Source organism: Amborella trichopoda, chromosome 12, assembly GCF_054954075.1.
Source record: "Amborella trichopoda isolate Santa Cruz 75 chromosome 12, AtrichopodaSantaCruz75HAP2 v2.0, whole genome shotgun sequence".
NCBI lineage: Eukaryota > Viridiplantae > Streptophyta > Magnoliopsida > Amborellales > Amborellaceae > Amborella > Amborella trichopoda.
In genome coordinates, this window is record NC_142347.1 from 40,265,281 (window position 1) to 40,337,369 (window position 72,089).

The 72,089-nt window shown below is 37.0% G+C and overlaps 2 protein-coding genes across 10 annotated transcripts; both read right to left on the minus strand.

Annotated features, from left to right (window-relative positions):
• Positions 1-2,641: 2,641 nt before the first annotated feature.
• On the minus strand, positions 2,642-21,449 carry LOC18446963 (heptahelical transmembrane protein 4). Of its 8 annotated transcripts, none has more exons than XM_088853782.1 (5): positions 21,048-21,449; positions 20,475-20,723; positions 19,556-19,871; positions 3,562-3,606; positions 2,642-3,422 (listed from the first exon to the last, which is right to left on the minus strand). In XM_088853782.1, exons 2-5 carry the CDS (start codon positions 20,711-20,713, stop codon positions 3,417-3,419), a joined length of 606 nt encoding a protein of 201 aa, XP_088709908.1. In that variant the 5' UTR covers positions 20,714-20,723; positions 21,048-21,449; the 3' UTR covers positions 2,642-3,416. The 8 variants fall into 8 exon arrangements, with proteins under 8 accessions (XP_088709908.1, XP_088709909.1, XP_088709910.1 ...); XM_088853783.1 differs by having other exon boundaries at positions 20,949-21,288; XM_088853784.1 differs by having other exon boundaries at positions 20,925-21,071.
• Positions 21,450-37,480: 16,031 nt separating this feature from the next.
• On the minus strand, positions 37,481-39,111 carry LOC18446965 (allene oxide cyclase, chloroplastic). Of its 2 annotated transcripts, none has more exons than XM_006857068.4 (4): positions 38,784-39,111; positions 38,576-38,697; positions 38,212-38,355; positions 37,481-37,916 (listed from the first exon to the last, which is right to left on the minus strand). In XM_006857068.4, the coding sequence occupies exons 1-4, from the start codon at positions 39,028-39,030 to the stop codon at positions 37,659-37,661; spliced, it is 771 nt and encodes a 256-aa protein (XP_006857130.2). In that variant the 5' UTR covers positions 39,031-39,111; the 3' UTR covers positions 37,481-37,658. The 2 variants fall into 2 exon arrangements, with proteins under 2 accessions (XP_006857130.2, XP_020530830.2); XM_020675171.2 differs by having other exon boundaries at positions 37,481-38,104.
• Between the last annotated feature and the right edge of the window lie 32,978 nt (positions 39,112-72,089).

Below are 72,089 nucleotides of genomic sequence, written 5' to 3' on the forward strand. Positions count from 1 at the left end.
TTCAAGTTACTGTAATAATGCTCTTTAAAAGCATGAAATGTTTAAAAAAGATTTATGCTTTTGTAGTGGGGCTCGTGTCGAAGTACGATTCAACCACATTTTTCAAATTATTTAGATTGTATTTTCAAAGCTAGTGAGAGAAGGTTTTGAATTTTGGAGTGCCGCTTTGCCCAATAACTAAGCTTTGTATTATGAAGTTATGGTAAATGATATTATACTGCCTTAGGAGTATACTATCCATTTGCTCCCTCGGGTAAAATCTTTTTAAAACTCCAAAATTTTAGAGATATAACCACTTTAATATATGAGAAAGCTTTCTATGTTCTCCCTACATAGAAGTTTTATCTTTGCCTTTATCGAACCCTCCATTTTTGAATGGAGGGCTAAGATTGCTCCAATCACAATGTCACATCTTTATACTATTTTAGTTTTAATTTTTTTTCTATAAAACTATTTTGACACCAAATATTGGACGTCCATTCCTCTATTATATTCGTATTAATGAAAAATATAAAAAAAATATTTTCAATAAAATAAAATGACCAAATCTTTGAAAGTTTTAAGGGGTATTTTGATCATTATATTTTATTGAAAAATTATATTAAAATTGTATTCAGAATTTTTCTGAATATGATTTTAAAAAAAAATTCAGAAAAATTGTATTAAAAAAAATTAAAAATAAAATACTTTGAGACGTCGGATCTAAGATCAAAAGGTGGGTGTCTCTCTTGATAAAAAAATAGACGGCTGGATGGTAGGGGAGGATAGAACTTCTATGTTGTAGGGAGAACATAGAAAGCTTTCCCTTAATATATAGGTTCCTTTAAGCATGATATAACCACTTTAATATATAGTTTAATCTCAATAAAAATAATGTCTTAATTGCACCCTTTAAGCACCTGGAAAAAAAAAATTAGTGTTTTAAGATTGAAAAGAAGCCGTCCAATTTTTAAAGGGTGAAATATAAGTATTTAAAAATCCAATTCTTTTAAAAAATAATCATCTAATGATTCTAAAGTGGTTACCAAAATTTCAATTTGAAAAAATCTTCCCGTCATCTGAGTGAGGGAGTATAATAAATTATGCTCCAAGGGAGCATGGTATTTGTGCTCAAAAAGTATAACTGTACTTTATATCCACTAAAGTCATGGTCGCGCTCAAAATTTAGTAAGGCCTGAAAATCTATGTTTTTCCATGTGCTATGAAATCTGAAACTCTAATAGTGTAAATTTTGTTGATCTATGAAAACTTAAAAGTGCATAATTGAGATAAAATATTACAACATCAAATTTATAAAAATACTGTTGAGAAGACTAATTGGTCAGATATCCTGTATAATCTCAATGTTACGTTTCTTTCGAGCAAGAGGGTGGTATTAATGGTTCTATTGATACTCTCTCTTTTGATAGAACTCATGATGTAACCATATAAGGTCTTCCTTGAGTACATCCCAATATGGGTGAAAGAAAGCTAGGGGTATTTATCTGGACATGAACCTTTATTTCTCCTCATAGGTAAAAAGGTGGTGCTATTTTTCCTCATAGGTAAAAAGGTGGTAGCACCACCTAAGCCTCAACTACTGGGTTAGGTTTTCACTGATTTGAAAACCATTCACTATTTTCAAAACCATTCACTATTTTCAAAAATGGGTAGAGGCTTATAATCCACCACTAATCTGCCCAAAAGAAAAAAGAAAAAAAAAATCCAAATCCAAGGTTTGGCTTTCAAAAATCTTCTTTAATGGGTAGAGGCCTATAATCCACCACTGATCTGCCCAAAAGAAGAAAAAAAAAAAAAAAAAAAAAAATCCAAATCCAAGGTTTGGCTTTCAAAAATCTTCCTTAAAGGCACTCTATCTATGTGAAAAGCAAGTGGTTGTTATGAAGTGAAGGAAAAAAGCAAAAAGCTTAAATCTCTACATAAGTACCGCTCATGCGGCTGTTGAATTGGCATCTTAAACAAACGGGTACAGTTTGTATAGAGCTGAGGCTCTAAACAATCAAAATAAATCATAGTGTCGAGAAATGTGGTTTCAACACTTAAAATCTTTGTGATAGCTTTAAAATATATTTTTATTTTTAATTATAAAATTTACAGCTTCAAAAATAGTGTAGAACAAACAGATCTATGAAAGCTTGAAAATCTTGAAAATTGACAGTTTAAAAATACATTACAAGATGCATTATTTCCAAAACTTGAGATCCAATTTTTTCTCATGTTCATGCCTCTTGATGTCTTGATGTGGACATTTGGCCGTCAAAAGAATCTCTTATAGTGCATTTTTTGAGATGGGCTCAAATTTGATTGTTTAGAGCCTCGGCTCTATATAAACTTCCTAAACGGAAAGGTCAATTGATGCTTTTAAGGCCCTTCAGAATGGGGCTTCCACTCCCACGAAACAAATAGTGACGTCAGAACTTTAATAGGACGCTAGATTGTAAGGTCTCTCAGTAGAAATAGACCAAATCCAAGAGAAAAAGGAGCAAATAAGCTCGACGCAAGGGGAGATAAAAGGGAAATAAGTAAAAGGATAGAACAAAATTTTTTAGCATGCCCATTGGCTTTCTAGCAAGCTCACTCTGTCAAAACCTCTTTTGACTTAATTATCAAAATCCTTTTCTTAACAACAGAAAAAAGTGTAGATAGTAAAATGTGATCATTCATATACAAAAATGGTAATTACATAAAAATCCGCATTTAGTTTCAACAATCCCAATGCGGTCACAATGATCTCAATCCACATAGTGGCTGCAAATATACACTTGACAAGTGATCACCCCATAGACATCTCCATTTACAACACCATGACTTCTATGACCTTTTTCCCCCAGCTTCTATTGAACATTTTTCCATTATATTCATTCTACTAACTATAACCATGCCAAACTTTCATCTCTCTTGCATTTTGGCAGAGCAAGGGGAGAAGAGGGGGGAAGAGAGAGAGGTCTACCTCCGACACCCATGCATATCCCTCCATCTAAGATACACAAGCCCGGCATGATAATGCGTGTACGCACCGGCGACCACCAAAACATGAAAGAGCTGATGGCTATGGCCTGCAATATCAAACTTTCCAGGCATCCATCTCTCTGGGATTCTCGTAGCATAAACCAATGCCCCTAAGCCATAGAAAATTCCCATCAAAATCTCATAACCCGTAGTGTGAATTGCCTCTGGCTGGTCTCCATAAACAACCAGCTTATGTAATATCGGTGCAACACCCGAAACTCCCATGCCAAAGAAAAGCCAAGCTCTAATAGTTCGAAACTCCGGGTTTTGAAAGACTGGAAGGAGAGAGAAAATAACAGTTGCCACTCCCAAAAGGGTAATGGAGCTGAGATAGAGGTATTGAAAGAAGGGTTCACACATGAAGGAATAGTAAACAGGGGGGTAGAAAGAGGTGGCTATAAGGGCGGCTATGCCTGCATAATCAAGACGTAGCATGATGTAAGCAAGACGACGAGAGTGGCAAGAGAGAAGGTGGCATGTACTGCTTGCCAGGAGGCAAAACATGGCACCACCTAAGAAGGCGAAAAAGGGCCATCGGGTGATGGGTCTCACCAGAAGAGGTGCAATCATATTCCCCACGTCGTCTTTAATGCTTGTCTGTATTCAGAAACCCAAAAATACAAATAGAAGATAGGGTTAGAAAGACAGTGATGGTTCAGAAAAATGGTTGTTAAATGGTTTTATAATTCTTTTCCTAACAATGGTTAATTGGGAAGAAACACATGCATCTAGCTGTACGCTATGATTAGGAGTTCACCATCTTCCTTCCCAATTACTTGAATTTGGCAGCTTCACTGGAGGTTTACTGGATGTGCATAATGCTAACATCTGCAGCAAACGCTGTTTTCTTTTTATTGTTTTCCCGGCAATCACACCAAAAAATGCAGAGACTACAATGTACCAGATCCTCACAGGCCCAACTAAATTCAGAATACATAATCAGAAAAAACCCACACAGACCACTTCCGAAAGAGGTTAAAACTGGTTTAGCATGATAACGTTTGGAAAGACCCAGCAAAATTGGATGGAAGACCCCTAAGTCCAACCATTATATGGCCAAATTGGAGACCAATTTGGTTAAGCCCAAATTGGAGAAAATTGAATATACATATTTAGTTCCCCATCGTTGTACTTTGGGTTTATTTATGAATTAAGCTTGGAAATGAAATGAAAGTATTTTGGCAAAATAAAAGTTCCTTCTTTTGTGGAGTAATTTCTATGGTTTATAAATGGAAGGTTTAATGGGCCTGTCAATATACTTATATATATTATATTGGGAATGTTGGTGTTCCTCTTGGGATGTTCCATATTACAATAATGACATCAACATTGTGAGTACCATAAACATATTAATATGCTCAAATAAACGAGCTTAATAGCATAGAACTATGGATCCTGCTTCCTGTATTTGTGCCTTTCTCAGGGTTATTCGTTTAGTTCTACAGTCAAGTAATTTTACCTTTGGAATAAGGGGAACAAAAGCTGCGTTAAAGCAACATTAAGCTTGCACCTCTTGTGGAATTTATGGCAAAAACACCAACGAGCTGCGGGATTTCCCTGTGGCTCTGATACCACTTGTAGTGAATTGTCAGAGGGAATTTTTTGTGCCTACCACTTGGTATCAGAGCTACAGAATTCCTGCAAAATAGTCACAATATCGAGAGAGAAAATATGTGCACTATTTTGACTTGAATTTTTTTCTCTCATTAACGCATAATCATCAAATAGACCAAATCATTGCACACATTATTCACATTTATTATTTCATTCATTACAAGCACACCCTATCTTCATTCATTAAACTCTCACCATTTCTAATACACCAATCAGGTGCCCCTCTTTCTCACTCTATACTCACTCCATAACTTCACACTTCTTACTCTCACTTCTCACTCTTACGCACTCCTCTCTACATCTCTCTTACTCCCTCACACCAATTGATCACTTCACTTAATCCTCACTTTGATACCTAACCGTCCTAGCACACCCCCTATTTATAGGCTACAAGCAGCACCATAGCCATCCATTATGTGGATGGGAGCATATGTCCCTTTGCCAATTGTGCCACATAATAATGGGAGCATGTTCCTTCACCTTGAGCCTACATAGCTCTTAAGAAACCTCTAAAGAAAGGAAGGGAAAGCCATTTGTTGGCTCCTACAATTCTCCCCCTCAACACTAGCTAATGTTCATGCCAAGTCTCTCTGTTTCTAAAAAAAAAATTTGATAAATGTTGACTTTTGCATTGCTATAAAGAGAAGAAGTACAAGTTTTGGTTAATCCGAGAGTACCCACTAGACGGGACTCTCGGTTAAAAAGAATAGGTCAACAGATCCTGTACAAAAAATGGGGTTATAGGATAGTCCCCTTACAAAATCTACAGTGAGGACACAAAAATTGACCCTTACAAAGTTTACAGAGAGTTTACAAAAATGGGCTAAGAAAGTTGCTCGTACCCAGTGAGTTGTTCTTGTAAGTTTATCCTCAATGGTCCAGAGCAGCAAGGGACTGGGTTTGGTCTTTGTCATGGGCCCTAGCCCCGTACTTCACCAGGAGGTCGGCAAGCTCGTTTGACGTCCTTGAGGTATGCATTCAGGAGACGGCCATATCCCTGCAGATGTGAACAATCTCATCATAAATCGGTGCCCGATACCAAGGGGGTGTAGACCTCCCGATTGCCCAAGTAATGATGTTTAAAGACACTATTAGGTGTTGCCCCCAAGATCAATCGAAGCTTCGATATTACATTGGTGATCTCTTGAAGGCCAAGATATTACGTTGGTGATCGATCGAAGCTTCAATATCACGTTGGTGATCTCTGGGAATCTTGAAGGCCAAGATATTCGGAGTAGGCGAAGAGGATATTACGTTGGTGATCTCTAAAGATACCACCTGCTCTTGCGTGGCCGGGGTTCCCCAAGGAGCACCCATCGAAGTTTAGCTTTATGGCTCCGTCAGTAGGGGGCTTCCAAATGGTTGATCTTTTCTCCTTCCTTGGTCGGTGGACAAGAATATTCTTCCATTGACTAGGGAAGGAGTTCGTAGGGATACCCTTGAAGACGTGTTGGTTTGACACCCAGAAGGTTACTGAGGACGTAACCTTGTGAAAGAGGGTTGAGACCGGGCTGATTTGTCCTTGGAAACTTCTGGCATTTCTTTCTGTCCAGATTACCCAAATGGTTGTTGCCACTGCTGCCTTCCATAGGATTTTACTGGCCCTTGGCCATTGAGAGGCAAATCGACAACCATTAGGTGTCTAATCGTTAGTGGTGTTACCCAGTAACAGTTGTAGCAAAACGCTCCAGAGGTCGTGGGCAAGGTTACAGTGGATGAAAAGGTGAGGATAAGATTCCTCCTCGCACAAACACATAATGCATCTGTTGGGGATTGGGATCCCTTTCTTTTGTAGGTAGTCGACTGTAAGTGCCTTTTGGGAACCCGTTATCCGATTGAAAGTTTGCACCTTGGGAGGTGCTATAATATTCCAAATCTGGGCAAAAACCGATGGGGGATTAAGTGGGAAAGTGGGATGTTGAATGACTTTCTTGTAGAAGGAGGCCACAGAGAAGGCCTCTGATGGAGTGAGGGACCATACCAGTTGGTCCCGTCCTTGTGTAGGGAGGAAAGAATGGTGCAATAGTGCCGAGAAGGGGAAAAAGTGGTTTGTTTTCTCTTCAGAGAGGTTTCTTCTGAAAGAGGAGTTCCACTCTCTTCGACCTACCTCCACCACCATTTCATCCTCTATTGTGGCATCTATGTTCGCTGCGATAGAGTAAAGGGATGAATAGAGGTCCCTCAGTGGTGCGTGTCCTAGCCAAAGATCTGACCAAAAGTGCACTCTTGTTCCTTCTCTTGGGTGAAACCTGATGTATTTTTTGAACAATGCGAGAGATGAGGTGAAAGATTTCCATGCTCCTGATTCATTGGTCCCAGGTCTCCTTTCTGGCACCAGAGTGTTTTGAGGAATCTTGTATTTACTCCATAGTACTTGAGCCCAGAAAGAGTCCGTTTGAGTGGCCAGACACCACCACCATTTCCCTAAGAGAGCCAAGTTGTGTTTCCTTAAGAGCTTGATTCCCAACCCCCCCCATGTTTTTTGGGTAAACATACTTTATCCCAGGAAATTAAATGCAATTTGGCTTTCTCGGCCTGCCCTGACCAAAGAAAGTTCCTCATGAGTTGATCGAGTCGATTAGCCACTGAAGTAGGTATTTGAAAAAGAGACATAAGGTACACAGGTGCATTGGCCAACGTTGCTTTGATTAGAATGGTTCTTCTCGCTTGAGAGAGGAATCTCCCTTTCCACCCCGCCTCGCGTCCATCAACCTTGTCAATCACATGGGACCAATGTCTCGTCTTAGGTTTGCCCAGCCCGAGGGGTAGACCCAGATAAGTTGTTGGGAGATCCTCAACTTTACACTCCCAATTTGGAATGAGCTCTTTGATTTGTGCATTGGCAATAGCTATACCCATCATTTTTTATTTTACCACATTAACCTTGAATCCTGTGGCCAATTGAAAACATTTTAGAAAGAGTCTCAAGTTATCCACTTCTTGGGGAGATGCATCAAGGAATACAAAAGTGTCGTCTGCGTATTGCAGATGAGACACTATAGGCCCACGGTGGGAAGTTTTGAATCCTGTGCGGAGACCAGTTTGATAAACACGGGACAAGGACCACCTAAAGACTTCAGCTGATATGGCAAAGAGGAAAGGGGAAAGGGGGTCCCCTTGGCGTAATCCCCTCGAGGAGGAGAAGAATCCTCTTGGAGTGCCGTTCATGAGCATCGAAAACTGTGGACGAGAGGTTGACACATTCTTCAACGACCCCTGAAACCCATTCTTGCCATAGTCTCATCCAGAACGGACCAATCGACGTGGTCGTACGCTTTCTCCTAGTCAATCTTGAAGATGAGGCCCGCCTTTTTTGCCAAATGCCTGGAGTGGATACACTCGTGGGCAATTAGCGCACGGTCCAGGATCTGCTTATCTTTAATGAAGGCTGTCTGTGAAGATGAGATAGTAAAGAGGGGACTTGTTGTAGTCTTGATGCCAACACCTTCGCCAGGATTTTATAGGAGGAGTTGAGCAAACTGATAGGACGATAGTCCTTAAGTTCTTCAGCCCCTTCTATCTTAGGGACCAAGGCTATGAAGGTAGCATTAATGGCTTCATGGAGTATTCCCCGGTCGAAAACTTCAATGAAGAAACTCATGAAGTCAGGGCGGAAAGTTTCCCAGAAGATTTTGAAGGGGGCAATGGGAAACCTATCAAGGCCTGGAGCTTTATCTTTTGGCAGGTCATCTAAAGCTTTCACGACTTCCTCTTCTAAGAAGGGACGCTCCAGCCATTGAGCTTGTTCTTCCGACAAGGTATGGAAGTCAAGGTCAGCCATGGCAGGTCTAGGGCCCCACGGAGCAGCATAAAGGTCTGGAAGAAAGAAAGAATAGCCGACTCAATTTCTCCCGGCTGAACCAGATAGCTATTATTGGATTTGATGATCGAGATAGAATTATCTCTCCTTCGGCAATTCGCTATCCTAAGGAAGAAACGAGTATTATGGTCCCCTGCTTTGAGCCAATTGATTATAGATCTCTGGAACCAGTAGAGCTCTTCTTTTTTGAGGGTGGAAAAGTAATCAAGTTTCGTTTGGGTTCTCAGATCTGCTTTAGAGGTTGTCAGAGGATGGGACTCCCCAAGGCAGTCAAGTTCTCGGATGGACTGACTCCAAGTTTTAAGGGAAGCTTTGAGGAGTTGAATTTTAAATTGGAGTTTGAAACCTGCTCTTCCCGCTACCTGGACAAAGAAAGAGTTCCACCATGTGGGAATCAATGATGGAAGGGATTTTTCTTCTAACTAGGCACGACCATGGCGTGGGATCCTGGAAAACGTTTCTCCCAATTCAGGGCAAGAAGGAACCTGTTGAGTTTTGAGAGAGTAGGTTAGGGAAAGGGTTTGGATCAAGTGAAACGGTTTCCATGAAGAGGAATGTCTAGGAGATTGTTCCTGAAGATGAAGTTCGAGAATTTCGTCATTCTATGGGAGATGTGGGAGCTGGAGTTTCTCTCATGAGACCAACGGGTTATATTGAAATCTCCACCCAAGCACCAAACTGGGTGAGGAAGGAAAGCCACAGAATACAATTCAATCCAAAGGTGAGACAACAGGGATGAAGCGCAGGGGCCATAAATGGCCGAGAATTTCCATTATATGTCATCTGAGATGAGAGAGAGGAGGATAGTAACCGAAAAATCCTTAATATGAAGGAGGCGTTCTGTGGGGTCCCAGATCACCCAGATTCCCCCTGAGGCCCCTACCATAGGTAGGACGGCCCACTGGCAAGGCCTCCTACCCCATACCTAGCTAATGAGGTGGACAGAGGCTCGGGCAGTTTGGTGTCAATGAGGGCAAGGATAGTGGGACAGTGTTTCAAGGCCAGGTCCTTGACAACCTCCCTTTTGAAAGGGTGTCCTAGGCCTCTAATGTTCCATGAGAGGATCTTCATGGAGGTAGAGAAGGAGGATAGACAGAAGCTAATCTAGCAGATCGCCTCAAAGGTGGGGATGAGGTAGAGATGGGGTATTCTACAGTGGAGGGCCCACCATAAGAGATAGATGAGAAGAGGTTAAGGATCTCCCTTTTTCCTTTAAAGCTCACCTCCTGTCGACTCTGAGCGTTTGCGAGAAAGAACCAGTGGGCGGGACCTTCAAGGCCATCATGCTGAAAGCTCATAATGTGAAACAATTCCTTCATTCTATCCTAGTCACTGTCGTGCTTGTCCCCGTCGACCCCTCATTGTTGTCACTCGTCGAGGGAGGAGAGACGAGCGTGCCAAGGTCATCCTGCAAGTTTGAGGCCATCTCTAGAGGAAGGGGGGAGGAGAAAAGGAGGGGTAAAGGTCAGAGGGAAGCTAAAGAAACGGCTCAGAGGGGGGGGAGGAAGGGAGCGGAGGGGAGGAGAGGGAGAGGTAAAGCATAAGAGAGTCAAGGAAGGGTTAGGCTGCAACAGGGGAGAAGAAAGAAGGGGAGGTGTCAGGAAGGGCAAAGGAGGCGAGTCTAGATCCCCAGAGGGAAGGAGAGGGGGTGTAGAAACAACGTGAGGGGCGGAGAGAAGGGGGGGATAGGGGTAAGTGGGGTAGGGAACGATTAGGTAAGTGAAGAAGTGGGAGTAAGAAACAAAGTGGTGGGACAAGCAGAGAGAACCGAAGAAAAGGTGGGAGGAGTGAATCCTGCTAACCCTGATCAGAGTGGGGAGAGAGGACAAAAAGGGTGCCAACGAGAGGGAACGAAAGCAGGAGCAGGGGGGTGGTCAGGGCAGGTTCAAGGGGAAAGGAGGAAAGGGGCAGTGGAGCCACAAGAGCGCAGAACAAAGAAGGAAGGTGGCGGGGGGGGGGGGGGGGGGGGGAGGCAGGATAGAAAAGGAGGGAAGGGAAGGGGAGGTGAAGAGGCCACCTCAGATGGAGGAGAGAGAATAGGAGGCACAACAAGTGGGGGGAACGGGGAGGTAGGTGAGAGGGGGCAGGAGCTAGGGAAGCGTGCTGTCGGCGGAGGCTGTAAGGACATGTTGATGGCTGAGGGCTGCATGTCTGAAGACGTGGCACTCGAGAGAAGAAAGGGGGCAGAGGGAGTTAAAGCAGGGCTAGTGGGCGTGGCACCCTAAGAGAGAATGGGGGCAGGGGGAAGTAAATGCGAGGGCCAAAGACGGCTACTTGCCAGGGGACGTGGCATTCAAAGGAGGGAAGAGATCGACGGGACGGGAAACAAAGACAACCGAGGAGGAAGGGCCGGGTCCAAGGGAGGGGCCCGACGACGAAGCAGACAAGCCAGGCGAAGGATCGAGAATAGGTTCTTTACCGGGTCGACGACGGGGGGTAAAGGCCAAGGCGGGATCCTCGTCAATGGTATTGGAACATGTCATGATGTCGACCCTAGCAAGCGCCGACTCCAATCCTGACGATTGGACACCCGTGGCCTGCTGGGCCGGGGTAAAGGGTGCAAGGCTAGCAGTTCCCGAGGCTTACTACGAGGCTGCCAGGAAACCGAAGGTGGAGGTTTGGGATCCTTGCTCCGAAGTTGCACCAAGAGGTTTGAAGGAGGAGCTGCGGCCTGCCGAGGGCATCGCCTAGAACGACGGTTCTTGCGCGCCACAGTGGTCTAGGGATGAGGAACAAAGGGTGAGGAGGAGGCCGCTGATTGAAAAAAGAGGCAGAAGGAGGCGACGCTTCCAACCAAGAGAGAGAAACGTGAAAGAAGAGAGAACTAACCTCAAGCCAAATGCTAGAGGGGATAAGGCTGGTATCCAGCACCTCCAACAGGAGACAAATGGAGCCAAGTGGTAAGGACTCTATCGATTTCCAGTGAATAGATACCAGTTCACCGCAGGCTTCCGCCACTTTCTTGAAAGTCGCAGGGGACCAAGCATGGAGAGGGACATGGTCTAGGCTAAGCCAGACACATTGTTTTCTGAAAGACCCGTGAGAGGGGGACCATGCCCGAAGCGAGCAAGAAGCCCCTTGGAAGGTGGTTGTAGGGGGGTCGTTAAGGGCGCGCAAGGCAAACTCTGGGGATGGGAAGCTGAGGAGGAACTCTCCACCAGAGATGCGTCTGCAAGTGAGAGAAGGTTCACCCCAAAAATGTTTTGCCCATTGTTCTATGCCTCTCACATCATCACATCAGGGATGAAATCTAGCTAGCAAACAGGAGGATAGTTTAAGCTTCAATTCAGCTGAGACATCGACGGGGGTAGGGATGATGCAAGAGAGAAAAGGGGAGGGACAAAAAGAGGGGGGAGTCCTCCCGGGCAGCTTAAGATGGCTTGTCGGGGCCGAGGTTGGAGGAGCAAAGGTAACCACCTGGGAGAAGGTTGCCTTGTGAGGTTGCTTAGACACCTCCCCTAGTTGCTTAGGCGACTCACCTGGCTAAACAAAACCCTCAGGAGAGGAACGGGGGCTGAGGAAGGACGAGGGCTGGACTCTAGGAAGCAAGGGGAAAGGTTTTAGGGTAAAGGGTGTAAATCTGGTCCCAACTAAGAGGAGGAGGAGGGGGGAGGGGGGAGAGGAAGACGACGACGACGACGCCTCGTGTGATTATTACGGGCTCACTCCTGTGGTTAAAGTAATTGTGCTCTTTGTTACTAAAATTGTTTCCAGCAAATTTTGCAACGTTAAGTCCTTTTGTGAATATATCAGCAACTTGCTCTTATGTCCTCAATGGTGCCATTGTGAGTTCTCACTTAAGACCTTTTTCTTGTATGTAACGATGATGTACCTCAATATGCTTAGTCTTTACATAAAAGACAGGTTTCTCTACCAATCGAATGGTTGATAGGTTGTCACAAAAGAGTGACACGGGTTTTTTCATTTGTTGATACAAATTCTCAAATAGAAGTGTCAGCCAAGTGAATTCCTGGGCAGCCATTGCTGCAGGTCTGTATTCCACTTCAGTGGTAGACAAAGAGACAGTGGGTTGTTTCTTGTTGCACCAAGAGATTGCTGTTGATTCAAGGTTGAAAAAAGGTTGGGTGGAAGATCGGCGATCACTAGCAAAATCAGCATAATAGTATCTAGTTAACTTACATTTTCCCTTCTTGTGCAATAATCCATAGTCGGCAATACCTTCAATGGACCACAAGATTTGTGAACAACCTCCAGATGAGGTTTTCTCAGATTCTACATGAATAGGTACTCTGACTATATGTGCAATGTCAAGACAAGTTAATGATAAGTCAATCAGGCTGCTGCCAATCTTCCTATACATGGCTGAACGCTTGAGGTCATCTCCTTCATCTGCATAGTCTCAAAGTCGTCTCCATTGGTATTGGGATAGGCTTGTGGTCGACCATATTGTACTTCTGTGGTAGGTCTCTCGTGTACTTCTACTAATTACAAGAAGAGAACTTCCCGAACTCGGTCAATTTCGAGTCCTAGAAAATGTTTGAGCTCCCCAAGCTCCTGCACCTCAAATCCTAGTGACAGATTCTTCTTAGACGGTTGATTTCCTTAAGTAGAGTCCCAAGTGACAATCAGGTCACCAATGTGAGCATGGATAACAGATAATCAGCCGTTTCTAACTTTTACAAATAAGGCTGAGTCGGCCAGTTTGGCTGAATATCCATTATGCAACAAGAACTCGACAATCTTGCCATACCAGCCACTCAGTGCCTGGTTTAGATTGTAGAGGGTTTTCCTTAGTTTGCAAACATGATTGGATCGATCTTTGCTTTCAAACCCTTTTGGCTACTCCATATAAATATATTGATCGACTTCACATTCTTCACATACATCTGCCATAATTTCCGTAACTTGTCGGCTTCCAATGCAAGCAATACACATAGTTGTAATCTTGATTAAAGGATTAAAAGTCTTCTCATAGTCAATCCTATACTATTGTGAAAATCCTCGAGTAACTAATACGGCCTTATAAGCTTTCTTAAGAAAAGCTAATACAGTCTTATATCTTTCGACCATTCTATCGGCACGGGTCTTCACTTAGAACACCCATCGAAAAGAGATAGGTCTTACCTCCTTCGGCTTAGGAACCAGGTCCCACATCTTGTTCTTTTCTAATATTCTCCCTCTATGTGGGCTCGTGGTGAAGGGGCACATGCTCCCATTATGTGGCACAATTTTGTCCATACAATAGATTTCAATCGTAGTGCATGTAGCCTATAAATAAGGGGTGTACCAAGAGGCTTAAGCATCAAAGTGAGGATCAAGTAAAGTGATCGAGTTGGGTGAGGAAGCAAGAGAGATATAGAGTGAAGCAGTGCATAAGAAAGAGAAGTGATGAGAAATGCGAAGTGTTGGAGTGAGTATGGAGTGAGAAAAAGGAGTGGTGAGCGAGTGGTGGGCGAGAAGTGGTGAGAGTGCAATAAATGAAGAGAGAGTGCTTGTAATGAATGAAGTAATAAACGAGAATGATGTGTGTAACGATTTGATCCATTTGATGTAATGATTATGAATCAATGAATGCAAAGAAAATACAAGTAAAATAGTGCACGTATTTTCTCTCTCTAGTGTAGTCTAGTGTGTGACTATGTTGTAAGAATTTTCGACAAGTATCAAGCCCAGAAAAATTCCCTACAAGTGGCATTAGAGCTCTGACAATACCCTACACGAGTCCCCATCACAATTTCTCAAAAGGCTTGAAAGAAAACAAATAAGTGAGAATCTGGTCCTGAGGCTGTCTCCCCAGTGCACAAAACTAGTAAATAAGGTTGCCTCTTCCTCAAACCTACGTTGTAGTGGAGGAACCAAACTTCAAGGATGCAATCAAATATGATCTCATCTAAAAATGGTATTTGTATTCTTTTGCCTTATAAAGCCTTTAGAAGTAGCTTAGCCATTCAACTCGTCAATTCTAAGTTGCAACTAAATTCAACTCTTCATTTCCAGTTGCAGCGAAATTCACCTCTTCACTTCAAGTTGCAACTAACCTCATTTTGCCTCACAATATCCTCATAAGCCATCTGTGGGCAAATAAATCTCCTTTCTTCTCTGGTGAGGAAAAAGTTCTCTTCCATTCTAACTAAAAACATTTTTGCTCCTCCCCTCCATGGCACAAAAATCTATTCAAGAACCTTCGTCTCCTCTCAATGGATTGGAAAAAAGGAAAAAAAAAAAGAAAAAAGAAAAAAAAGGATCTAAAACTTCATTCCTTCTTTACCCTAGGTTGCCAGAGACTATTATCAACCATAAGACTTAAAAGTTCCTTGCCCACTCTAGAGACCTGCTCATCCAGCAATTCTATGCTTGACCCACCAGTTTGATATTTTGTCAATGAATGAATACTTGGATCACAATTTTTAGGAGGGATGGAGGATCCCCATTCAAGGTGTAGGGATTTAACAAGACAAGGCAGTGCTCAGAGAATCTAAGGTAGGTATAGGTAAAATACATCAGCTCAACCCCAAAGAGGGGCCTCCTCTCAATTGCTGGAAACCCGACGCAATCTTGGCCATAGCACACTGTCTGGTTGTTGGTACAGTTAATTATCAGTGCACCATCCATGGGGAGATCAACGAATTCATGTCACCCCATAAAGCAAGAAAAATAAGTCATAGTTTGGGAAGTTGCCAACAATTCTTCATGTAGGAGAACCTAATTATACTAAAGTCATTGCCTTGTAAATAAGTGTCAAATTAGATCTTCTTAAATAGGGAATAATTACATACAAAAACATATCTGCAATAGAGTATTCAGACTCAACATCCACTGCCCATGTTTCTCCAAGGATGGTGGATATGAATTATTGCCCACTTTTATAGCCACCTTATTTTTTAGGGAAAAACTAAACTCCACTGCCACGGGTATGTATGGACCCTTGATGTTGGACATGAGTACTGGAATACTATACCTGTGAGAAGATTGATATGTGGTCCGTTCAACTGACCCCAACTCTTGGGGCTTACAAATTACCAGGTAATTTAGGTTATTCACAATGATGTTTCTCTTTTTTTTTCTTTTAAATTGTAAACAGTTACCAACATGACATAAGAGAAACCTTGTTGAATAAGAACACTATTGATTGAGAAAATATCTTTGTATGCCCTATTTTGAAGTTCCATTTCCCAATAGATATCTTCTAACCCCTTGAACCAACTTTACCCCTTTTGACCACCCCTTTTTAGCCCAAACAAAAGTAAGAAAGACGCCCGAGTCTATTCCTTTCTAAACCCCTCTCTATCAATAATGTGTTTCTCTCTCTCTCTCTCTCTCTCTCTCTCTCTCGCCCATCTCCCCTTAACATCTCTATCTTCGAGAGAGAGAAACTCGTTATAGAGAGAGGTTTAGAAAGAAATAGACATGAGTGTCTTTCTACCTTTTGTTTGGGCTAAAAAGGGATGGTCAAAAGGGATAAATTTGGTCAGATGTACTATGTGGGATCTCTATGCCGCCAGAAATGTTTTCAAATCCTGGATTTGTTGGGAAAAGAAAATTCAAAATAGGGCGTACGGATATATCTTCCCATAATTTTATTGTTCCTCTTGAGATATTTGATTTTCATTTCTTCTAGGCCTCCCCAAGGCCCCGGAGAATCTATAAGAGAATGTTCATTTGAATCTAAATGTCTTAAACCACCAAAGGAACCCTCAGCAGTGAGCCAGCTTGCTTACATTGAAACCACATAGGCACCTTCATTACCATCATCATCATTATAGCCTTTTCCCAACTAATAGGGGTCAGCTACATAAATCTTGGTTTGCCATTCTGCTCAATTAAGGATCATACACTCAGTGATATCATAAGTCCCCATATTTTTTCTCACTACTTCCAACCTTGCCCCTTTTGAGCCTATCCCTTGCCCCTTTTGAGCCTTCCAAATGAATTAACTCGCAACTCCTAACAGATGTTGTACTGGGTCTGCGCCACATATAGCCAGCCTACCTAAGTCTACTTTCTCTCATCTTATCGTCTATTGGTGCCACACTAAATTTTCCCAAATGTATTCATTTCAAATTGTAACCTTTTTTGTCTTTTCACTCATCCATCTCAACATCCTCATCTTAGCTACACTCATTCTATGAGTATGTTGTTTCTTGATCGCCAAACATTTTGCCCCATAAAGTAAAGCTGGTCTCACAACTGTCCTATAGAACTTGCCCTTCAACTTCATTGGTATGCGGCAATCACATAAAACTCCAATTGCACATCTCCACTTTACCCCCCGACCTCTAATTCTATGTACAACATCTTCCACAATCTCCCTATTTTCCTATATTATCGACCCAAGATATCAAAATGTGCTCTTTTTGGTATTTCTTGACCGTGAGTTCGACAATTTTAACTACTTCCTCATCTCTACCCTTATTATTACTAAACTAGCATTGCATATACTCTGTCTCAGTCCGGTTAATTTTAAAACCTTTAGATTTCAAAGCATCCCTTCAAAGATCTAACTTTGCGTTGATGCCATTTTTGGCCTCGTTGATCAAAACTATGTCATCCGCGAACAGTATGCACCACGGTACCTCATCTTCTAGGTGCCTAGCTAAGTTGTCCATAATTAAGACAAATAGATATGGGCTCAACGCTAACCCCTGATCTAGACCCATTGTCACTGAAAACTCGCTCATCTCTCCACTATTTGTTCATTTACTAGTTAGCGCTCCCTCGTACATATCTCTAACCAAGTCGATGTAGTGTCTGGAGATTCCTTTCTTTTCCAACACCCACCAATTCAAATATATATATTCTCTATCATAAGCTTTCTCTAGATCAATAAATACCATGTGGAGGTCTTTTCCCTTTGATCTAAAGATTCTAAACTTCTCAATCAGTTGCTCAAGTAGGAAAATAGCCTCGGTTGTTGATCTCCCTGGCGCAAAACCGAATTGGTTTTCGGATACACTCGTTTCATGTCTTAGTCGTTGCTCAATCACTCTCTCATAGTTAATATAGGAAGCCAAATTCTTAACACCATTGATCACCACTTTGTTGATGCCTTGCCCAGCATCTCCCCTAACCCCTTCCTAAGGCTCTCTTAGTAACACTCTTAGAGACGCAATTGAAGGATGTATACATAAGGAACCTCAGCAATGCGTCTACCATGAGTATCCTTAACTCTGACACCTCTATCATGTTACCCACAAAGGACAGACCAAGACACGACATCAAATCTAACATCTCTGCCATCTTACACACGAACAATAGACAAAATATTGGTCATCTAACCTAACAATCAGCCTTTCCTTGTGTTAAAAAGTGGTCTCTCTGAGTCTCCCATAGATGATGTCACCGGTCCCACAAACTACTCAGAACCACCAAGAATCCATTATTTCCCTAAAACTCTAGGCCCAAAATATCAATCCCCTTTAACTTTATCCATAACTATCAATATATAGACCTTTCCACATCCACAACTGTATATTAGTATTTCCATATTACATGTAAATGCAAGGAACAAAGTGTGACCAAAATGTTCTCCCCAAGTAACTCGTATACAGTGGGATTGCAAGTCATAAAGAGTTTCTATTCCACCGCCAGTGAAGTTCGCAAGATTAGGGTGAAAGACACCAAACAAAGCCACTCAATAAAAAGGAGAAAAGCCCAATATCCAAATAGAGAAAATAAGGAGGGGCCCAAAAAGGTCCGAAAGCAAGAATAAACCATGGCCTCAGCAGATGGATCAAAATGATATTTTAGTTTTCCGTTTCAATAACCCAAGTTCTAACAGTTTGAAATCCTTCCTCAAAAAAATACATAGGGGAGTAAATGAAAGCCCCTCTACATTAGTTACATAACCTAATGCTTGGAAAACAAATTGATCCAAAATGTAGAAAACGTTACCACAGAGAAACCTATTAAAGAATTATGTGAAATGATCCAAGATAAATCCTTTCTAAACCCCTCTACTGCCACACAAACATACTCACAAGAAGAAAAAAAATCTTGGAAACCCATGTAAATTCCACAAAAACCATTATTATATTTAAACTCTATTCAACAAATACTAGTACTCTTTTTTAATGTGCTAACATTCAACAAACACTAATATTAGAAAAGGAAAAACCTCCATTCAATTGTGTTGTATAAAATCCTATTAAATCACCTAAAAAAACTCAAAAGGCAGAAAGGACAAAAGACTGGTTTTGTGTTTAGCCAGTCAATGATGGTTCAGTCATACGGATAATTGATCATGTGTTTCTTTTTACCCTTGAGACATTGTGATCTCTCTCTACTTCAAAAAACAAGAAAATTTGCATTCAACTACCTCGCTAGATACTCCAAAAGGAATACTGCAGCAAGACCAATATGACAAGAAATGCTTTCACAAAAGAAGAAGGTAAAATGATTAATTCCTCATCAGAAGAAACAATGGAAAATTTTATGCTTCCATAGCACCATTTGTTCTAGCCATGGGACATGTGAACATTAGATTCCTCATTCACTATATGAGAGTAAATCAGATAAATGTTTCACTTCCATGGATAATGCATATTCTATCCTTTCCTCCAAACGGCAAGTGTAGCCTGCACATCAAAGCCTAAGGAGCCCAAACTTGAAAGATGAGAATTGAAAGTCGAATCAATGGAATCAGTTCATCTATCTTGCTTTACAGATCTTTATATCAGTTGTGTAAAGCATGTTACAAAAACCCCATGTTGTTACTAAACAAGGTAGTGGGGGAAATGAAATAAATAAATCAGAAAACTAAAAATAAAAATAAATGGACAAGAGAACTACCCATAAATCATAAAAATTAAAAGTGGAATTGTACAACAGCAGATGGGGAGAAAAAAAAGTCGTATTGTACAATGAATTTCAACAATATATCAGTTTATAAGAAATAAATTCACAAGAATACGTATGTCCTTGCCAAAGAATGTAAATATTCATAACAAGCAACTCCATGAGAGGAGATCCAAAAGAGAACACAATAATATGGAAACTTCATGGGCAATCAAACTCTAACTGACTCTACCTTGGATGGCCAAGTTAGAGTTGCAGAATCTTAGAAACACCAAAAAATCTTGAAATAGGGAACCTTTTTTCAGTTTTCAACAAGAGAGCAAATTTAACAATAAGGAAGTGGAAAAGAAATGTTACCAAAACACATGTATCTGTATGGTTTGCATGGTACAAACTCTCGGGCAAGCAGTTCCTAACAAGTTCAAGTAAGTGCCATCCGGACAAAGATGGAAGTGAATCCATGGAGGGCAAAGCACTCTTCAGTTCATTTCTCAACCTTTGTAAATCAGGCATGTTGGGCATAGATGGAAGGCAATGCATAAGTTCCTTGTGAAGATCAGCCCTCTTAAGTACATCAGGTAAATTTGGCAAAGAGTGGAGGTCCACAACCTTCGGCAACTTCACAGCAGTGTATATCGTGAGGGAAAGAAATAAGAAAAATCCAATCAGATGCCTGAAGGAAGAATAGCAACTCCAAGTAAGGAAAATAATTAAAAGAGCTACTGAAATGAGAATGAAAGGTAAATGTTTTATAACTGCAATCGAACTTTAAAAATTAAACACTATAAGTCTAAAATCAATAAAGGAAGTACCCAACGATAAATAATAGGCGAAGGCCATCAGTACAATTTATTCAACAGACCTTCTTATTCGAAATTATTGTAACTGAAAACAATTTGTAGCTGACGCAAAAATAGAGCATGAATAGTGTCATTCATGGCGAAACATAAAAAACCATGTATACGGATTTAAAGCACAAACGAAACTAACTACGTCCACCATTAAAGTTTTGTAAGGAGAAAACAAATATTAGTCATAACATGTTACTCTATCATAAGCAACATTTGTGAAAATCACCAAGCCATTTGAAAAAGATATTTATACCACCCAACAGATAGCTCAGTCGGGTTAATTAACAGAAACCCAAGATCATTATGCAAAAAACATTTGAAAATTTCGTTAAATTAAAGACTGTAGTATCTATTTTCTTAATCAGAGTGATATTGTAATCCCTAGTTGTCTTGAAATGCAACGGGTTTTTGTGGCAAACACTTACGTCCACACATTGAGAGTCTCATTATGAATGGTGAAGATGCTGAGGAAGATCTCCTTCAATGGCCACTCTGACCTGTAATGACCTATGATATACTCATTGTCCCTCAAATAACCAGGCAAAGAATGATACTCAACCAACTGATACTTCACCCTCTTCCAAAGCCTCTTCCCCTTCCCCTCTGTACTTTGAGAATTAATCTCAGAAGAAACGACCCCACAATCTGAAGAAGCCTCACTCATCCTCAAAATCCTATAACCAGCACGAGACCAAATTAAAAAAAAAAAAGCTTATATTTCAAACCCAAGGAAATAAAACAAAAAGTAATGAAGAAGACACGACGAATACACCTCAAAATTTGGAAATTTTGAACAAACCAATCGATCTCTATCTATAATCAAAGAACCCATTTCAAAAAAGAAGAGAGAGACAGAGAGGGGGGAGATGAATTACAAATGGAAATCGGGAAAAGTATACCAGAACCTCTTGCTCAAAACCAAATCCCTAAAACTCTGGTCTAAACCATGAATCTTTTTCTGAAAACAGAGAACCCATTTGGAAGAGAGAGAAAGCTACCTTAAGTTGCACAATCCACTTCAAACAGAGAGCACAAAAACCCAAATGAAAGGTGCTACCCCTGCCAAGTATCAACCAGAAACTAGGGCATTTAAACCGTGAAAAACCTCTCTCTAACCGACGAGAATACCCAGAAAAACCTCTCTCTAACCGTCAGGAACGGATAGATACGAGGAAATCAGCACTTCCAATAAGGAAAAACAATCAACTAAAATACCCCAATGTCAGGATGAGAATGCCACACAATAAACAATGGGATTTGAAGTAGGACAGGAGGCAATGGCGTCTCCACAGAGGAAACGATGCCTTGAAAACGCCGCGAAATTTGGGGAAAAAATATTCCCCTTTGGGACTCAGTCGATGGCTTCTTCCGGGCTCTCAGGCACGGCGCGCGGTCAGAACTTTAAATCTTAGAGAGAGAGTGTAAAATTTTAGAGAGAGAGAGAGAGAGAGAGAGGATATGCTGTAGAGAGAGAATCGAATATCTCTCGAGGCGCGTTGCGTGAAGGACGTTACCGGTAATAAATATGAGCCCCCCCCAAATGTTTAATAAATGAAGGACCCGGTTTCTGTGCGGCCAAGCCCGCGTATATCGAAATGCGGGGCCTATGATAAATCCATTTTTGAGTTGTATTTTTTGACTTAATTTTTTAAGACATATATTCCCTAAGATGGAGATCACGAATATGAAAAAAATAAATAAATTTAAAAATTAAAAATAATAATTCTAATAAAAAAACATTTGAACCGATAGTTTCTATTGCTTTTAGATGGAACACGTGCTTGCATCCTTACTTTAAACTTTTTTGGATCGCAAATATAGTTCAGCCCACATGAAACAATTTTTCATACATAAATATGTCACGCACTTTCGAGTAAGGCTGGCAACGGGCCAAGCAAGCTCGCCCCCCTAGCCCACCCTAGTTATATTTATGCTCGACCAACCTATAAAAATAAAAAAAAACAAGGGAGAAATAAAGAAAAAAAAGGAGCGTGGGACTAAGTCTAACCAGGCCGCTGTGTTGTAGCTCTCACCATGCTTAGGCTCTACATTTCTAGGATTGGGCCGTGCCCGGCTGAGCCGGGCCACGCAACCAATGGCCACCCCTATTCAAGATTTAAGGAGGACGGCGTACACGATGCTGTAAATATTGGTGAGAATCGTAGGTTCCTTGGGATTTGTGGGACTTGGGAGGTGGGCGTGGGGGACCCTTCCACACGTCTTTTGGCACTTTCTCTCTTTGTTTGTTTGTTTGTTCGTGTGGTAATCAACTTTAGTAAAAATGAACTGTTGCGTCCAAAATTAATATGGTTTTGTCCTTTTAGTATTCCTTGTGGAAAAGTATACCAATATGATTATTTATCTTTGGGTTTGTTTAGAGTTAACGATCTCTCAATTTATAAAAATTAATATTAAAATATTTTTAAATAAATACTATTTATAAAAAATAAACGTAGTATGTATAAAGTCGAGACTCTAAACAATCAAAATAAAACGTGAAGAAAAAAGTGGTTTCAATACTTAAAAAGGGTTTTGTTTCACAACACCACGTTTGGTGTAAAGCTTTATCCTGCACAACAAATTAAAAAGTTGATCAAAATATACAAAAGATGAAATACTTTCTATATTTTTTGTTTGGCCATTTTAATCCTTAACAATTTAAGGCTTTTACATTGAAAACTTTCCCACAAATTGTGGTCCCGTTCACTCTACATCTTTGAGTTGATAAATGCAAGGAATTGGGTCTATATCCCACGTGTCGTGTACACCCCAAAAGTATACTCCACGAACCTTGTCCACACCCCATTTATAATGGGCCTGCAATACCAAACTAGAAACCCGAATCTATACCTCAATAACACCCGTTTCTCTCTCTAGATAACGTATTTGTTTCTCTGTTTCTCTCTCTGCATAAAATTGTTTCTCTCTGCACCATGGTTTTATATTTAGGACTTGGATTCAATTGAATAAAATTAGTGGAATTTTTGTCAATTTTTAAAAATTACAGTTTGTTTTTGCTTATATTACTTGAGAAAATATTGGCCTCCCATTTCAAGGCTTTTATGGGGGCTCCGTTTAGAGAGGGGATTTTTATCTCTAAAGGGTGGAGGCGATCTCCAAAGAGAGAGATGCTTTGTAACTGGGAAATGAAAGAGAGGGAGGGGACGGGGAAGAGATCCCGTGGAAATTTTTCCTATGTAAAAAAAAGACAAAAATAACCCATAATAATTAACAATTTTTATTTAACTTAATTGGTTTGTTCATCCAAAAGTGTTGAGGACTTTAGGGCTTTACACCAAACCCTTTTGTAGTGTAGCTTAATAAAACCCAAACTTAAAATCTTTGTGCTATCTTAAAATGTATTTTTATTTCTAATTACAAAATTTAAAGCTTCAAAAATAGTGTGGAACGAGTAGATTTATGAAAACTTGAAAATCTTGAAAATTGTTGATCAAAAAATGGATTACAATATGCACTATTTTCAAAACTAGAAATCCATTGTTTACTCGTGTCCATGCATCTTGAGGCCGACATGATCAGTTTGAGGATATTTGAGCATCAAAACAACCTCTTGTAGTGAAATTTTTGAAGTGCACCCTAATTTGATTGTTTAGAGTTAGAACTTATAAATTTATTCCATAAGAAAAGCATTACTCTTTATATAAAAAACATATTAATAGGTATTTAATCGCTAATTGGGGAAATTTTGAAATTTTTTTAAAAGCACAATGGTATTTCACTCATTTCAAATTTATTATTGACTAGAATGTGCTCCATGTATCAAGGATATATGGTCTTAAAACATACAACCCCCTTTAAATAAGGAAAAGTTTATATAAGGATGCCACCTTTTGATGTAGAACTACGGATGCCCCTCAAAATCCATCGGAAAAGGTAGTTTTAATGTTGAAAAACTATTTGATTGATCATCTCGACATCGAGATGTATGCCTATGAAAAATAAAAATATTTTGAAGTATAAAAAATAGTGCATTTTATAACATATTATCTACACTGTCCATTTTCAAAATTTTCATTTGTTTATAGATCTACTTGATTTTAACCGTTTTTTAAATTTAAAATTTTATAATTAGGTATAAATATAGATTTTGAGATAATCCTAAGAACATTTTACATCAAAATTATATACCATGATAAAATTTGAAAGTGCCTCTACACCTACGGATGCATCCCTATGCTAATTGCACTATGTAAATAAGGATAGTTTTTTAGTCCATTCACTCATATGTAGATATGTGTCGTCTCTCATGATCTATTTTTTACATGAATTTTGGACCTAATTTTTTAGAAATATATACTATCATCCAAACCACTAATATATATATATAAAAAAAAAAAAGATCATTTTTAAATAAAATTTTTATACCCTTAGAATTTATTTCTTTCGGAGCGACCACCACTGTACGGCCATGGATGTTTTATGCGTGGGGGAACACAAACATAGGATTGCGTCTCTGATGCATAAAACACTTTTCCTTTAAATATACAGCTTCTATTGTAACATCCTTTAAATAAAAAGCAAATAAATTTGCCTAGATAACAGTCCACTTTTTCTAGTGAACTCACAAGAACATGGAAAATGCAGGTGGTGGCAATCACTAAATTGTTAGAGCTCATGAGGACCATGGAGCCTAGGTTGATCTCATGAGTCACATTGGATGGATTGTTAAGACTTGAAATTTTCAATCAAAAGCCTATTAAGAAGAAGAGAAATATAAACATGGTTTTGATGGTGTGAATGAAAACAATGGATTGATGTATCTTCAAGCAACTATTTGAAAGGGCTGTCTCAGCCCCTCGAATTTTGGTCTAAACCCAATTCCACCAGCCAAAAAACACACCCACAAGTTTATTTGCAGAATTGCATCAAAGGCATCACGCATTAAAGAAAAAGCATTGTGCGAAGATCTCACCTTTCTTTTCTTCCATCAATATTTTGAGATAGAATGCCAAAAAATTAGTTGATATTAGAGGGAGTTGATGAGGTAAATCATTTCATTGAAATATAGAACTAAATGCTTTTAGATATACGAGTGTTTTAGTAAGTTCAATTTTTAGTTATCATTATATACATTTTTGGACACTTGATAGTTGATACCTTTATCCTATAATGTAACACCTTTTTGTCCAGAGGTATTTTAAGTAATCAAGGGTAAAATAAAAAATTTAAATAGAAATGAAAGCATTTATTAACTATAATAGACAATGACATCATCGACAGGATGTGTGATATCACCCACATAAAACATTAATTATTTTTTAACCACTAATAGAATGCTACTAATTTTTTATAAAATTATATACTCTGCCTCTTCTAATGACCAAAAATACCATTGCTCGTAAAATTTCATAGGGTTTTTCAAAAGTCAACAACCTCTAAAAATACAAAGATTAATAGTAGAAGGGGTTGTGGTGGGTGTATTTATCAAAAAGATCATTACTTTTGTTAAAAAAAATAATTTTAATAGGTAACTTAGCCATTGAGCAATGACAAATTTGAAATTTTTTAAATTTAAAAATTTTACTGAAGGACAAATGCATACTATATTTTTTACCTCTTATGGATATGACAAAAATATCTCTTATCTTATAATGTAATTACAAAAACACCATTTTTTAATGAACAAAATAGCGCAAAAGTAAATTTTTTATAAATAAATCATAAAGTTAATAAATACACCATTCACAACCCATTATATCATTAATCTTTGTAATTTGAACTGTTGTAAACTTTAAATTATCCCAATTTTATATTATCTAAGTGTTTAGAAATGTTGATAACTTTAAAGATCTCCACCACATATGGTGTAGTGTAATAAAACCCTTTACAAATAGATGTCATGGAGAGGTATGCCGAGCAAAATCAATCAAATTTGCTCCGGAGGTACGTTCCCTTTGAAGAGATAGTTTTCTCATATTTTCCCTTTTTCGTTGCTCTGGAGGTACGTTCCCTTTGAAGAGATAATTTTCTCATATTTCCCCTTTTTCGTTGTTTCAATAAATTAGGGTCATTACATCTGATATTAGATGTACGACCCCGAACATGATGGATAGAACTCGTGGACATGAAGGTTTACAGGAAGCAGAATAAAAATTGGAAGCTGAGTTCCTAGAGTTGAAGGAAAACTCAGAACAACAACGTGTCGATGCTGAGATTGAAAACTCTCTTCCATACAATACATTGGAAATAAGATAAACTATCAACACTTGGTTCTTACAATTGAGAAGAAGGACTAGGCGACAAATCTAATGCAAGAAAGCCAGGATCAGGACCAACAATGGAGTCGGTCTGAACTCGAGTTCTCCCACTTTGCCGGAGAGATCCGGCAAGGTGGATCTATAAAGCGTATCAATTATTTGACTACCACCTTACCCCGGGGTTCCAAAAGGTAACACTAGCTTCTTTTGATCTTGAAAAGGGCCCTCCAATGGTAACAAACTACAGAGTTACATGAATGACATTCATGAAAGAAAGACATGTGATCTTTTACCAGATAATACATTTTTTTTTTTCACCTCTTTCTTTTGGCAAAAGATCAATTACAGGTGGTTTTTATTATAATAAGATAAATTTCAAAATGAAAGAAAGACCTATGTGGTCTTTGATACAAGAATGTCGATCCCCCCTCCCACTTCCAAAAAATAAATAATAATAAAATTTTGAAAGAAAAGTATACAATGACATTATTTTTTTTCAAAGTTCAAAAGAAATTTTTTCAAATTTTGTGACGTACCCAAGCTATCAGATTTTGTATTAAATAGTTATAAGCAATTGTGACCTCTTTGTATCAAAGGTGAATAGTAACATTGTATACAATAATTTATCTAAAAGACAGTTTTTATGAATCCATGTAGAAATGAGGACTCTTAAAATTTTATTTTTGATATGGGTTTTTAGACTCTATTTTTAAGGACATATAATCCATCCCTAACATGGAGATCATGAATATAAATAAATAAATAAATTTTAAGAAATAAAAGTAATAATTTTATGAAAAAAGCATTTGAACCGTGAGTTTCAATTGTTTTTAGATGGACCACGTATTTGCATCAATCTTTAAGATGGATGCTTTATACATTGGGATCGCATATTATGGAAATGTGGTCCAGCCCCGCATTAATCAAGTTTCTTATCTAAAACAATGCTTTGGGCTTTGAATTTTAATGATGAGAGATAAGATCTAATTTTTCAAATTTATTTGGATCCACCTTCTGATATCACCAAAAGAAGTATTATTTTTATTTTTATAAAAAGAGGTCTAATTATTATGCATAAATGAATGAACTAGAACCAGAATTAGAGCAAAAGAAAAAATATAGGGAAAATTACTAATACCCCCCCCCCAATTTGTACTTTCTAAACACTCTACTCTACCCCAACCTAAATTTTTTCTTACTTAAATTTTATAAAATGTGACTTTTATGACTAATACCCCCCAACCTCAAAAAAATAAATAAATAAACAAGTTTACCCTCCCTCTTTTTTAACCGCTTACTTTACCTTTTTCATATCTCACGCGTTTTTACCCTGCGTCTTCCTCTCTCTCAACAGCACCTGCGATGATCTCCCATTTCCCTCTCCTACGGTGATTTCCCATTTTCTCTCCTCTATCTCCCCTCACGCTCTTCTCCTACTTGCAGTATATCCTTCATCACAATGAAAAAATCCTCTGTGTGCATTATCTCTTCCATCACGGTGAAAGAGTTCCCACTCCTTGAGGCCCACTCACTCTCTCTCACGACCTACCAAGGTTTCACTTATCACTTTTTGCCTATTTTTTTCTCAATCACTTACTCTACGAAGGCCCACTCACTCACTCTCTCCCACAAAAAACCCATTTTTTATTTCTCTCTTTACCTACAATCCAATCCCTCTCTACAATCAAAGGTGTTACTGTCTACACGAATTTTTTCTATTCCTCTCTCTCTACAATCGAAGGCCCACAAGTATCTACAAAGGTCCCACATATCACATCTATCTTGCGAGCCCCATCACAGGTTGAGCTCAAGTTTTGAGGCCCATGTATGAAAAAATATTTCAATTAAATATTTAGAAATATTTTTTATCTAATATTGATTTATGTTCTTAATTAATTATGGATATTATCGTTGTATCTGTATTTGTCATTTTAAGGTATGGATGTGATTGATGGTAATAATGTTTCCTTATTTTTACTGTACTTTGTTAAATTTGTATATGATTATCCATCATCTTTATTTTGTTAAAATTTAGTACAAATTCTTGTTACAAAAAGCTTTCCTAAAATTTGTCGAGCTATTTTTAAAAAACAATTTTTAATGTATGGATGTCATTGATAGTAATAATTTTTAGGTTATTTTTACTGCACTTTTGTTGAACTTGTAAATTATGGCTCATCATCTTTCTTTTGTTAAAATTTAGTACCAATTCTTGTTACAAAAAGCTTTCTGAATAAGCATAAGGCAAGTTCAAGGCTAGTTTATTGGTGGTGAAATTACTACAAATATTGTACAGGACAAAAGAAAATAGGTGATAGTAGATTAATTTATTGCATTTTTTGTGGAGAACTCCGAACAAGTGGCGATAGGACTTTAGATTATATCGGTGGTGATGCATTTACCTTTTTCAGTGATTGTAGAACTAAGTTAGAATGACATGTGAAAATACGTAGCAGAGCGTTTCTCACTTGACATGCACTTGCTATCACTAAGATATTTTGTGCCGGGCAATAGAAAATTTATGGTAAACATATTTATTGATGATAATATTATTAGAATGTTGAATACCGATGAATGCGATAATCAAGTGCTCGTGTATGTATTTTATGGGAGTGAACGTAGGAGTGGAAGTACTTCAAATAATACTATGGCAATCGAAGAGGTCAGACCCCCAGAACCCTCCAATGTTTTCGTAACTGGCTCTGAACAAAGCAATGCACCAAGGTTGCTTAGTACATGGGAGGATGCACTTATTGGGGTAGGACAACAATTCAAATATTTAGAAGACTTTCGAAAAGCCTTTAGCAAGTTTGCTATAGTAAACCATTTCACATACCATCTTGTTAAAAATGAGGGGTATCGCATAAGGGAAAAATGCAAGGCTAATGGATGGATGCAAATGGGAGATATATTGTGCGAAGCTTGGTAGGACAAATGTTTTACAAATCAAAACATGAACAAAAGGTCACTCATTTAATTTAAGGACAAGCAATGATGTACAGAGAAGAGTGTCACGAAAATTTGTTGCATCTTTAATCAAGGATAAATTAAGTGACATTGCACATTACAAGGCTAAAGAAATCATAAGTGATTTATCTTGAGATTATGGGTTAGAAGTACCCTATTGGAAGGCCTGGCGAGGAAAAGAAATGGCCATCAAAGATATACATGGTTCGCAAGAGGAGGCATACATCCAGTTACCAACATATGTAAACGGTGCGATGGAGACAAATCTTGGTATTTATGCGACATGACAAGTATGGTTAGGAGGTAGATTTCGTCGATTGTTCTTAAGCTTTCATGGGTCAATACATGGCTTTAAAAATGGATGTCGTCCACTTTTATTTCTCGATGAGACATCACTAAAGGCACAATACCTAATGATTCTACTTGCTGCAAACTCACTCGATGGGGATGGTCAAATGTTTCCCATTGCATTCACAATTGTGGATGCTGAAAGTACCAATAACTAGTTATGGTTTATGGAATCTCTAAAAATTGTTATTGGGACAGATCGTGAAATCATTTTTTTATCAGATAGACACCTTGGATTAGTTTATACAGTTTGTCAAGTTTTTTATAATGTTCATCATGCCTTCTGTGAGCGTCATTTAGCGGACAATTTCAAGACGAAATGCAAACACATACCTAATGACGTTAAGAAGGCAGTTGTATGTAACTTTATCGAAGCATATAGAGCATATAAGCAGCAAGAATATTTTGATAAGATGGTAGAAATTAGATCACTTTCTGAGGATGCATTCAAGTGGTTTACGGAAGCGTCACCAAATTGTTGGCTCACATCACAGTTCAGAAGTGATCGATATGACCAAGTAACAACCAATGTGGCTGAGTTATATAATAAGTGGATTCTAGAAGCACGAGATATGCCAATTCTCCAGTGTGTTGACTTGATTAGGAGACAAATCATGGAACTAATAGCCACTCGCAGTTTGAAAGCTGAAACCTGGAGTACATCACTTACCCCGAAAGCTCAAAACGAATTAAAAAAATCATTAAGGAATCCCTTTCCGTGAGGGTAACTGTGGCATCAAATGGAGCAGTGTATGAAGCGAAGGGTGATCGCATGAATTATATGGTAAATATTATTGCACGAGAATGTGAACGTCGGAGTTGGCAAATAACATGTTTGCCTTGTAAGCATGTATGTAAAGCCCTTCAAGTAATGAATAGGGACCATGTTGGCTATTGTCAAGAATATTTCGCAGTTGCAAAATTTTGTGAAACATATTATGTAGCTATCATGTCAGTTACCTTGATTGACTTGTCTAGGCATAGGTTATGTGGACAGCTTCCTCCAGAAGAAGTAGGAGTGCTTCCACGTCACTCAAAACGCCCCCTAGCCGACCTAAAAAGAAGCACATCAAGTCACAAGAAGTACCAGTGCGACCTATAAACTGTAGTCATTGCAAAGGCACTGGTCATAACAATTCGTGAAACGTATTCTGTAGCTATCATGTAAGTTACCTTGATTGATTTGTCTAGTCGTAGGTTATGTGGACAGCTTCCTCCAGAAGAAGTAGGAGTGCTGCCACCTCACTCAAAATGCCTCTTAGCCGACCTAAAAAGAAGCACATCGAATCACAAGAAGTACCTGTGCGACCTATAAACTGCAGTCATTGCAAAGGAACTGGTCATAAAAATACAACATGTAAAGCACCCACTTGAAGGCATGTGCTTATACGTTTTTTGTTTTTGGTCTTTTTTAATTTGCAGCAACCATTTTGTAGGAAATACTCGAATTTGTTCTATTTATGTAAATTTTACGCTTGTTGGGCACATATATAATTCTTTTTTTTGTTATTGCGTTTATTTGGGGCATATTTATTAATCCCTTTTGAAAGAAGTCATTTACTAAACTTCTTTGTTATTCTATTTTTTGTGCTATTGCATTCATTTGAGGCACAACTTCCTCTCGAGGAAGCATGGATGCTTTTAATCCCTGTTGAAAGAAGTCATTTACTAAACTTTAAAGTGGTTTAAAACCAAAAGTAATTTAAGCTTTGCATCGATATTTGGATATGGAGATAGATGGCAACTTTTGTCGATAGACTTCTTATTGTTGATAGACTTCTTATTATTCATAGACTTCTTCGTAACAACTATCTATTTATGTAAATTTTGTTCTTGTGGGGCACATATATAATTTTCTTTTTTGTTATTCTCTTTTTTGCGCTATTGGGCCACATATATTATTTTCTTTTTTGTTATTGCACTCACTATTCTCTTTTTTTATATTACAATCGTTATTCTAATATTATTCTTGTGGTTGTTATTGTATTTATTATTCTCTTTTTTGTTTTTATTGTCAATGCATATGTACATATCCTCTTAATTGATGTGATGTGCACATGTAAAACTCTGATAATATAAATAGATTTAATGATGCAAGACCCAGAACAATCAAGAGGAACAAGGGACCCATCCACTTCGTTCGATCAAAGGAAAAAAATACGATAGTTTATTTACTTTACTTCATGATTTACATTCGTTAGATAGTTCTTATATTGTTTATAATTAATATATGTCATTTATTGTTGAACTTCAGAAGAAGAAAATTTTTCGTATTATGAATCAATTAAGACTCTAGGAAAATGAGAGCTAGATCCACGACAGGTAGGGTCGAGAAGACCAAATTGAGCTCCTTGGTAGACATTGGGGTCTCCAGTATCGATTGTAGTTTATTGAGCGTCTTTATAGGGAAATGGTGCAAGGTGACAAATACTGCACATTTGACTGTTGGTGAGATGACTCCAACCTTGTGTGATGTGTGGCATATATTGAGGATACATGTGACAGGAGAGCCTGTAACCGGCATTAGACCTACAGACTACAAGGCTTTCATTATGGAGTATTTGGGAGGTTGCCCTAAAAGTGATGAATTAAGTCATCTTAAACATACCTGGTTGAGAACAAAATTCGATCAACTACTAAAAAAACCTATCAAATTAAAACTCCTTCAACACACTCGAGCATATCTCCCATATTTAGTCGGCACAACGATATTTGCCGACGCATCTCAAAGGTCCAAGCTTACAAATTACCTACAATTATTCTGAGATCTCAATGAGGCTGAGAAGTATGCATGGGGTGCAACATCACTTGCCTTATTGTATCGTTCGTTGTCTAAGGTTGTGGATGGGGATACGCATTTTAGTGGGTCAGCAACACTACTACACATTTCTTTAGTCAATAGTTACATATTTGCAGTCTTTTTAGCTTCAAACTAATACTTCTACTCATTTTCCAGTTATAAGGACCAAACCTAAAACTATCACCATAGAAATGCCTAGAGCTTACAAGTAGAAGAAACAATACGCTGCAACGACCTATTATCAGCATTTAATGACATCTCAATTGATATGGTTAGTGTTATGTTTTTCTTGTAAGTGACATGGTTAGTATTATGTTTTTTATAAGGCATCTCAATATACTTGTACTTTTTTTATAGGTGAATTGACAACCATATGAGGATTACAACCCATTGGATAAACTCAGTATAGAAAGCGCGTTGTGCCGATCATATTTGTAAGCTTCAATATTGTAGAGTATTACATGCCGGACCGTGTGCTGCGGTAATTTGGGAAGTTGCAAGTTATACCTGTTGGGCCACCCAAGTGGGAGATGAGGGAGAAGGTGGTCTACACCCCACTAGTTAGATTGATGAGTTAGCTATTGAGATAAGTGACTGTGCAATGTTGTCAAGGCAGCCGCAGATAAATATGGTGACATGCCTACAAAGGAATATATAACCTGGTACAACATGTTCACTTATGGTTATGAAAATACTCCCCTGAGCCCCCCCTCACAGTTACTCCCCCTCGCATGCCATGATGATGAGAGGAGCTTGATATATGTTTTTAATTAGTTTATTTTAGTTTTTATTGGCTTAAAATAATTGTCTATTCATTGTCTTCTTGCAGCGATTTATATTACTTTTATTGCCTACTTACAGCGATTAACCTGTATAGGGATACTACAAGCTGCACTTCGTGGTGAAGTAATAACAAGGGAATCCAAACGTTTGATGCAGGAGCCCCACGATTTGTTAGTGCAAAATACTCCTACATATAATGCCAAGGAGATGTTGGAAGCGATGGCGAGGATATAGAAGGTGGCGATGATGACAACGAGAGCAAGGATGGAGATAATGGAGATGACGAAAGCAATACTAAAGAGGGAGATGGTGGAGATAAGGAAAGCAATACTGAAGAGGTAGATGATAGAGATGAGGCAAGAGAGAGTGAAGCTGATGAGGAAGACGAGAGGAGAACAAAGAGCAAAAATGATAAGGAAAGAGAGAGCGAGACTGATGAGGAAAATGAGAGGAAAACAAAGAGCAAAAATGGTAATGGCAAGGCTATTGCAAGTCGGCCAAAGGGATGGTTGAGGCCAAGAAAGTAAAAATAAGGTATTTTTTTGAGTCAGATGTAAATTGAAGCTACTATATCATAGTAGACAGTTAATGCAATGTACATTATTTTTGTTGGCATTATGTTAATGAAAGCATTATGTTTATGTGTTCTTTATCAATACCCTTTTAATTACTCAATGTGTTGTTCTTTATCAATACCCTTTAAAGTACTCAATGTGTTGTTTATCAATACCCTTTTAAATACTCAATGTGTTGTTCTTTATTAATGTAGTTCCTGCTTTGAAACTTGGTCAAGCATAGGCCAACGAGTTTGTAACTTTATCAATACAGTTCTTGTTTTGAAAAGGTTGATATGAATGAGTTTGTAAAGATTGATATTTTAAAATTGTTGATAGATTGAATTTTCTTGGATCATTGCATAAGCACTTGTTCATAGGCCAATACATAGGACAAATCCATTGGGTTGATGGATTCAATTTTCTTGGATCATTGCATAAGCACTTGTTCATAGGCCAAAATGGATTCAATTTTCTTGGACAAATCCATTGGGTCGATGGATTCAATTTTCTTGGATCATTGCATAAGCACTTGTTCATAGGCCAATGCATAGGCCAAATCCATTGGGTTGATAGATTCAATTATTTTGGATCATTGCATAAGCACTTATTTATAGGCCAATACATAGGCCAAATCCATTGAGTTGATGGATTCAATTTTCTTGGATCACTGCATAAGCACTTATTCATAGGCTAACACAGGCCAAATCCATTAGGTTGATCGATTCATTTTTTTTAGATCTTTGCAGAAGCACTTGTTCATAGGCCAAATCCATTGGGTTGAGGGATTCAATTTTCTTAGACAAATCCATTGGGTTGATGGATTCAATTTTCTTGGATCATTACATAAGCACTTATTCATAGGCCAATACATAGGCCAAATCCATTGGGTTGATGGATTCAATTTTCTTGGATCATTGCGTAGCACTTGTTCATAGGCCAAATCCATTGGGTTGACGGATTCAATTTTCTTGGACAAATCCATTGGGTTGATGGATTCAATTTTCTTGGACAAATCCATTGGGTTGATGGATTCAATTTTCTTGGACAAATCCATTGGGTTGATGGATTCAATTTTCTTGGATCATTGCATAAGCACTTGTTCATAGGCCAAATACATTGAAAATTACATGTTCATATTTCTTGTAACATATATGGGCGCTCCGGCACTTGTATAACGCGCTCCGACACTTATACAAAGTGCTTCGGCACTTGCAGAACGTGCTCCGGCACATGATGAAGCAACTCCGGCACTTAGAATTCTAACAAACTGCCACTCAACTGCTGGATGAAAGATCAATTCGGCACTCCACTTGCTCGGTCTGGTGAAAAGCTCACTGGATTCATTGAATCCGCTCTGCTCCGACGAAGTATATAAGCACTCCGGCTTAATCACGAAGAAGTCGGACAAAGGTTTATGAGGATAGGTCAGTCCGGCACTTATATAGGAGCAGAGCGGAGATAATGTGAAGCAATTCGGCGATTTGTGGCCTCAGTCCGTTGAAAAGCTCATTGGATTCATGGGCACTTTGACGTTCTAAGCACACCAGACCGGCGTTTTGCTCCTTGGAAAATTATCTGTCCGGTGATTAACTAAAGCAATCCAGCGATATACAAAGGCACTCCAACAAAATCTTTAATCATTCCGGCAGAAAGAATCAATCCGACATTCCAAAGGAGTAAACCAGCGATATATTCAATTAGTCCGGCGATTTTGATCTTCAGTCCGATGAATAGTTCATTGGATTCATGGCATTCCGGCGGTTGAAGAACAACGGCTCGACACTATGCCCCCTGGAAAATTATCAGGCCGATACTACTGCAAGGCGCTCCGGCGTTATACACAATCACTCCGGCGCAATCACTCAACAGTCTGATAGAGTTGTAACAGGCTGGGTTAGTCCACAATTAGATAGCATCATACTGGCGATATCGTCAGGTAGTCCGACGTTTGTGAGCCTTGGTCCGACGAGTAGCTCTCTGGATATATGGGTTCTCCGGCATGTGAAGAGCTAGATGAATGTGTTCAGACCGACGATTTATGAGCACGGTCCGGCGAATTTTTACTTGGTTAACTCCGGCATTGTTACTACTGGAGTGGGTTCAGTCCGGTGTTATAGATGTGCATTCCAATGTATCATTGTCTATTAAGCACTTCGGTAGTTGTGAAAAGCAGTCCGATATGTAGTATTTGTCCGGCAACTAATAACCGCGATCCGATAATGTTTTATATTGGGTCCAACCAAAAGATTTGGTTGTAAGATGATAGTACGATAATGGGTATTTTGGTAAAAAAAGAGTAACTTTTTCAGTTAAGGGTATTAATAAGAAAAGCTTGTTTTTTATAAAAAAAGTAAACAAAAATTAAAATGGCGATAAAATGTTTAGAAAGTACAAATGGGGATGATTTTAGTAATTTTCACAAGAATATATATAGCTTTGAGCACCTCATTTAATGCAACAGAAAAAGATGGCCCCATGTGCATCAAATGAAGAGCTTTGGCTGACATAGAAAAGGTTGGCCCATGTGCAACAAATCAGTAGTTTTGGGCCCCATCGATGTCATATAAAAGGTCGCCACAATTATATTGGACACTCCACCTTGCTCTATCACCATATCAAACTGGACACAAAAATCCACTAGACCAAACCAAGAACAAAATTGCCCAGTTATGTGGAGATGGGGTTTAGTGGGTGACTCCTAAGAGGCTTTTTTTTTTCTTTTCTTTTTTTTTGTTTTTTTTGTTTTTTTAAATTATGATCGCTATTCACCCCAGTCCGGGAGTAGTAGCGGGACGGGTTCGGTTTGGGTAGACCCCAACTCGGAACTGACCAGACTAAGTTCTACTTGGACCTGGACCCAATTCAACTTGATTGCCTCCCCTGCCAGATTGGCGGTCCATCAAAAGCAGGATCCCAAACCAATTCCCAAATTTAAAACACAAAAAAATTTCACACGTTTTCCTTATCTAATCGGTGCCGTATTAGGTTCGCTCAAACGTTGAGAACGGACCCTGACATGCATCCACCGTGTAAGAATGGATCTATCAACTGTGTTGGGCACATAAAAAGTCGGAGTTGCCCAACAGAAGAGACATCAATGGGAAAGTGGTCCCTCTTTTTCACATTTTATTCCTCTCTTTTTCACATTTTATTCCTTACAGCAAACCCAGCAACCAAATTAACAAAACGCACCACTTCCTTTGAAACCGACCCCACCACATCACTCCAGGCATTGAATTTTTAGGGGCAGTAACAGGCCAGATGGCCCGGCCTGGGCTGAATAGCTTTGGGGCGGCAACAGGTTGGGGCCTCAGCTAGATTCGGACCCGAATAAATGATATGGGAACTGGATCAAGAGCCGGAATTCAATGGATCCAAACCCGCCTGGGCCCAACCCAACCCAAAAATTAAAATATTCATGTATTTAACTATATTTAAATATGTTTCAGGTCGAGCTCCATTACCACCCAAGGAAAAGCTAGGGTTTGGGTTACAAAAGTGACCTGGCCTGTTTTTTTTTCTCTTTTTTTTCTTCTATAGTTTATTATGTGTTTTTAATAAGCACAACCGGGCCGGGCGAGTCCTCATAGGGCTTGGTCAGGGCCTCCTTGGGGTCATCCGGACCGGGCCTAAGCAGTAGGGCCACTTCGACCCTCTCAAATAAATTATCAGCCAAGTGAGTGAGAGAGAGGCAAGAAGTGAGGAATCTCCACAAAACGACATCATCCAAATTACATAAAAGGCGACCTCAAACAAAGTCACAAAATTAAAATTATTTTATTTAAAGGATAGACATGGTGAGTCTGAGTTTACTGCTGAAGCACTACATCTCAACTACAAATCCTAAGTAAAAAAAAGGAAAAGATTTTTGAGAGAAAAGAGAGTGGTAGCGCAAAAAAACAATTATCAAGTAAGCAATTTGTTGAGAGAGAGGTTTCAATCATGGTAGTTAGGAATGCAAGCATGGGGCTCTGCGGCTTTGGCAGCGGGGGAGGGTTCGACGTCAGGGTTCGGCGGCACCGGTTCTCCGAGCAGCTCCGCCGGCAGCTCTCCGATCCCTTGCAGATAAAATGTGTAAAAGAGTTTGAATGGGAAGACCAGCTGTTGAAGCTTCACCTTTCCGTAAACTCCCGTAAACACTCCCGACCCGCCGGTCACCGCCAAATAAGTGTCCTGGTATGTCAAGTACTCTCCCTGCCACCAGATCAATCCGCGACCGCACATCATCGTCAATATCTTATCCCAACCATTTCGATCGGCTGCCACAAAAAGCATCCAATCCCACACTACACACACGCATGAACACGACCTTTCTTTCCGTCCTCCCAACACTGGACGGTGATGGGGAGAGAGAGAGAGAGTGGAAGCCACCTCTCCATCACCTGCATTCAATAGGACGGCGATTAGGTGACGGAGGGTAACTCATTCCCTCTCCATCGCCGTCCATTTGCTTGATCGGCGGTTGTGAACCGAGAGACTATGACTTTACCTGTACGGAGATGTGTCCATAGTCGCCAAAGTAGAAACTGAAGATGGCCTCATAGCGATCCCCCTTTTTCTCAGGCACATGTTTGATCAGCACGCATATCCCTGCCGTGATCCCTGCTCTCTTCTTCAAATTCCCATGATACAACTGTTCATTTTTTTCACAAAAAAACAGATATTACTCGGCCATAACCCTTTCTGCAATCTAGTGGAGAGATTTAATGGCAATCAGTATATTACATGACATGATCAAGAAAGAAGTACTGTTTTTCCTTTTTGGAAGGTTAACGGCAGTAGCGGATCCGAATAATTGGGATAAAGCTTAGAGGATGATGATTTAACAGTGGTATTGGGGTTGATTTTCTTGCCTTGTTTGAGAAGGGGACTAGATCTCCGAGAGAATTTATGGGTTTCTGGCTTAGAGGGAGGTAAGCAGGGCTCCCTCTGTCCAACTCGTTGATCTCATAAACATGCATCTCCTGAACAGCGCCTGCAAAAAGCAAGAACTACATCTATTGAAGGATGCCAAGGGAGAAATAGAAGCGATCATAAATAGAGAGAGATGTAAATTTTTACTTGGCCTGTCGGAGGAGGAATCCGTGGCTTTTGTGGTGAAGGTGCTGGAGGGCGAAGCAACGATCCGGCCTGCTTTTGCCTCTGCAGCAGTGATGGAATGACCAAATACTCGAGATTTCAAGTGTTGGAAAGCATCTGAGAACTTGAAACCAACGATTGATGGAGGTGTGGAAGAAGAAGAAATATAGGACTTCACCTGGCAAACGACCTTGAGAGAGACAGAACGGTGTTGAAAAATTGCAGCCATGGTGAAAATATATCTTCTCTTTAGAGACTTGCAGGAAAGATCAAGAGAGAGAGAGAGATGTATGTGCTTCAGCTTGGGACTGCTCCTGAAGCCAGCAGAGGGGCGTATATATGTAAGACAGAGAAAGTAAATGCGACTCGTAGGAGCATACATATCACGTGCCAAGCAGGGATTTTATGATGGACGGTGTTCTTTCATTCTTCCCCATTTCCCTCAGTCTTGTTTCAGTCAACGAGCCCAGGTCGGTGCACCTTTATTTGATGGACGGTGTATAATCGACTGATTCCTGATTTGCATATACGATTTTCGGAAATTGTTCGTGCCCGTTTGGTGTTACATCGGCTCCTTCACATGATGTGCCAACCGTGTAGAGAATATGATTACTATATTCTACACCAACTTTTTTGAAGGTTGGTGGGTAGAAATTTGTATGTATTTTACAAATAGGGTCATGTTAGAGTTCCCAATGTAAAGAAATTTATAATGGGAGCAATTTATAGTGGGAAAATATAGACCATTTACTTTTGGTACAAGATGATCATATTAATGTTGACCATTAGATTTGAAATCGGGTAGCTTCAATTATTTCATTGACCAAACTCAAATTTCAAAAGAAAATTTTTTGAATTTTGTGGTACATCCAAGCTATCAAATTTCACATCAGATTGTTGTAAGCGATTACGATCACCTTGTATCAAAGGTATATGGTTATTCTGTATACAATCTCATTTATAATTGTACTTAACAAATTTTGTACACTTATCTACCATTGTTTTGTACATGGATCATTTTTTAATAAGGATTTTTTTTTTGTTTTTATAAGGGGTGTGACATCATTTACATGAAGCGTGACGTCACCTATTTAGAACACACTAATGACATTTTATGTTCTATGTGGGTGATGTCACGCGCCTATATAGATGATGTCACACTCCTCCTAATGACAAAAAATAACATTCCTAAAAAGAGCTCCATATACAAAACAAAAGTATATAAATGTCCAAAATTTGTTGAGCCCAATGATAAATTACTCTATAATGTGAGCACCATAAAATAACCTTTTAAAAGATTGTATACAATAAGACTATTTACATTTGGTACAAGAAAGTTAAAAGGTCATATTTTTTGAGATAATGTCACATCTATAATATCTATATAAAATAAGTGGTGTAGATTAATGTAATGTTACTGTATCAATAAGGTTGCAACATTATATAAATTTTTTTCTTTTATTTACAGCATCAATATGTGGATTAATTTCTTATATGTGAAAAGCACAATATTAAGGAAAAGTATATAAAAAGACCACTTATTTTTAAGAAAAAGTTTATATAAGGTGTCGACTTTATACTATACAAGGTACACCTAAAAACACCCATTAAAGAAGGTTGTTCCTATGCTGGAAAACCCTCAAATTGGTCATCTCAACCTCGAGATTCATAGACATGGAAAAAAAAAAGGGATTTCTAGTTTTAAAAAATAACTTATTTTCTAACACATTATCTGGGCTGTCCATTTTCAAGATCGTCAACAATGTTTATAGATCGGCTTGATCGTCACTATTTTTAGAACTTTAAATTCATAATTGGGGGAAACAATAGATTTTCATGTCATTGCAAAGCTGTGCGACATTGAAACTTCATTTTCGACGTAGTTTTGAAGTACACCTTACTTCAATAATATAAGGTGGATACCTTATACATTATCTCACCCTTATTTTTAATACAATATGTCACAATTACCTTTGTCCATTAGATTTCAAATGAGGATGTTGTGAGTGTATCATTAACTAGATTCAAAGTTCAAAAAAAAAATATTGAACTTTGTGTCACACCTCAAGCCATCTGATGGGCATTAGCAATTGTGATGTCCTTGTAATAAAAATAAATGGTCTCATGATTTACAATTCCTAATATAAATTAATGTTTCACAACCCAACAATTTGGGTTGGAAATCATCGATCCAGCTAAGAATCAGTTGGGATTGAACAAGTTCTAGAAAAATATCAGTCACAACCTGGTCTCTCGAAAACCCTCCATTCATATTTGTTTTCTAATATTTCTTAAATCCCCCTTAGACCCTGCCATAATCACCCGTTTTTTTTTTCCTTATCACCGATTCAGATTGATCTTGATATATGGGGTTGGCGATCCACCCAGCCCATCCGGTATGAACATATGACACTACTCATGCATCTGTCCATGCCTCCATCGGTCAAAAGTGTTGAGCACTTGAATCATACGGCCCCATCATTTTTTCTTTAAACTTTACTTTTCATTACAGGATTATCAAAATTAGAGTACAAGTATACTATGCTCAATCCAATTACAAAAAGACTATTCTGACTAAACTCTACAAAAGAGATTTACAATTATAGGATTTGTAGCTCAATTCTATAAACTTCGCATTTTACTGGGATATCCACTTTACCATTAGTTTATGGTGATATTCATATTCTTCAATCCATCCCACATCTCTTATAAGATGCGGGCACGATTCCCATGGAGCGGACACCGGATGACATTTTTCGAATCTCTTTCGATAATGAACCAAAATTCGATGTCCTATGGTATATCTATCATTCACCTGGCAGTGGGCTAGTTGATCATGTAATAGATGAATTTCTTGTGAAGGGATTGATACCCTGGCAACACGTGAGTATGAGACCAGGGCCCATCCCTCATGGTTTTTGAGTAGTGCTCCTGTGCCTGCTCCCCTTGCATTTCCTTTCGAGCTGCTATCAAAATGAAGTCTTATAGTGCCCAGAGGAGGGAGAGCCATCTGCTTGGTCTAGGTTGCAAGGGTCGTTGAAAGAGAGCTATAGCAATCGAGTTCTCTTTCTTTGGTTTCACCCAGGAGAAAATGGTGGTTTTAAGCTAGTCTAGAAGAAAGCAGCTTTTTTTGTGTGTCTGTGAAGGTTTTTTTGCCATAAAATTAGCCGGACTTAAGTGGGTCGGGGAGATAAAATTGTTCTAGCAGCTCTGTGACTGATTCAGGCCATACACATGCTTGAATCAATGGGCCTCAAACTGCAAGAAAGCGTATCAAAAGCTCCTCGTGCATCAGTTCCCAAAGGGGTCATGGATAAGTTCCCAAATGGGTACGTTATCATGGCCTTGCCACAGGCAGAAATCTTTCAGGTGTTGTTACTCGAAGAAGTCTAAAATTCGGGGCATTGTGGGCAAAACCGGAGATCCCAAACAAGGAATCCTTTTGTAAGTAGTTCTATGATGGTTGAATCTTTGTTCGAGGTTATTTCATAGAGTCCAGGGAAGATTGAGCAAAAGGATTCATTGCAATCAATGTCTTTCCAAGACATCGACCCAAGTATCTTTTCCAAGAATCTCAAATTGGAGTGAATAGATATGCAATGTTGCAATGTGTTTGGCTCGTCTACATCATCGTCATTATTATTATCATTATTAAAGATCTACAATTCTCTACCCCGTATTTGCCACTCACTAGCTTGTAACATCATCGAGGTGCTTCGCATAAACGTTGGAACTATTTGAAAAGCTAAGCCCTATTCATATCTTCAAGTCTTTTGAATTCACTCCCCCTCCATTTTTCTGTGTACATAAAATCTCCCACTATTTAACCATATAGAATTGATTTCCCTTGCTTGTACCAGACGAGAGGAACCGCATTGTTAGCCTTTAGGTGCCTGTTGGTAGGGATAGATAGATGTAACCTTATATTGTATCAAAATGTTCATAAGTGCAGGTTTTGAGATTTTTTTTTTACAAAGAGTCTATTTATCTTTTGTACATAGAGATCACAATCATTTTCACTCGGTAGATATCAAATTGGATGGCTTAGGGTGAATTACGAAATCCGATAAATTTTTTTGTTGGTCACTATTTACTATGCATAATAACTTTTTTTGTTAAAAAGTGAAAGATTACGGTCTTAAAGGGGTTGGAACTTGATCTTTCATAACTTTTTTGTTGGTCACTATTTACTATGCACAATATAGGGTGCGGTTTCTAAAAGGTTGCAACCTTAAACAATCCAATTAAAGCGCACCACCAAAAATTATCATAACATGTTATTTTGAAGTGAAAAATTCCTAGGATCATCTTAAAATTTATTTTCATATCTAATTAAAAAATTTTAAACTACAAAAAGGTTAAAATCAAGGAGATATATAAACATATGAAATCTTGAAAGTGGACGGTCTAGATAATGTGTTGCAAGATGCACTATTTATGGGACTAAAAAACATTTTTTCTTTTTTTATATTCATGCATCTTGATGTCAAGATGATCAAATAGAGTGTTTTTCAACATTAAAACAACCTTTCCGATGGATTTTTCAGGTGCTTCTACATTTTGAGGTTGCAACCTTATATAAACTTTTTCCTAATAAAAATACATAATATTAGTATTATTAATATGATATAATATAATATAATATTACTATAACATAATATTATATTATATATTATATATTATATATAGTATATATTTATTATATTATATATAATATATAAATATTATATATATTTATTATATTAAATATATATTAATATTTAATATAAGATTTTATATTATATAAATATTACATATAATATATATTTATCTTATATTATATATAATTATATTAAATATATATTGTATGTAATAATTATATTATTATATTATATACTATATATATAATATATTTTTATATTATAAATAATACATTTATTTTATTAAATAAATATTATATATAATATAATAAATAATAAAATAAATATTATATAGACAATATACAAATATCTTATATTATACTATATATTATATATAATATATACTTATTATATTATATTTATATTATTATATTATTATATTATTTTATATATAATAATATATAAATATCTTATATTACAAATATACAGTAATAAAATATATAAAAATTATTATATTATGTTATATATGTTACATATTTATATTTATATGGTTATATGTATAGGTTATCAAACACAATATCTAGAACTTTCTTAACATTCCAACAAGTTATCAAACACAGTACCTATAATTTTTTTAAACTTTCTAGAACAAAATATTCAATTTTACAAAAGACTTAAAAACATTCAACTATCCAAAAAATATCTTTTAGAAAAACAAACATGCCCTGAGAGAGAAGCCATGGATGAACATTTGCATGTTAGGCACGCTAAGAAAGAGTATCGATAATGAATATATGGAGGAATTTAGGGCGCTGCTTTTAAAGAGGATTTTAGATATTTGATTGGTTTTGGCCTGTCGGATCAACCAGTTTAACTCAATTAATCAAGTTAAATGAAGTTTGATTTTTTACTACAGTTTATATTTTGAAACTATATAGGTTTTTTTTTTTTTTTTTTCTATAAACTTGTCCAATCGGTTTAATCAATGATTGACTTGATTTTGACTTAACCAAATCCTTTACATTAATTTGATAGTTGGTCATATCCTGATAGCACCAATAAGGACGCAAAACTTGCTGATACGTTCGATTTTAGCACTTTCTCAACCATGCGATGGCTAGTGGTCCCACTTATATTAGTCTTGCTCCTCTTCTTTCTCTCTCTCTCTCTCTCAGCTGGGGCTTTCTCTAAGAAGCAGAGCACGCAAACAATCTTAAGTTCGATATTGCAGCCCTAGGGTTGTAACTTGGTAAGATCCAAGTCGGACCAACTCTGGCCTAGTTGGGTCCAAGTCCAGGGTTCCGGACCTGATCCACGTGGTCCATGTAGTGAACCAGTATGTTTGACTGCAGAGGTCACAGGGTCCACGTGGGTCCCAGCTTGGACCAAGCCATGGTTGTCCTCACTTTGGGTAGTCCAAGGCTGGATCAATAGCTGGTACGGTCCAGTTCTAAGGCACAGGTCCAAACCTGGACCAAGCTCAGGTCGACCCAACCCATTTGACAGCATTATGCGGCACTCATAGCATAATCCTATTTAAGCAAATTGTAAACTTGCTGCAGGACAAGGACCCACTTAGAAAGACATGTTTGATATAGGGAATCAATTTAAAATTGTGAGAACGATGAGGTTTATACATTTTTTGTTTCTTGGATAATTCAATGAGGAATACATGCCCATACCCATTTTTTAAAAGGAAAAAGTTTATATAAAGATGCAACCTTATAATGTAGAACTACGGATGCACCTCAAAAATCCATCGGAACAGGTTGTTTTAATATTGAAAAACCCTTTGATTGATCATCTCGATATCGAGATGTGTGATAATGAAAAATAAAAAGATTTTAAGTCTCAGAAATAGAGCATTTTACAACATATTATCTACACCGTCAATTTTCAAGATTTCCATATGTTTATAGATCTACTTGATTTTAAACATTTTTTAAATTTAAAATTTTATAATTAGATAAAAAAAGAGATTTTTAGATAATCCCAAGAATATTTTACATCAAAATTATATACCATGATAAAATTTGAAGGTGCACCGTACCTCTACAGCTACGGATGAATTAGTATGCCAACTGCACCCTTTGTAAAATGGTAAGTGGTTTTTAAAGGTGTCAGTAAAAAAATGGGGCGCAACTGAGGTAAAAAGGTGCTACCACCACTACCCCAGCCTCTTTTTGCGAGGTTTATGCATACACACATACGCTCTTGCCCAAGGTTCCCATATTTGGCAAACCAATCCTTAATTATAGGTCCAAAATCAGCAGTAGTTATTTATTGTTTGGTCCTTAACACCTGAGTGGACCTTATCAATCAGATCATTATCATTTTCAACGTGTATGTTCTCTAAAATCCATCGGTTTATAGTAAGAAAATGGTCATGCAAGTATTCACTGTAGTTATGCGCTTGTGGAAAACTTAATGAAACCAAATAGTTCACTTTGCCCAAATCTTGTTTTAGTCATATACACCATATTCAAGCTAATTTCAGGGATTATAGCCCTGAAACTGGGCCACTACAAGCCCCTGGGAAGGCTGTCATGTTATGGCTTATTGGGCTGAAACTGAGCCCAATAGGGCCATGATTCACTGGAAGTTGGGATTTTCCCCTCTTATCGATAGAGCATCCTCTTGATGACCTAACAAGGGCCATTTGGAAGAGTATTTAGCCTTGAACCATATGACACGGGCCTTATACAACATGAGCCCAGTTACACTACTCCCCCCATAGTTAAGTCACAAGACATTATTTGAGTCCCTTCATATATGATGCTCCCTTGGGTACAATACCATACATACATTTTCTCCTCGAGCAAAAGACTTATTTAGGAGAATTTTTTTAATCTCAAATTCTGGGAGCCACGTAATAGATGATTATTTTTGAAGGAATAAATTTAGATTTTGGGTTATAGATTTCACCCTCTAAGAATTTGGGAGTTTCTTTTGAATCTTGAGGCGGTATTTCTTTCAAGCACGTAGAGAGTAAGATGTAGGAATTTTTTTTATTAAGTTTAGTCTATGCCTCTGTGGATTGAAGAGGTCACGTCCTTAAAATTTGGGGTCCTAAAAGTACTCCAAGATTGAGTGTTACATAAGGGAGTAAATGGATATTGTACTCCCTCCGAATACGAAATTTTATGGGTGAGTTCTTTTGAACTACGAGTGATACAAAAATCACCCAAACATCAATTGTGTCCTTCAAAATAGCATTTTATTTCCTTTTGAAGTATTTTGAAAATATCCCTCCCATCAAATGTTGTACTCTCAACGATTCAGATTTTGTTAGAAAAAATAAGTGTCTTCTTATCTTTGGTTTTCAATTGCAAAAGTAAATCAAACGTGGTTATACAATACAAATAATTGGAACCCCCCAACTTTCAAAAACAGTATCAGCAAAACATTAGCATGGAACCACTAAATTAAGGTGTCTACCTCCAAGAAATGGAAAAATAATTGACTAGCACCCCAACAATTTTCTTAGTAATTTAGTGTGCCCATTCTTTATTGTTCTTTCATGTTCCTCTCTCATGCGTGAGTACAGAGTCAGACCATCAATAACTGATCCTTCTGCTTTCTCAATATAGTATCAAAGCATGGACAATGAGCTCGGAGATCGGTCGATAAAATTGAATACTGCTTCATAATTTATTTTCTTCCCAAATAAATGATTTCTTCGAAGGGTATAAAGAAATGAAGCTATGTTAACATCAAGCATCAAAATCTTGAAGTTATCGAACTATGAGAATTGAAAAGTTGGGGTAAAAAATTATATGTTGGGGCAAGGTCTCACATTCTACGGTATTTTGTTGATTGGTCTAATGTCAATGTTTACCCATAACAACCTCGCAACATAGAGGATAAGAATGACAAGTAGTTAATGCAATTCACAGATGTTATGTGAATTGGTAATGCTCTTTTATGTTATGGAACTAGAATTGGTGAAAGAAGAACATGATCGTTTCGCCACTTTACACAATAGGCAAGTAATACGAGAATTTAATTTTTTAGTTTTGAAACAAGGAGCATGCACATTAGAATTTTCCGGTTATGTTAATGAACATTGTTATCAGTTACAAGGCATTGGTGTAACATGGAGAACAACACTCGAGGGGCTACTATCTAAGAAAACCTAACAAATGCGTTTGACGTTTTAAGGGTGTTAATTCAAAAAATCAAAGCCACCCCTTTTTAGCTTGGATTGATTTTCTTCAGAATAAATTTGAAGTACTCAATGACTTTAGAGATTTCAAAGTGCTTGCTGAGAATGAAATTAATAGAAAAAGAACAAATTATGGACTAATGATAGCAGATAGTTCAATTCACGTTCAAAAAGTTCAATCAATTATTTTTAAGGAACATGGAATCAAGAGGTACCTAGCATGTGTTTGGACTCAGCATATTTGGGATTGCAGGGAGAAAAAACCAATACACAGTGGAAGCTGCTTGAGCTGTGATGAATGTGAAGTATTTGTTTAAGACTTTATGTTATATTGGATGGAGTCAATGTGCACCCTCATGCACTTAATCAAATGCATACCATTGACATTTTGGATGAACATACCATATCAACATCTCCACAGAAAGAAAATCCCAATTCGATATATGTTTGCTTAATGATAAAGCTACAAAATGAATCTTGCTCGGATGATCATGACAGTGAAAAGCTTATTGTCAATTGCATCTACAAGAGTTCCTAAACTCCAACAACTGCGGTGTTACTCAGAGAACCAGGATATCCTCCGACACACGAAATGCCTACCATGATGTAGGTGTAATTTGTGGCAAGAGGGTTTCCTCAAACCTGTGAGTAACACTATAGGTAGACATTTAGCACAATTCCAAAGATATCAAGTATTTGAGATAATATGTTGATTATGGAAGTTAATCAAGTTGATACCTCAAGAAAAGTGCCCAATGTCCTCAACAAGTCATTTAAGCAAGAAGGGTTCCGAATTTCAGCTGGTTTCCTTATTGTTCCATAATGAAGAACTACATTAAGAGATCATTTACTTTTAGCACATAGACGTCACAATCACTCTTAACCTTAATAATTCCACTAGGGTGGTTTTGAGCATGTTATCGACCAGACTCAATGTTTAAAAAAAAACTCTCTAATTTCATGATACATCCCAAACAATCCAATTTGACATCTAAATGACTATGAGTAATTTGTGACCTCCTCGTACCAAAGATGGTCTCATATTATACAATCCCTATTAGAATTGAAAATTAGTATGTATCAGGATTGTCTAGGAAGGTACATAGCCTGCAAAACAAGTTAAGGCTGGGTTTTGAGTCTATGAGTAGAGGGATGGGGCGTGATTAGGGAAAATGCAATCTGAAGAGAGAAACATCCATTGAGGTGATAGAGAGTTGGAGACAATTTTATAGGGGTAGCAATGGACCAAAATTTAGACCTGACTATCGGACCCAACCAAAAAAGTGTTGATATTCAAATAATATTTAGATATTATAACCATATATATTTTTCCATAATATTTAAATTTTTACATATTTTGATTTTTGGGTCAAGTAGATCACGTTTGGATCCAGGCCCGATAACTTCGGATCCAATCGGGTCCATGTGCAAATCAAGATGCCATTTTTTTTTTCGGGCTGGGTTTGGGTCCAGCAAAAAGTTGTGGGAGGGGGGGGGGGGGGGGGGGGGGTGTGCTTTTTAGAATTAATTTTTGTGGTTTCATTTACAAGGCAAGTTAGAAACATAGATTTGAAGAAAATCGCAAGAGAATCACATGAGACTGTAAATAAAAAGTTAGTTGCAAATCCTCCTTGCGATAGCTCGTTGGCCTCCCAATATATTTAAACAAAAGCTTCATGTCGTTCTCAAATCCCAAATAGCGTGTTTGATTCGCGTCTTCTAGGGAAGTGGATCTATGGTCCCCATAGAACTAACAATATCCATTTTTTAGCTTTAAATACAAAGCAAGTAAACACCGGTATTCACTTTACTATAAAACTTCCATGTTATCAAATTGGAAAATGCTATTGAAAGACGCCGAAATCAAACAAGCCCTAAGAAAAACTAAAGAAACACAAAACTCCTAACCAAAATTAGCCATAAACATGAACTCTACTCCTAATTGAAAATCCCTAAACTCACCGTATCAATCCCGTTCAAAATAACAAATACTAGATCTTCTAAAATGCAAGTTGTGTGAAATCCAAAAGAAATAGAAGTCAAAGAAAAATAAAATAACAAGGAAACATCAATAGAGATCTACTAAAGGACATAAAGATGAATATCAAGAAAAATATTAATTAAACTAAAAAAACTAATAAAAGAAAAAAAAAGAAGCAAGAATAACATATGTAATAAGAAAATAAAACTAAATAACTAGAAAAAATAATAAAAAAGAAAAAAATAAATCAAATAGGAAGAAATAACAATTGAGGAGGGCCTCGATCAGATGGCAAAGATGAAGTCATTACTCATTTATCTTCGAGATTGATGATCTTGAATGATCAATTGCATTGTGGAAAAGAGAGGGATGCCTAGCAATTTACATCTATGACTTTTGAATGACACAAAATAGTTGACTTTGTTCTCTAAAAATGGCTGCAGCAGGGTCGTTGATCTAGGGTTTAAATAGCTTGAGTTATGTTTTTAAGGGTTGTAGGTTCGTATGACTTGAGGGATTAGCGTTTCATTTCTTACCCATTTGAAAATGATGGAAAAATTATTGAAGGCAATGATTCTAGACCAATCAAGATATGACACGTGAATTGCACTGTGTAATTTTCTCTCTCTTGTGCCACACAATTCAGCGCTAAAGTATTTTTCTTATAAAAATTAAGAGATCGCATTGAGTCCCATGTTGGTGGTCTTATCGAATTTAGACATTTCTTTGAAGTGGCGATCCACCATTTTTTTTATTTTTTGGTTATAAAAACTGCCTATTCTTGGGTACTGGTTTCCTAAATAGGAGGTTTGGGACTATGGACTTATCTATCTTTGGATTGGGAATATTCGGCTTCCTAACATGAGATATTGAGAATATCTAAAATATTTAAGAAATATTTAGGTAATATTTGGAGGATACTCAGTTTCTTAAATTTAAAAAATACTGGGGATATCTAAGGTCATTTGGTTTCCTAAAATGAGATATTTAAAATCAATGGAATATTTAAGGAAGGAAAAAGCTGGCCTAGGCCTACTAGATCATAACTACGTATGAGCCCAATAGCTCAGATTGAATCTCGGCTGATGATTGTCATGACTTTATTGTGCATTTTAATTTTATCTTGTTTTTACAAATCCAAATCATATGAAATTTTAAGCATCTATTCTTCTCATCAAGACACACCTAATAAAAATATTAAAAAACAATCCACAATAAATAAATTTACCAAAATACCTTGAAAATTTTTAAGGGTATTTTGGTCAATTTATTTCTTGTAAATTATTTTTTTGATATTTTTATTAGATTTTTCTATTTTCGTAGAACACACACCTAAAATTTTATATGATTTAAATTTATATAAAAAAACATAAAATTCAAATATGAAATAAGATCGTGGCCATTAGATCGTCTCAGATTGAATATCAGTCGTTGGACTCATATGTAGTTGTGAGCTAGTGGGCCTACGCCAGCATTTCCCTTCAAAGAATATTCGAGGTTAAACTACAGTTTAGGTGTAGATTATGACTGTGAATGTCTTATGATTTACTAGGATAATGTGTTCCAGGGATTTAGAAATAAGAGACAAAATTAAATTTGGAAGGGGTGTCTATAACAACGTTTTGTTTGTCAAAAGAGAAAGGCAGAAGCTGGTGATAGTGCTTCTTTATATTGATGATATCATTGTAATAAAGAATGATGAGGGTGAAATAAAGCAGCTAAAAAAATGCTGGAACACAATTTGCTATGAAATTTCTTGGAAATCTATAGAATTTTCTAGGTGTGGAAGTCGAATACACAAGACAAGGCAAGCAATTGACAAATGCATGTATTGGATCTATTAATGCAGTTTGTAATGAGTAAGTGTAAACCATCACCAATACCAATGTTTACAACACAAATTATCTATTAGAGATGGTGATCTTATTCAAGACCCAGGAAGTATAGTACTCTTGTTGGTGGTTTCAAATACATTACATTTGCTTGACCAGATTTTACATTTTTTGTCAATCAAATTTGTTAATTTATACAAAGTCCTCATGAGATGCACCTCAAAGCAACTAAAAGGATTGTTCAGTATGTGAAGGGTACCATGAGTGATGGTCTTTTTCTTTCCTATAGATAGAAGACAAGTTAATCTCATTGCCTATTCTGATGCTGACTAGGCTGGAGATCCAGATACAAAAACGTCGGTATCTTGATTTTGTATTTTCTTTGCCAGGTATCAGGTATCTGGTGTCTTGGAATAGTAAAAAGTAAATGATTGTTTCGTGCTCATGCTCAAGCTCAAAAGTAAAATATGAAGCAATTTCTTCCATTTTTGCAGAAATCACTTGGTACCCCCCACATTCTATCCGAATTGGGCATGAAAATTCAATATGCAATTATTTGTTGTGATAGTTAGAGTGCAATAAAGCATGTCATTAATCCACTTCTTCATGCACGAACTGAGCACATTGATTATCACTTTATTCGAGAACTACTTGATTATTTCACTACAGAACTACTTGCTGACATAATTACAAAAAGCCTTCCTACTTACCAATATCATTGGATAGTAAACAAGTTGGTCCATGTTTCACAATGACAATATTTTAAGAGGAGTATTAGAAACGATCTAAAAAGATCCTGAAAATACTTTTGACTTTATTGTAATATGTTTATGTTGTAACATCTATCCATATTTGTAAAGATTGATGTAACCTAATGGGCTCTATCTAAGGATTCTTACTAAATATGTTGGATACACATAAATTATAAATATGACCCATAACCCTGTCTATGGGTGTCGTGAGTTTCACACAAATCACTGTCTCCTCTGAATTCTTCACTGATGTCCTATATGAATTCTTCACTGATGTCCTATATCATATATTCAGGAGTCACAAATCCCATCCGTCACGACAGCTGTTTAAGGTTATTTTTTATCCCTTTTATTGTATGTAACCATAAATACCTCGCTGATTTAGGTTATTTTCTTTTGAGATTGCTTAACACTGTGTAACCATAAACTCTTTGTATAAACCTTTTTTTTTTTTCTTTTTATTTATTTTATTTTTTATTTTTTTGGTAATTCAGTGGAAAAGACATGCCCTTACCTGGCTTTTCATATAGATTAGGGATTTTTTCATATAGATTAGGGAGTTGACTGTGTAGACTCTTTTTACAACTACAATTTCAACATCAGGTTAAGCATTAAATGGATTCAACAAGGTTGGGGCAACCCTATTTCTAGCTTGAAAGTTACAAATGCTTATGATGCATCATGGATGATGAAAAATCATAATGCACGGATAGCCTTCTTAGCTACTCACACAAAAAGCTAAAATGCCGTCCTTTGTGGGGATCGCTTTTCTATATACATGCATTCATTTAATGATGATTTGCTTTGGAGACCCAAAAATTACAAGCCACTCATGAAAAAGTACTTAGATCAAAAAACATTATGTTCACACATGCAATGAGCTTTGAACATGTTCACTGATTGAAAAAGTATCTCAAAATCTAATGGATTATGTGATATCATAGACCACTGGGTCACTACTGTACTGTAAAATGAAAAGCATAGAAGTGGTAGAGAGAGCATGGGATCCAGAAGGCAACGACATCAACTTCATTGATGTGTATGCGATGTAAACTTTTCTCTTGTGATTATTAATAAAAACAAAATGGCTCGAGCTCGATATCAATTTACCCAAAAAAAAAAAAAAAAACTTCATTGATGTCTCACCATCACCGTTCATCGATTTATCCCCCAATTGGCTATGGTTTTTCATTATGCACTAAATTACAGTATAGTATATATTGTTAGGGTAAACAAAATTTTAGCAGTATCACAATTTCTTTGTCCACACATGTAAAACTCAAACGTCACGGTTTGGTCTACCACTAATAATGAGCAAGCGCAAATTTTGAACCCATCTATTAAAAAAATCCCACAGAAAAGCTTTGTGACTCCATATATGGAAAGTGCTTTCATGTCACCATTTCATTATCATGCAATGAAATGGCTCTTTTGAACTGCCAAAAGAAAAAGGATGCGGTTAGCATGTGGCCAAACCGGCACATGTAATAATGCGGGTTTGGCAATATAACATGGAGATCATGAATATGAATAAAAAAAAATGAAAATTAAAAATAATAATTATAGCAAGAAAACTTTTGGACGGTTAATTACAATTGTTTTTAGATGGACCACCTATTTGCATCTATCTTTAAGAGGGATGCTTTATACATCTAGACCACACATTGTAGAAATGCAGTCTAGCCCCGGTGAAACAATTGTTCAAAAAAAAATAAAGGACTCTTTTAAAAAACTAAGCATGTGGAGATTTTATGCTCTAAATTTTGCAAATGCGCTCTTTTATCCTAATAATCAATTGCGAAAAGTACAAAATCGAATTTGGACCATATAGAAATCAAAATGAATCATTTGGTGGACAATGAGATCTAGGCATAAAAGAACTCAAAATCTGTTTTTTTTTTTTTTGCCAAATTGTTTATCCATTGAAGGTAAGGCCTTATTCAAAGTTCAAATAAAAAAAATCCCTTTAAGACTTAGATTTAATCATCCCATCCAATCCATCAAATGACGGGCTTATTTTCATTGGGTCAGAAAATCTTCTAATAAACTCATCACCCTCAGGGCATTTTTTTAATTAATTAGGGTCGGCAAAATCTTCTATTAAAATATAAAAGAGAATCCCATTTGCAAACTGTTATTTTTTTGAGATAACTTCAACAAATTGTCATTAAATCCATCTATACCCCAACTACGCAAGGCCTATCAACCTACTAAAGATTCTTGAGGACCCACGATACATAGAAAAACAAGGCATAAATGAATCCCATATCTAAATAAGCAAAGACTTTTAACAGCATGACAAGAAACACAGGGTATTGACTTCTAATGGAGAACTTTAGTACACTTGAAAGAGGCGATGAATCCTGGCCATTCATTGCATATGCAAAATCCGACGGCCTGATCGCAACAAGAAATAAAGCAAAAGCATTACTAAAAGGACACCACTTTAGTAGAAGAGCACAATAAACTTTGGGCAGAGAGAGGCTCTTTGCTGAGAGTTGAGACTTCAGGAAGGGACAAAGATGTCATATTTTGGAATTTGTAAAAATCTTTCCTTTTTCTCATTATGTTTCCCTTAAAAGAGTTTGCTGATGTTCAGGGACTTGTAAGTTTGATTTCATACTAATCTACACTGCAATAACAGTAAGTTTACTTTCCCTGCTAAATTTGTAATAGAAAATGGTTACGGTTGTCTACCATGCAGCACTAGTATAGATTTACACTACTTATCGTCATCTGTTGGAGTTAAGAATAAAGTAAAAATCCCAAAGAGTCCTGATTCTTTGCAATTTTTTTTTCTAAAGATCGTATATTATGAGATTATTTATTTTTATTATGTTGAGCCCCGAATGACTTATAGTTATTAGATGTAAATTGGAAGACTTGAGGTGTGTCACGAAATTCAAAATTTTTATTTTTATTTTGAGTATAGTTAAATATTCTCACAATGACCTTATTGAAATTTGATGGAGAAGAGTGAATACGAGCTCCTTGTACTAAAAGTGCATGGTCTCTTCGTATACTTTTCTCTTCTTTTTTTTTTTTTTACGCATTTTAAGGTTTAAAAACACACTTCAGTGACTTAGATCACCCCTCCATAAAATCGGTCTAGATCGATTGATCGGAGGTCCAGATCGACAATCCGGCCAATGAATCGGCAAATGAAAAACAAGAACATTAGGGAATAAAAAATTTTAAAAAATATTAAAAATAAAGTATGACATGTTCTTTGACATAATTGTGTCCAGATCATAGGGAGAACTGGTTGGTTCTTGATATTTAATTAGATCCAGATCGGCCTAATCGAATCTCAATCCAGATCGAATAGTTTTTATCTATTACACCATTTTTTTAAGGAAAAATATTATATTATTTTCTATTTTTAACTTCTATATCTCATCAGACCAAAAAATTGAAAATATTACTTGTAAGCAAATGAACTCCATCTTTTTCATCTTCCAACCCCCTAAACCTTTTTGACCATTTATTATTGACCTCAACAACTTATGAAATGATTGTCTCTCTCTCTCTAAAACTCCATCTTTCTCTCACATCATCGTCTCTCTCTCTCAAAACTCCATTTCTCTCTCACATCATCATCTCTCTCTCTCTCTAAAGCCCAAACTCCGTCTCTCTCACACACACATCATCGTCTCTCTCTCTCAAAACTCCATCTCTCTCCCAAAAACTCAAACTCTATCTCTCTCGCTAAAACTTCATCTCTCTCTAAAACCCAAACTCTATCTCTCTCTCTAAAACTTCATCTCTCTCATACACATAAGAAGGTGTGCTTGTGTTCGAGCTCAAGCTAAACCCCTCCGCTGGTAAACTCATTGAGAAGTGAAGAGAGAGATGGAGTTTTAGAGAGAAAAAGATGGAGTTTGAATAGGATGTCATTTTAGTATTTGTTTGGGTCAAAAATTTATTTCATATCTCATGAAACTCAAGAATTGAAAATATTCCTTGTAAGCAAAATGTCTCCATCTTGCTTATAAGGAATATTTTCAATTCTTGAGTCTCATGAGATATGAAAGTTAAAATTATAGGATAAAGAGATATTTTTCTTTGTTTTAAAGGAAAAACTTTATATAAGGATGGTACCTTATACTGTAGAACTACGGATACCCCTCAAAAATCTATCGAAAAAAGTAGTTTCAATGTTGAAAACCCTTTGATTGATCATCTCGAAATGTATGATTATGAAAAATAAAAAGATTTTAAGTCTAAAAAATAGTGCATTTTACAACATATTATCTACACTATCCATTTTCAAGATTTTCATATGTTTATAGATCTACTTGATTGTAACCATTTTTTAAATTTAAAATTTTATAATTGGATATAAAAATAGATTTTGATATAATCCTAACGACATTCACATCAAAATTATATAAAATGATAAAATTTGAAAGTGCACCATACCTCTACACCTGGTGTAGATGCATCCGTATGCACACCGCACCCTTTTTAAAAAACTTAGAAAAACACTAGTCCCATTCATCATATGGTTTAGTTTCCCCAAAAGTACTAGAACTATTGAAAAGTCAAAAAAGAAGCGAATGATTTACCAAATGTAAGTGACTTCAATGATGTAATATGCAGTGCAGGCTTTTTTTCTTGGGCAGAAGCAGGGAATTCAAGAGTTGGTCCTCTGAACAATGAGTCAAAAAAGTGAGGGTCGGCAATGATGTTCGCAAAAGCCCCCTCTTACCCTATATAATCTTTGAATCTTGACTTTGGATGAGCAACCTTTTTCTTTTTCAAAGGATTTACCCACCCCATCTCTCCCTTCAAAAGTGCTCAACTACAGCTTCCACGTTTGCATGACATATTTCTTTCTTTAGAATGGTTGCAGTTTTTATAAGGCCCAAGTAATGTTGTAATATACATTATTTTTAAAGCTTGAGATGCTACTTTTTATTTCACAACCATAATGCTACTTTCCATTCGAAAGTTTTTGATACCATAACTACAATTTTCGGTAAGTTTTGAAGTTTCAGTGAGTTTTGAAGTGTAGCATTGTTTACTTTGATAGGGTTTTCCCCAATCTCCCAAAAAACTCCCACTGCATGGGGACTCTCTCTCTCTCTCTCTTTTTCTTGAACTCTAAAGGTTAATCAAACTCACCTCTCTCCCATTATATGGAGACTCTCTTGTTTATTGAACTAAGAAGTCTAATCAAACTGATCAATCTTTTCATAATATGGAGAATGTAACTGGTATGCAAAGTTAATTTCTTCTATCCATATATATGGGTTGGACAAGAACGGAAAACAAGATTGATTTGTCAGTCACAAAAGCTATTATTATTTTATTTTATTTTATTTTATTTTTTGAGGTGGACTCTTTTGCAGATTTAGAGATAGGGTATAATCTCCTACTCTTTATTTTTATTTTTGTAATTTGTTTATTTGCGTGCTCCATCTTCCCTACATTCAACCGTTGCAAATGAAGCAACCGGTGATATCGTTTGTGGTACCTCTCTTTGTTTGGACCCCCTTTCGGGTCTGGACCCATTGCAGTATACGACTTTCTTGTCTTTGGATCTTTTGGTTTCCTCCATCTCCATGCCTCATCAACTCGGTCAAGGCCTAAACAACTAACCCTAACCCCCCTTGGTCATAAGACCCGAAACTAATTCACATAGACCCTCACTCAGCCTGCCTCTCAATGCTTTTGCAAACTTCGCAAGCCACATCGATTGTATTGCTTGGAAATAATTGATCCTTGACCCTTATTTCAAGGCTTTCATGTGCTTCCCTTAGGCCTCGAAATTTTTTCAAATTATATCATCCACCGGAGTTGAGCATCTACAGAGAGCTACATGGAGCAAATGCGAATGATTCTCCCTAATAAATAAAAACCAGCTTCAAAATACAGATCTATCAGTCCTCTAACGCCTCAGAGTTCCTCAGTATGCAAGACATTCTTGAAAAGAGTCGTATCTTTTAGGATGGCCAGAAAATGTGCCTTTAGGGGGCTTCCGAACCCTTCGATGTTGTCTATGAGCCCTCCCACGCGAGCACCACATGCACTAAATCTCTCCTTCATATTGGCCTCCAAAGTACAGATGTAAGACTTCAAGATGGCACTCTTCCTCAGCTCACCATCTTGAAGCCCTTGGGTCATGATGTGCTCCAATTCCTCCTCAAGGTGACTAACTCTTGCTCCAATTTCATCCGAAAGACCAACAACCATGGTCACTAGACACTGATACTAATAACCACAAGGATAATTTTTCACTTAGCCAACCTCTGCAACACCAACATAAAGTTGAAGTTGAACTCAAGACCCAAGATGGATGGATCAAACAAGCACTCAAGACAAGAAGTATTGAAATGGGCCTTGTTCCTCTCTTATTAGCTCTATATACTTTTTTGCAAACAACCATAGATGCCCCTCAAGGATTCGAGGAAGGGATTTATATAGCACCAAGTAAAAATGTATTCACTTATCAACTATATAACCATTAAGACCTGCACCACACTCACCACCTAATGTGTCACTTACATGCTCACCTCCACCATCGATGTTTACTTACCATTGCTAATTAAGGGGCGGTTAATAGTCTATTCAACCTACTCAACACGTCATTATTGCTCATGCATGCCAATTCATGTATGGTCATTAGATGACGATTAATTCCCACATGACTACCCAAGTACACATACACTGACCTCTCATACAATGAAGAATTTGGGAGTCTAGCATTTTTTCATGATTGTTGCAGTTTGATGTTGATCTTCTTTGTCATAAGTAGATTCAAGTCAGTCTTTGCAAAATCAACGCGAAGATTAATGTTCAATGTTTAGAACATTGCAAAATCATTTAAACAAGGAAAAAGTTTATTTAACGATGCAACCTTATAATGTAGAACAACCGATGTACCTCAAAAATCTATTAGAAAAGATAGTTTTAATGTTGAAAAACCCTTTGATTGATCATCTGGACATTGAGATGTATGACCATGAAAAATAAAAAGATTTTAAGTCTCAAAAATAGTGCATTCTACAACATATTATTTACACCATCCATTTTCAAGATTTTCATAAGTTCATAGATCTACTTTATTTTAACCATTTTTTAAATTTAAAATTTTATAATGAGATATAAAAATAGATTTTGAAATAATCCTAAGAACATTTTATATTAAAATTATATACCATGATAAAATTTGAAGGTGCACCTTACCTCTATAGTTACGGATGCATCTGCATGCCAATTACGGATGCAAAGACAGATAGCACACGACAACATTGCCCAAAGAAATTGTGTGTGCCTCTTAAAGTACAACTATTCATATGGATCATATGTCAAGATAAATTAGCAATTGTTGACAACTTGAGAAAGATGGGGTTTATTATCACAAATGTATGTATCCTATGTAAAGACAGTGATGAAACTTCACAACATATTTTCTTTTTATGCCCTTTTGTTACATATCTTTGGGATTGGGCTCGACAATGCCTCAATTTGTCATTACTTTTACCCCAAAATGTCATAGCTCTTCTTGACCAATGGATCACACCCGATATTTTAAAGATGGGAACTATTCTTTGGAGATCTATTTGGATTAGTCTTCTTTGAAGTGTGTAGAAGGAAAGAAATGAAAGGGTCTTTGATAGAATGAGTACATATCTATTTACATTAAAATCGAATATTTTGGCAGTTGCAGGTGATTGCTCTTTGCACATAAGGATAGTGGTTTTATTCCTAAGTGTCTTATCATTAGCAATCCCTTGGCAGTAGCGACTATGGATGTTACCTCCAACACTCGTAGTGAGGTTGTTTGGATACCACCAACAATGAATTCCTTCAAACTTAATTTTGTTGGAAGTTCACTTGGCAATCCAAGGCCTGCTGGCTATGGTGGTCTCAACAAAATAACTTGGGTCATATTATATTTTTTTACTCAGGTCCTTGTAGTATTACAACAACAAATAGGGCGGAAGCATAAGGTTTATTAGAAGTTTGAAATTGTTATGCACTTTGGAAGGGGGCAGGATTATCGCAGGAGACTCGACAAATATCATTACCCGGAGTAAGAGAAATGCCCATATTCTATGGAGATTAAGGACTATTTTTCATCAAATTTAGGATATTTTGTCAGCCTCTACAGCAACGGTCCAACATTGTTATAGAGAGGCGAATGAAGATGTTAATGTTCTTGCCAAATGAGGAGTCCATACTCCATCTTTGTTGGTTACTTCATTTCTATAATCTTGTGTCTTTGCTTGGACATCTTGTATTTAACATTTGAATTAATGATAAGTCACACGTTACCGTTCAAAAAAAAAAAAAAGGGGACAATTACAAAAAAAAAAAAACCCAAAATATACTATCTATATGACTTACCCCCATCCATACCTTTTCTCTCACTTTTTTCTCAAAAATATACTTTCCATGCAAATACCCCCCCAAAAAAAAAGTTCATTTTTTTGACAAAAATGCCCTTCCCATAGAAAATGCCCCATTTTTTATTTTACAGAAATGCGCTCTAACAGTCTCAAATGGTGCTCTGACAATACATGCTCTGGAGCCACAGTGCTTCGGAAGTTGCATAGGGCGCTCTAGCACTTAAGACACAAAGCTCTGGCAGTAGCAGAAAGCGCTTCAGCAGTACACGTTCTAGAGACAATGCGCTCCGACAATACACGTTCTCGAGACAATGTGCTCCGGCGGTCTCAAAGGGCGCTCCGGCAGTTACACAAGGTACTCCAGCACTCGAGAGACATCGCTCTGGCACTCGAGACACATGTGCTCCGGCAGTGCATGTTCTGGAGACGACAACGCTTCGGCATTTGTAAAACGTGATCCGGCAGTGCTTGCTCTGGAGACGAGGTGCTCCAGTAGTTGAATAGGGCACTCCGGCAGTACTTGTCCTGGAGTCATAGTGCTCCGACAGTATATGTTCTAGACAGTGCGCTCCAGCAGTTGTATGCTGTGCTTCGACAATGTGCTACTTGGGTCTGATAGTCAGTGCCAATTGATATTTTTTTTGGACAAGAAGGGCATTTTCGTAAAAAAAAGGACTTTTTTGGTTGGTGGGATATTTGCATAGAAAGTATACTTTTGAGAAAAAAGTGAGATAAAAGGTTTGGATGAGGGTAAGTAGCATAGATAGTGTATTTTAGGGGGTTTGTAATTTTTCCAAAAAAAAAAAAAACCTCACATAGTTAGTAATGCACCGATATCATGGTGTGGTAGTGTAGTATGTGAAAATCATCCAGTTTTTTATTTCCATGCCTTTCTTTTATAAAAAAATTTGGATATTCTTATATTTTCCACAATTTTGATCCTCAAAATAAGTACACATTTGATGATCTACGAGGAAATAAAATGAATAATGACAAGCAGACCGAAAACAAAGTTTAAAATAGACAAAATTTTAAGGTTCAAAATTCATTTCGTTTAGATCCATGATCATGATTTTCAAAATTATCAGTATGTGCCAAAATCCATATTTAAGATATATTTCCAAGGACACCGTATTTGAACTAGTGCATCGGCTCACAAGCCAAACACAGTCCCATATTTTCACTGAATTTTGTAAGCAAATTTGGGGGAGTGGACCACATCACTGACGCCATGTCATATTCTGATGCGTCCCACTTTCTCTTGATCAACGTTCATCGGTTGATAACGAGGATAATCATGCTTTTTACAATAGATTTCAATGTTCATCGGTTGATAAAGACGATAATCATACTTTTTACAATAGATTTCAATGGTCCTATCAGTCACCTTGCTATTTTTTTTTTTCTTTTGGATTGTTTAATACGATTTACCATTATTACAAAGTGGTCACTGTCACTCTCAAGCATTAGGTATTAAATTGTATAACTTGGCTTGTACCAAAGAATTCGAGAAATTTTTTTTAAAACATTAAATCTATTTAATGATACACTTACAAGCATTCAATTTAAAAGATTGTGATTTTTTTGTATTAAAAAATAAATGATCTTTTTGTGTACTTTCCCTTTTTTTTTTTTTGTCTTGATTGAATACTATGAGATCATTTACCCTTATTATGGGGATATCAAATTGAATAGCTTGTGGAGTGTCACAAAATTTGAGAATTTTTTTTGAAGTTTAAGTCCAGTTAATGACACTCTCACAACTATCTAATTGAAAATGAAAAGTATAGAATGAAATCATTTACCTTTCATAAAAAGTGGTCACAATTAATCTTGACCATTGGATGTGAAATTGGATGGTTCCATTTGTTCCATCGACCAAACTCAATATTCAAAAAATAAAATTCGAACGTTGTGAGACACCCAAGCTATCAAATTTCACATACGATAGTCATAAGTAATTGTAACCTCCTTGTATCAAATGCAAAGTAAACAATTTCATTGTATATAAATCCCAATTGCAAATATGACCGCAGTAATTGTGATCTTGTTGCACTGAAAGTAAATAATTTTTTAGTTTTTTTTTTAATATTGATGAGGGACTCGATAAGAATGGAGCTCTAGATGTGGCACCGCCTATCCTATTATGTTGTGGTACCGGCCGCGCTGACCATCTCGACCCCAGATGACCCACAAATACCAGAGAGATGCTTGGATGAGAGAGGTAGTATTGGAGGGCCAATGTCAGGGAGTGGGGCCGGTACCCTTTCATAAAGCCGGTGGGTGCATGACACAAAACAACACTGATAAGCCTTGAGTAGTTTGAAGAGAGAGAAAGGGTCAGGGATTAGCTGATCAAGGTTGTCCCATGTTCAGGTCTTTAACCCCTCGAAACAGGTGGGTGCCTTTGTCTCCTTACAAATCATGCCCTTCTCCACTCAATAAATAGAAACACTTCTGTACACGTTACGCGTATAGTGCACTACATGCTTTCCCCAATTACAAACCATATCTGTGTTCAATACACGTTGCGCGTATCGTGCTTCCTCTGTGACCCAATTAATATGCACTGGCCCATTCCCCTGTCGTGGGTTCAGGGCTCACGTCCCTTCTCTCATGTCACATGCCATTTACAACACTAAGACATTTGGCGCCCTACACAGCCTGGACCGCGGCCCATGGCCCACATCCACCCGTCCTTTACTGGGCCCGAGACACGTGGCACGATCTGGGCTCAACATCCCCTACCTAATCTCTTGCTTACCGATGACCCAGTCCTCTCTCTAGCAACTGAATGTAACGGACCATGGGCCCTCCTCTGTTCCTGTCCAACGGGAGAGCGGCTTAAGTGCGTGTATACTGTAGTAAGAAGTCTTGGTTTGGTACATATATATACACGACCAGTGTGTGATACATGGTAACAATTTAGGGCTAGCAACGGCCCCTGCCAGCCCCCGTCCAGGCCCGGTCCGGGCTAGAAAAAAGATAAATAAAACAACGATTGGGCCTAGCCAGCCCTAGCACTGGTCCAGGCCCGTCCCAATCCTCAAGCTATGGTAGCCAAGCCTTGACGTGGCCCTCGGGCCATACTTGGTGACCCAAGCCCAATTCTTTTAGGGCCGGCTACCCAGTTCATTACCACCCCTACCTTCAAATGAATCCTCTTCTCAATAGAAATGAAAAAACTGCTGGATTTATCTCGTAAGAACCATTGTTTTAGGGATCTTGATTGTGCTAGAGAGTTTCAACGATTTTGAATTTCTAGAGAAGACTTAAGGAAAGTTGAAGCTTTGAGATAAGGACGAGGTTTTTATGAGTATATGTCCCCTCCTAAAAAAATTATGTTTTAAAGGGTTTGTATACACCGGCATCATTTACTTTTTATACAAGGTGGTCAAGGTTATTTACAATCATTTGATGTAAAATTTGATAGCTTGGTTTTGTCATAAAATTCGAGTAAATTTCTTTTAAAGTTTGAGTTTAGTCAATGGAATAATTGCAGCCACCTAATTTTACATTCAATCGTCAAGATTAATGTGACCACCTTGGACCTAATTTTTAAGAACATATAATTTCTAACATGAAGAACATAAATATGAAAAAATAAAATTAAAAGTAAATTACAAATATTAATTTTATGAAGAAAAAATTTGGACCATTCATTTGAACTATTTTTAAATGGACCACCCCTTTGCTTTATACTTTGGGAGACACATTTCTACATTTGCGTCCCCCGACCCATGGAAAAAAAGAAGAAGATAAATCTAGTGTTTTATCTCTAATATTGGTCAAATATGTAGGGATACGAAGTTTGGTTGGGAAGATATATTCATTTTGATGGAATTATTTAAGGGAAAGATTTTGAATATAAGATTAGTTTTGGGGATTTACCCTCGAAGTTTTTAGGGGTATTTTGGTTATTTTAATTTATCAAGAATTGTTTTTAATATTTATGCAAGTGTGAGTTTAAGAGAGGAATGGGTTCCCCAAATTTGGTGTCAAAATATTTTTTATAAAAAATTAAAATAAAATAATGTATAGGCATGCCATTATGATTGGGGTCATCTAAACCGTCTATTCAGATTGGATGGTTGGAGCTACAGAGATGAGGAAGTATATAAATGTCTAAGGCTGGGAAATATAGAAAGTTTTTCCTAAAAATCGTTTTAAAATTTTTCGATAAAGTTAAATGAGAAAGTTGTATACGAATGGTTTTCATTTTTCTAAAAATATTTCTTTAATATTTTCTTTAGGTGCACCTTATTGAGATGATGGTACATACCAAATTTCATATTCATATGATTTATAGAAAAAATAAAAATTAAATACTTTAAGATGTTAGATGCAGACAACATAGTCAATGGCTCATTTGTGACATTTTGATAAAAGTAACCTCAGTTGTCCGTTTTTATTTTTATTTTGAATGGTAACCTCAGTTGTCCATTTTAATAGGAGGATGGATACGCAGGGAAGTATATAAGATAAGTTTTCCCATCTATTTATTATATTTTCCCCAAGTTCTTTTGTATCTTCTTCTTGTATTTTTTTATATGAAGTTTAAGTTCTACTGTATACTGTTTTCAAATAAATGTAATTCATTCCTCTTTACTTTCTTTAATTTGGTCAAATAAGATTCAATTGATGTATTTCACTTTCATTTTGCATGATCCATGTTAAATCTCATTTAAGATTGTAGCAATTTCATGACTTCGATGGGTATTTTGAAATTCAATGAAAAGTTGTGAGTAAAACAATAAATTATAGATCTCTTACGTGTATTTTGATAAATTTCCCTTCATTTTAACTGTGTTCAGGAATTTGCCTCACGGTACTTGGGCAAGTGCAAGTATTGTAGAGGAACAAAAGCCCTGAAAAAAATGAGAAGTTGAGTAAAATCAAAAGCAACATTGAAAAGTCCAAATAATTTTTAAAAAAAATATACAAAAAAATGGATCTAAAAATTTTCGATTCATGGATAGGAACATTTAAAAAATTTTAAAAAATAAAAAAATAGAAAAAAATTATGGAAAAAAAAAACTCACCAATCTTTGTCAAAAACATTTGAATCAAATACAAGAAATTTATACAACAAATACATTTTTTTAAAAAAAAATTATATACCCCAAGATGTACATGCAACTCAGCCTCACCGATATGGGGAGACGAGTCTTGTAACACTGTTTTAACCTAGAGATTGTATATTACGTGACTATTTATCATTGTCATAAGGACGTGACAACACCTTACCATTAGATTTCAAATTAAATGACTTGGGGTACGTCTTAGAGTTTAATAAAATTTTTTTAAAACTTCTAATCTAATCAACGACATACTTGTAACCCCCGATTTAAAATCTAACATACAAGAATCATTGTGTCTTCCTTGTACTAAAAATGAAATAAATTTTTTTTATATATTTTTCTTCGAGGCCAATATTTAAAACTAAGCTTTTCATGTATTTCTCAAATTCGTTAGAGTGGATTATCTTTGTTCCAAGCATTGAAGAGGATTTGACATGGAATTTGCGGATTAATAGGGAGAATTGCCGCAAAATGCCGATCGGCCAATTTTTAACTTGGCAAGTAACCACATATTGTCTCCAAAAAAAAGCCTTAACATACGATGGACTATTTACCATTAGAAATGAATTATTTATGTGCAACAACATGGAGCTATTTACCATTGGATTGTTACCGTAGAGGGTGAGGTTTGTATAAGGCACACTCTTTATACTGTAGAAGTAGGTGCACTCCTAAATGTTTTTTGGAGATTAGTTTTCGGGTGGAAATCTTATGATGTGCTTAAAAGTCTAATTTTATCCCTAGTAATGAAATTTAAAATTTTAAAAATCTATAAATCGAGCAGATCTATAGACATTCGAAAATCTTGAAAATAGACAACCCATATAATTTGTTGCAAGATATACTATTTTTAAAACTTATATTTTTTTTTTTTTTTTCAAATGTTTAGCCCTTCGTATAGCCAACCCCAAATAGTTGGGATAAGGCTTTGATGCTGATGACGACCATGATGATCAATATATATTGAGGTCAAGATGATAAATTGTAGGGTCTTCCTACATCAAAATTCTCTGTTCTAGATTATTTTTGAGGTTCACCTTACTTCAATAGGATAAAACTGACACTGTATTTAAACTTTGTACATATTTAAGTAGTAGGAAACTACAATTGATATCCACCATCTGTTATAAAAAACAAACGTTCGATGCATATGTATGAGAGGTGTATCATGCAAGGTACACTAGTGATGCATGCTATAGACATTTGTTTCTTACCATGGATGGTGGAGATCAACCACATAACTGTCAATCGAGAACTAGGTTGTATCTTTTCAAGCAGCGGTGGTACAATTCCTGTGGTGTACAATATGTTTAAACGCCATACACCCCACTGGTGTAGAGTGTGTATGCATACCATAACGAGTGTTAATGGGGTTTGTTTAGATAGAAATGGTACATGGACATGTTGGAGACACCAAAGAGGCCAATTCATTGCCCATATAAATGCAGCATATAAACAGATACCTAGATTACAGTGTCTCACGTTGTACATATGAAACAATTAGTAGTTAGATAGCCCATAACTGGTACGCGTCTTTTAAAGACCAGATTGTGACCAGCCCCCATGGACCACTTGGTTGATCTGAATCGACCTATTGGAGACCTCACAGCTAATAAAATAAGCGCATTGTTGATAAAAAGGTCGTTTATCTTTTGTACAATAAGGTTACAATCACTTTTTATCTCTTAAATTTCAAAATGAGTTTTTCTTAAAGTGTCATTGAATAGAAACAAAGTTTTAAAAAAAATTCTCAAACTTCGTGACTCACCCTAAACTATAATTTGATATCTAATGAATATAAATAGTTGTGACTTCCTAGTATAAAAGACAAATAGTCTCTTTGTAGACAATCCCTAAAATAAAAATGAAATGAAAAAAAATTGCATAAAGTCATCTTCCAAATGTTTTGTTTAGTGATTTAAATTTAGAATTATCTAAAAACATGGTAAAAAGCTTGGATGATGATAATGATCGAGAAACATAGGAAACTTGGAAAATAATGTAAATTTAAGTGGAATTCAGCCTTATGTTGTCTCATGTTCTTTTTTGACAATATTCGAAACTTTTTATTAATCAATCAACATATTACAACAAAATTATAATACTCCATGAGCATCAACAACAGCGATCAATGTTGACTTATGTTCTAACTGAGATATGGTAACTAATGTTCCCATTGAGACGTGGTGACTTATGTGAGAATAGATATGGCGACAAATGGTCATATATAGTGACTAATGGCATGTCTGAGATATGGTGGCTCATATAAAAAGACAACGAGTTATAGTCTAATTGATGGTGTAGCCCTCGACAAAGAGGATTGGAAAAATAACATTTGTATAACCGACCCCAAACAGTTGGTATAATACTTAGATGATTATAATGATGTATTGGGCAATTTCTAATTCATAAGTAAAGAGCTTGGCTTGATTATCAATAATAATAATAATAATTATTATTATTATTATTATTATTATTATTATTATTATTATTATTATTATAATTATTATTATTATAATAACAATAACAATAACAATAACAATATAAAAAAAAGTTTATATAGAGCCAAGGCTCTTAACAATCAAATTGGAGCCAACCTCAAAAATTTCGCTGGAAGAGAATGTTTGAAGCCCAAATATCCTCTCAAATAAAGCATATTGACATCAATAAGCATAGTCACGAGAAAAAATGAATTTCAAGTTTTGGAAATTGTACATCTCGTAACGTATTTTTGGACCGTCAATTGTCAAGATTTTCATAGATATGCTCGATCTACACTATTTTTGAAGATTTAAATTTTATAATTAAAAATAAAAATATATTTTAAGGCCATCACAAAGATTTCTAGTGTTGAAACTATATTTCTCAACATTATTTGAAGGTGGGCTCTACTTTGATTGTTTAGAGCCTAGACTCTATACAAACTGCACCCATAATAATAAGGGTGTGGTTTGTATAGAGCCTAGGCTCTAAGCAATAAGGCACGCCTTCAAATAGTATCAAGAAATGTGGTTTCATACTAGAAATCTTTTTAACAGCTTTAAAACATATTTTTATTTTTAATTATAAAATTTAAAGCTTAAACAATAGTGAAGATTGAGCATATCTATGAAAACTTGAAAATTGACCGTTCAAAAATAAGTTACAAGATGCACTATTTCCAAAACTTGAAATCTATTTTTTTCTCATGTCCATGCATCGTGGATATATGGCATCAAAACAACCTCTTCTAATGAAATTTTTGAGGTGGGCTCTAATTTCATTGTTTAGAACTTTGGCTCAATATAAACTTTTTCCGAATAATAGTAATAATATTAATAATAATAGTAATATTCATAATATTTATAATAATAATGAACTTGGCTACCTCCAATGCAAAATGCGTATTCCATACTCAATTAAGGGATTTTTAAAAGGAAAAAGTTCATATAAAGTTGCAATCTTAAAATGTAGAATTACTTATGCACCTCAAAAATCCATCGGAGGGGCTGCCAAAAAAAAGTATGACTATTAATATAGTAATATAAGGTGCTCATAAACACCATTTTCTAATTCGGATGGCCAGCCATTGATTAGATTCAAAATTTCTCAAATTTTATGACACCCCAAGCCATCCAATTTAACATCTAGAATGCCTTCGGTTTTATAGGTGAGGTTTGTATAAGTACCAACCTTTTATATTATTGAAGTAAAGTGTATATCAGTACTATGCCAAAAATGCAGTTTTAGTGCTATAAAGGCTTATGATGATATGTAAATCTATTGTTACCCCAATTATGAAATTTAAAGTTTCAAAAATAGTTAGGAATCGAGCACATCAATAAACACTTGAAAAATATTGAAAATAGATGGTCAAAATTGTGTTAGAAGACAAACTATTTTTAAAACTAAAAATCCCTTTTTTTTTCTTTTTTTTTAAGATGTCTATGAATATGGAGGACGAGATTAAGGAGTTGAGGGTTTTCCAGCATATAAATAACCTTCTCTAGTGAGTTTTTAGGTGCACCTAACTTATACAGTATAAGGTTGCACCTTACATGAACCTTTTCCAATATATATAATCCCGCTTTTGAATGACTCTAGTCGTGGGTTGCAGTGAGGCGTCGGCACGAGGTAGAAACGGCAAATTTGTTATTTTTCAACTAAATAGGGGCAAACATGAAAACCAAAGGAGTGTGGGATCATTATGTTTCTTCCTCTCTTCCCAACATCACAATCGATGCCACCACCACCCGCCACGTGACGCGACTGGGATCGCTCTCAGCCGTACGATCCCATCGTACCGCATGAGAGGGGACGGCTCGTCCCCGCTGTCTCGCACGTGCTGAAGATCCGGTCTATCCTCCTCGCACACGCGAATGCCACGTAGCGCCCTCGCCTTCCCTTCAACGGTCAATGGCCCCCTAAATAATTTGAATTTGAGGAGGAGAGGGGTTTCCTCACGAGAAGGGCAGAGAGAAAGGGTACAATTCCTAAACTGTCCCTTCGATCCTAATGGGCCTGGGCCCCACTCCTGTACCATCTGTCGGGCGCTTACCTGGACGCAACAAATCGGGAAGATAAAAAGGAAACGTACGAAACTACCCCCCTTTCTGTGAAATGCCATCAATATCCCGACAGTATCTTATTAACCTTTTCGTTCAAGAAAAGCAGGGCTAAGCACAGGGATAATCAAGGATTACAGGGGAAAATTTAGTCATAACCTCGCAAATACTGGCAGTAAACGACAAGGGTAACAAGGGAATGGCATTAAATCATTATGTTCGGGCAGGAACCGTAATTAGACACGGTGTTACGTCGCTTTCAAGGGGCTGTTCCGGTAAATTCGTGAACGCAATCGAGAAACAATTTCCCGTTTAATAATAATGTTTCTGTGAGGCGGCCGACTCATATGTACATATACGGCCTCCCACCAAAATTATTTTAAAATGATTTGTTTTTTTTTTTTGGGATAGATTCATCGTACAGGCCGGTCATAAATATGAAAAGAAAATAATTTTTTTAATATTTTTATGCGCTGTCCATATCTAATTTATAGACAATAACCTTTCTAGATAACGTCCATCTTTTGGATGAATGTTCTTAAGTCAGCGGGCTCTTGTGCCCCGGACTCACAAAACAATCTTCCTTAAAATATCAGAAAAAAACAATAAAAAAATAATAATAAGAATGAAGGGGACAGAATATATTTTTATTCAATAAAAAATTTGGAGTAAAAATGGAAAATATTTGTTCGTGGGAAAGAGAAACGCTTATGAGTTGCTTTCCATGCAGAGTGCAGAGGGAAGGAGGGGGTCCAGTGGAATAATTGAGATATAATTACAGTGGATGGGTGGGCTCTTAACAACAACCCATCATCGCCCTTTTTATATTGTTTTGGTTTTTTTCTTTTGGAGTTTTCTGAACTTTTTTATTTGACATACGAATTTTTCATTTATTTCACTCACAGATTTGTGTTTCCTTATACAAACCTCATCCTTTTCTCACGAGTTGGCATGTTCAGAGTGGCTCCTTTAGCCCCTGCCCTGTGCCATGCCAGCCAAGGTTTTGATAGAGATTTGCATCACCATGAATCTTTCTTACAATCACAACAGCGATTTCCATCACTAAAGCGGCTCGCGAATGCACCTACTCGGCCCGGCCCTAAAAGGCCCCGCCTGGGCCACATAAACTGTGTAACTCAAGGCGGGGCTAAGCCCTAAACCCAGCATATGCTTGCTTCGGCTTAATCCCGCCCGCTCTTTTTTTTCTTCTTTCATTTCTATTTCATTTGTTTTTGGCCCACCCTATACTGAATAAGGCCTATCATGACCATAATTAGGAAGTCGGAGAATAATAATATATCGGCAAATCAAAACATTGTTGATGAATCAATTTTATTTTAAAAAGTCAAAGGCAAAAATTGGGTTAAACCTACATATCGTTAAAAAATAAATTAAGGTATAGAATCATGAATATTTGGGATTTTTTCAAAAAATAAAAAGTTAAAAAGTCGGTTACAAATAGACCATTTATCTTTTGTATATAGATGTCACAATCATTCTTGTCCATTAAACTTCAAAATGGGTGGTTGTAAGAGTGTCATTAAATAAACATAAAATTCTAAAGAAAAATTTCAAACTATGTGACCCACCCCGACTCATCCAATTTATGTAATGAGTGAGAAAGATTGTAACCTCCATGTACCAAATAGAAATGGTCTACCAAATCATCCAATTTATCTAATGAGTGAGAAAGATTGTGACCTTTATGTACCAAAGAGAAACGGTACAGTCCAATATGAAATTATGATTTGTAGTGGGATTGTATACAAGGAAACCATTTACCTTTAGTATAGAGAGGTTATGATTACTTACCATCACCCGATGTAAAATCTAATCACTTGGGTTTGTTATAAAGTTCGAGAAAATTTCTTCTGAATTTTGATCCTGGTCAATGAAACAAATGCCGCCATTAATTGTGACTACATTGTACCAAAGGTAAATAGTCTCATTATATACT

Bases quoted from the DNA above. Each gene is read 5' to 3' on its own strand.
- LOC18446963 (XM_006857066.4), bottom strand. From the start codon at position 20,713: ATGAGTGAGGCTTCTTCAGATTGTGGGGTCGTTTCTTCTGAGATTAAT. The intron at 19,872-20,474 runs GTAAGTGTTTGC...TTCTTCCTTCAG, and splicing joins GAGACTCTCAATGTGTGGAC to GCATCTGATTGGATTTTTCT. The intron at 3,607-19,555 runs GTAACATTTCTT...TTCTGAATACAG, and splicing joins ATACAGATACATGTGTTTTG to ACAAGCATTAAAGACGACGT.
- LOC18446965 (XM_006857068.4), bottom strand. From the start codon at position 39,030: ATGGCTGCAATTTTTCAACACCGTTCTGTCTCTCTCAAGGTCGTTTGC. The intron at 38,356-38,575 runs GCAAGAAAATCA...AAAAATGAACAG, and splicing joins TAGTCCCCTTCTCAAACAAG to TTGTATCATGGGAATTTGAA. The intron at 37,917-38,211 runs GTAAAGTCATAG...ATCTGGTGGCAG, and splicing joins ATGGACACATCTCCGTACAG to GGAGAGTACTTGACATACCA.